Source organism: Lactuca sativa, chromosome 5, assembly GCF_002870075.4.
Source record: "Lactuca sativa cultivar Salinas chromosome 5, Lsat_Salinas_v11, whole genome shotgun sequence".
Classification (NCBI taxonomy): domain Eukaryota; kingdom Viridiplantae; phylum Streptophyta; class Magnoliopsida; order Asterales; family Asteraceae; genus Lactuca; species Lactuca sativa.
Window position 1 is genome coordinate 328,428,222 of NC_056627.2, and position 63,888 is coordinate 328,492,109.

General features: G+C 35.1%; 2 protein-coding genes and 1 long non-coding RNA gene across 11 annotated transcripts; all 3 read left to right on the forward strand.

Annotated features, from left to right (window-relative positions):
- The first annotated feature begins 24,929 nt into the window (after window positions 1-24,929).
- Window positions 24,930-27,612, forward strand: LOC111889578 (uncharacterized). 2 transcript variants are annotated; one of them, XR_002849577.3, is made up of 3 exons: window positions 24,930-25,995; window positions 26,089-26,171; window positions 26,271-27,612. It is a non-coding gene; the product is annotated as an uncharacterized LOC111889578 (long non-coding RNA). The 2 variants fall into 2 exon arrangements; XR_002849578.3 differs by having other exon boundaries at window positions 26,089-26,156.
- An 11,252-nt stretch (window positions 27,613-38,864) lies between these two features.
- Window positions 38,865-39,638, forward strand: LOC111889557 (uncharacterized). Its single transcript, XM_023885702.1, has one exon. It carries the CDS (start codon window positions 38,865-38,867, stop codon window positions 39,636-39,638), a length of 774 nt encoding a protein of 257 aa, XP_023741470.1.
- Window positions 39,639-43,061: 3,423 nt separating this feature from the next.
- Window positions 43,062-49,198, forward strand: LOC111889575 (disease resistance protein RPV1). 8 transcript variants are annotated; one of them, XM_052763638.1, is made up of 6 exons: window positions 43,062-43,775; window positions 44,021-45,129; window positions 45,223-45,576; window positions 45,682-47,167; window positions 47,501-47,579; window positions 48,353-49,198. In XM_052763638.1, exons 1-2 carry the CDS (start codon window positions 43,297-43,299, stop codon window positions 44,733-44,735), a joined length of 1,194 nt encoding a protein of 397 aa, XP_052619598.1. In that variant the 5' UTR covers window positions 43,062-43,296; the 3' UTR covers window positions 44,736-45,129; window positions 45,223-45,576; window positions 45,682-47,167; window positions 47,501-47,579; window positions 48,353-49,198. The 8 variants fall into 8 exon arrangements, with proteins under 8 accessions (XP_052619598.1, XP_052619596.1, XP_052619597.1 ...); XM_052763636.1 differs by lacking the exon at window positions 43,062-43,775 and having other exon boundaries at window positions 44,741-45,129; window positions 48,353-48,945; window positions 49,019-49,198; XM_052763637.1 differs by lacking the exon at window positions 43,062-43,775 and having other exon boundaries at window positions 44,741-45,129; window positions 48,353-48,912; window positions 49,000-49,198.
- The last annotated feature ends 14,690 nt before the right edge of the window (window positions 49,199-63,888 follow it).

Sequence of the window (63,888 nt, forward strand, 5' to 3'; positions counted from 1 at the left end):
ATATTATTCTTTTCGAATGTATTAGTGTCGTTGTTAAATTTTGATGTTTTCTTTCCCTTTTTGAAAGTTTTTTTAGTTTTAATCTTTAATAATTAATGTAATTCTTAACACTTGTTACACGTATTCTATAAGAAATAATGTATTTTTTTGTTTTTATTCTTCTATTGATTGTTCAAGAATTTGTTATTCTACAAGAAGTTTTTAAAGTCATGATCAAAAAATAGGTTCAAGAATATTTTTATTATTTATGTTTCAATAAATATTTTTATTTTTGAATATATTCATAAACATATTCTGTCAGAATGTCCGAATAAAAAGAATTATAATTCGTAAAATCGGATTTTTAAAATTAATAGAATCTATGATCCCTTAAAATATGCAATTTTCCTTTATTAAATCTATATTAATTGACTAAAATACCCTTGTAATTAATTTAGATGATATTTTTCAATTATATTTAATTCAATAATATACATTAATCACTTTCTTAAAATAAGTAAAATTGATTGACCCACATTTATGCATATAATAACATAATAATTACTTTGAATAGAATAATCTAAGCATATATATATATATATATATATATATATATATATATATATATATATATATATATATTGTTGGACTAGTGTCTAAGTCCATAACTATTTTGGTATGTACTTGACCCGATGGTGCATGATCCTTTTGGGTTGCCTTCACCAAAGCAACTTGATAGGATGAATTATGGAGAGAAAGGATTAAATATGATTTATTAATATATTATGAGAATAATATATTAAATGAGAAATCATATTGTTTAATTAATATTAGTCAAGAATTAATAAGAATTAAGTTTGTGACTAAAACAGATTAATTAAACTTAAGGGACTAGAATTGTAATTATAAGATAATTGCAATTGGGCCATGGATTGCCTTATATTATTAGGTTGGACGAATTCTATGGGGAAACCCATTAGAAATCGTCCAAGGCCTTTAAGGAAAGGAGTCTATGGGTTGCTTAGGGCTTAAGCATCCAAATTAGGGTTTCCTTGTTAGATAACCCTAATAGCCTCACTATATATAGAACCCTTATGCTCCAAAAACGTGGGGAACTAATTTGTTAGGGTTTCCACATGTTTTTTAGAGCCTCCTTATCTTCTCTTCTTCATCCTCTTGCTCTTGGTGTTTGTGAACCATTAGAGGAGTGACATTTGTGACTCTAAGCTTTCTAAAGTCATTACAAGGAGGATTTGAGATTGTTATTGCTACATAACAATCAAGGTATGATCTAAACCCTAATTTATATGTTATATTGATCATCATATGATAGATCTAGGGTTTATAGTCTTGGATGAATTACATGTACAATAGAGAAACCTAGATCCATGCATTAGGGTTTGTATGAGCACATAGGATGTTCTTATGTAACGCCCCGGTATTTCTCGGTACGTTTGGTTATTTTAATTTAATTATCCTTGTAACCTTGGGTTAGTTTATTTAACCAATGTCTGATTTCTTATGTTATTGGACTCTTTTGATCATCTTGTAAACTCCTTTTATTGAAGTCCATGGACTATGGGCCTATTTGCAAAGTCCATCTAGTAAATAGTACTTAATGTGTTAATTGAGTCATTTGGAACACACACAAGAAAAACACTCTAAACCCTCCCTCTCTCTCTCTCTCTATAAAATCGTCCTCTCTCTCTTTGGGATCAAGAGCAGCAAAGGGGATGTTGTTTGGAGCTTAATTCTTGTTCATTTCCAGCCTTGATTCATATTGGTATGAACCTCCTTATCATTTCTCACAACTTGATTCATAACCTTGTTCTAGTTTTATGATTTCATCTTCACTTCTTCTCCTTCTTATTTGATTTGTAATTGTATGTTATACATCATCTCAAGATCCTATCTTCACCCCATATATGGTGGATGAGGGATTACATGTGGCAAAAGATCATGGAAACCCTAAAAGGGAGAATGGTGTTTTTATGTGCTTTATGCTCATTTTCATGTTGATTGTTATTACAATCTTGTGGCAAAATGAAATCCTAATGATACCTAACTCTTTTTAGTACCACCATGATCATGGGGACTAAATTGGGATGATGAACACATCTTAAAATGTGTTTCAAAGGGAGAAGGATGGATAAGCCAAAAAGGAATCACGGGTGGCTACGATTCTGTTTTCCATCAGATCTGTAGTCATTTTGTAAAACTCATATCTTGGTCTCTAGAACTCAAACGGACACCAAACCAGTTCCAAAAGTTCAAACCTTGAGTTGGCTAACTTTCTTAAGAAGGCCAACCTCACTGATAAGGACTTTATCTATGGTAAAGAATGGCATCTTTGCTGTTAGGTCTGATCCGGGTCTGTTCTGATATGTCATTTTGTTTTCATCATTTCTAAGGCTTGGAAAAGGATCCAGAGTGATTCCAAGTTTCTATATGTTCCTTATATTATGAATTTAAGATCTGGAGAATATGGGGTGTTATTTCCAATTATAAAATGGTTAGAATGGATCCACACTCCAGATCAGTGGGCAGTCACCAGCTTTTGCTAGTGCTGTGATTGTCCACAATGTGAATTTTATATCCGGAGTTTGGGAGATGATTTTCATTCAATTACAACTCTGAGACTTTCATTTATATGTCCTTTACTTCTATTAATTTTTGTTTGGACGAATTGTACTCACAAGTTAGGTAGAATTGGTCAACATCACTTGACTGTATTGTTGGAGACAGAAGTGATACACCATTTTGTAAAATTCATATTTAATTCATCTTTTGGAGTTAGAATGAGTTCTTTATAGTTGTGGAATCCTGAGCAATCATAGTTTCCTATAAAAATTTAGTTAAAGCTATGTTTCTGTTTTAGATTTTGGAGTAAATCCGTTTTAAACAGCAGGTCTGTTTTAGAGACCTTGCTGTGATTACTCTTTTCTCAACTCATAGCTTCATTACTTCTCCTTTCTAACCTTTAGTCCTTCTTAGGTGAGGTTTTGAAGTTTGCTCAAGCTTGGTAGCATTATTTGATTCTTAGCTATCCTTACTACTCACTCAAGGTGAGTTCTCTCACACCGTTGTATTGATGATTGTGTTTGCTAGTTAGCTCGTGTGTGATTATTTGAATTTATTATAAAAGCATGCTATATAAGTATTGTTTTAATTCATACATGTGCACTGTATGTAACTAATCATGGATATGGGGACACCACCAAAGGATACAGATTCACCGGTGCGGTGGGTAGGTAAGATCACCAACGTAATACTCATCGTGAGGTGCGGTGATTAGGGCCAAGTGATACGGGATCTTCCCGGTGCGGCTCAAACCTACAAGTCCTTCTTGTATTATTGGCATTGATTCGTTCTTTGCCCTTATTATAAAACTATAATTGGAAAATGAATTAGGGTTAGTAAATATGAATGTTAGTACAATGTCTGTGTTTGAATTCACTAAGCTTTGTGCTTACGGTTTCCCTTATAACTTTTCAGGTGTTAAGATTAAAGAGGCTAGGGCTTGACATGGAGCACCGGGACATCACTACTAGTTATTTTTGTTGGGACCTTATTATTATTATTACTTCCACACTTATTTTACAAGATTATTAAGTAGATGGATTATGCTATGACTATTTAAGTTGCTTTAATTTAATGTAAGTTGGGTTTTAAAAGTTTAAAATTTTTGCAAAAATTTGGGTGTCACAAGTTGGTATCAGAGCGGCAGTTTGAGGGAACTAGGCATTCTTGTGGATGTTCTAGACTCAAATTTGTGGCTCTATAAGAGTTTATTTTCTTTTTAAAATATTTTTCAAACCTTCTAAAGACTAGTAGTGGAAGATGTCGCGGTGTGCCAGTCAGCCAGCCAAGTAAGCCTTATTTCTTATGTTAAATGTTTATGTTAAATTGTTGACTATGAATTGGATTCTACAAGCCTTAAAATATTAGATTACACACTTAGTTAGTATTAACATGTGAGAGAGTTGTAAAATTAACGGCTAGAGCGAACTGGAAATTTTGAAACTAGACGCGAATGCGAAATTGGAACTTGTGTGGAAGGTAGTAGAAGGGCCCCTACTATTTGAAACATCGGTGCCGGTTTCGGGTCGGGGAAAGGTTGAAAAATTTTCAGCAAGCTGAGTGTTTTGTCTTCTTAGAAATTTCTAGGCTGAATTGTTTCTAAGATTTTCCTTCTTCTGTGGATACCAATGGCTCCACCTGCTCGACTTAATCAGCTCCAAATGGAGCAAGTTAGGGATATTGTCGCTGACGAATTCAATAACACTTTCAACGAACTAATCCCGGGTGTGACCAACGACATAATCAACCAAGTCGGTGCTCTTTTGGATGAGCACCTCGCGGCTATTCTCGGGGGAGCATTACTGGCTTTGCCTATTCAGGATTCGACATACTACTTCGAGAAGTTCAGCAAGTGTAGCCCTCCTCTTTGGAACGGTGAATCCGACCCAGTTGCTGCTAAGCACTGGGTGTCAGATGTTGAGGGCGCCTTCATAACTGTTCGGTGTCCGGACCAGTACAAAGTAGTGGTCGCCATGAATCAGCTGCAAAAAAGGGGAAAGACATGGTGGAACACCATCACCGCTCTATTGAACGAAGAAGAAGTAAGGGCCATGTCTTGGGCCCAATTTGTGGAGAGGTTCGAGGCACAATATATGCCTAAGGTGGAGCAGCAGCGGATGCAGCAAGAGTTCATGGCCTTACAGTAGACTACGGAGTCCTTTAGTGACCTGAACGCCAAGTTCTTGGAGATGCTATCTTTTTGCCCCTCGTTTGCAGGGAACGAGGCCTGGTTGGTCAGCCGGTACATGACCATTCTACGTACCGAGATTCGGGAATTCGTTAGCATGCAGGAGTTCCCGACTTTATCCGCGATCATGGATGCAGCGAGGAGGAGGGAAATCGAGTTGTAGACCCAGTCCAAGAGGAAGGCCAATGACACCTCCTCCAAGACATCCGGACATGCCCAGAAAAAGCAAAAGCAGGGTGGTAAGTCAAGGTATGAGTACAGGCCGTCTTCAGGTCAGGGCGAGAAAAATCCGTTGATATGCTACAACTGCAAAAAGCCAAGGCATCATTGGAAGAATTGTAGGGCTCCCCTTGCGAGTGCAGTTCCTCAGATTACTTCTGCTGCTCCCGTCTGCTATCACCGCAACGAGACGGGACACAAAAATCCCAAATGCCCGAAGTTGAAGGTTGGTAAAGGAGGCGGGGGTACAAATCATGCAATTGCATCGTCTTTTAAGGGACCCACTATGGTGACACGAGGTCGTGCTCACCGAATGACTGCGGATGAGCCGGTGATTACCGCGATAGTGGCAGGTAAATTTCTTTTTTCTCTCCTGCCATTATTTAATAAATGGTAGTTAGAATTGTTTACATGATTGTATGTGGTAAATCAGGCACTTATTTGCTAGATTCCGAGCCCGCTGTTGTTATGTTTGATAGCGGTGCTACCCATTCTTTTGTATCTCGCACATTTATTAATCGTTTGGGGTGTAGTATCGGAAAATTGGCTCGCCCAATGGTTGTCGAAGTTGCCGACAACCGCACTATTTATGTCACCGATGTTTATCGGGGTTGCACTCTCGAGTTTTCTGGAGTTGAATTCCTTATTGATCTTATCCCTATTGCGATGCGAGAGCTCTGCGTTATCGTAGACATGGATTGGCTTGATGCGTTTGATGCGGAAGTCCACTATCGTAAGAAGCAAGTTCATGTTCGAAACCCTAGATGGGGAGAGCTTATTATTCAGGGGGACATTCCCTGCCTGGCTATGGCTTCTTGCTCTTCTTCTATGGCACTAGACGATGTTCCTATCGTTTCCAACTTCAGCGATGTCTTTCCGGAGGAACTCCCTGGCTTGCCACCTATTCGGCAAGTGGAGTTTCACATTGATTTGGTGCTAGGTGCGACTCCGGTAGCGAAATCTCCTTACCGCTTGGCACCACCTGAAATGAAAGAGCTCCAAGATCAACTTCAAGAACTAAGTTATAAAGGGTTTATACGGCCAAGCTGCTCGCCTTGGGGTGCTCCTATTCTCTTTGTGAAGAAGAAAGATGGATCCCAACGAATGTGTATTGATTATAGGGAGCTAAACAAACGCACGATAAAGAATAGGTACCCGTTGCCACGTATTGACAATCTTTTCGATCAGTTTCAAGGAGCGTCTTGGTTCTCCAAGATTGATTTACGTTGCGGTTACCATCAGATGCGGGTTCGTGAAGAAGACATTGAGAAAACAGCATTATGTACTCGCTATGGGCATTTTGAGTTCGTGGTGATGCCTTTTGGGCTCACCAATGCACCCGCAACGTTTATGGATCTCATGAACCGGGTGTGTAGCCCGATGCTTAACCGTTCGGTCATAGTGTTCATTGATGACATCTTGGTCTATTCTAAGACCAAAGAAGAGCATGAGCAACACCTTCGGGAGATTCTAGAAACTCTGGCAAGAGAAAGGCTTTATGCTAAATTCTCAAAATGTGAATTTTGGTTAGAAGAAGTTCAGTTCTTGGGGCATGTGGTAAAAAAAAACATGGTATTAAGTGTTGGATTAATGTCTAAGTCCATAACTATATTTGGTATGTACTTGACCCGACCCGGCATGGTCCATTTGGGTTGCACTTCACCGACACAATTTATATGGATAATCTTTTGAGAATCGTATGTTTATGATTAATATTAATATATTATAAGTTCTAATATATTATTATGGAATCATATTATTTAATTAGTATTGATCAAGAATTAATTTATAATTAATTAAGTGATCAAAAGGAACTAATTAAATATGGACTCTTATATATATGGAATGGGCCAAGTTCATTTAGGTTGGGCTAAGCTTTCATGGATAGTCCATGGAGTGTTTAACCCATGGATCCTAGGAAATGAAAGGTCATGGGTATTAGGGTTTAACCCTAATCCTCCATACTATATAAAGATGTCTTTGGTTGGTGAAATTGGCACTAGTGTGGATACACTAAAAAGGGCTAGCCAATTTCACTAGAGAGAACCAAGTAATCATATTCTCTAAAGTATTCCAAGGTGTCTTGGTGATTTGTGATTCCACTTGAGGCTTCCACACTATTGGGGCTAAGCTCTTAAAGCTTGAAGACATCAAGCTACATCAAGAGGTATGTATTCTATCTTGTTACATTCATAGTTTTTGTATGCTAGATTAGGATAATACCTTGGATGTTCTTATTTGCATGTATAATAGAGAAAACATAGATCCAAGGTATTTAGGGTTGCATGTACACTTAGGAGTGTTAGAATGCTCAAAACCCAACAGTGGTATCAGAGCCTAGGCTTGTTTTCATGTTATACCTGCAATAGAAGCTGAAAAAACGAATTTGTTGCTGTCTGATCATCAGACTCGGCGAGTCCATCAGGGGACTCGGCGAGTCCATGGCTAAAATGTGGTCAATTCGATCCAACTCGCCGAGTTGGTTCATGCACTCGTCGAGTTGGACCCCAGTCAGCATATTTTCGAGTTTTTTGGCTAGAAATGGACTAGGAACATTACCCTAAGTTGTTTTTGAACTTATAAACGTGTTTTTTGATGTGGTAATGTTCATGCTAATCCATTTTCAAAGATAATTGTCAATAGATTCATGTTTTGTATTAGTTTAAGGTTTAGACTAATTACATGAAAAAGTTTGATTTGAATTATCTTGTTCTTATGAGTTGCTTAGATTAATAGAAAAGTTAATTGAAATAGTTGTTTTCAATCCATTTTAATCTAAGAGTTGAGTATAAAATGTGTTTGTGTAACTTGTCCTCAAGTTACATGAAAAGTCACATTTAAGACTCATAAAACTCATAAAAGTTGGCAATGGTTACAAAATGAAGAGTCTTGTGTCATTGAATAATTTTTTATGACTCCATAACTTGTCCTCAAGTTATGGAAGTTCAAGAGTCACTTCATTAAAGAAAAATATGTAACCATAATTAAATCCATAAGTTATAAAATAAAGAAAAAGTTACTTCTTTTATTAGTTTAAAGTCTTCCATAACTTGTCATCAAGTTATGGAACTTGAAGAGTTTTTGGATTAAAACTACTTTAAACACATAAGTTATGGAATTAATTAGTTTTGAATAGTTTCAAAACTTGCCCTCAAGTTTTGGAATTTGTAAAGTTTTCACTTATGAATACTTTAATTCCAAGTTAGCCCTTAGAATTTTAAAAAGTTAAAATTCAACCCTTATACTTTATAATATTATAAGTTAATAATATATATATATATATATATATATATATATATATATATATATATATATGTATAAGAGTAAAGTCAGTCTTACCGCTAGTACGCCTCATTCACGAAGCCGGTCTATAAGGTGGGTATAAGGTTGTTGCCTATAATATGGCAACTTAATGGGTGTCCACTCTCACCCACCGCTTGCTTGACTGGTGGAGGGTCGTTAGCCGAACGGGTTTGACAAGACTAGAATTCTCCCTTCATTAAAAGTATTAATGATAATACTAAGTAACTAAACTCTTAATAATACCCAATCTTAGTTACTTAGGAAAAATGTGAATAAGGTGCTAACCCATGAAATTACACTTTACACTTTGTCTAAGTCGTTAGTGGAGCGTGTGTGGTTAACCGGCACACTAACTTGGACTTAACAAGGCAGGTAAAGGGTGACTTAATATTTATCATAGTATCGATGGAGCGTGTGTGGTTAACCGGCACATCGATTGAGGGGTAATTTATTAAGGGTACCAAGTGATTTGCATGGTTACTTCACACCTTGTTTTGTGATCCTCGGCATCCCAGTCACAAAACCTGAAGGGCACACTCGATATTGAAACATGCCTTTGAACAGTTCAATGAATCTCAAAGATCTAGGAGTTTCAAAACCAATTAAAACCTAATAATACATTTCGTTTATCTTGGTGGAAATTGGTGAATCGTCATTCACCTACCTTCAAATATTTTATAGCTTGGATTACGGCATACCTCTTCTAAGTTATAAAATAGTTTGTTGGGTCCTAGCCTTAATATTTCATATTGGGTGTCATATTAAGGACTTTAAATCAACTATCTTGAATATCTCCCAAAAGATGTCTGGTTTAGACACCTATGATCTTCCCAAATCTCTTGAAACAAGGTTTCCTAATGAAGATGATGTCCCATGGATATCATACTTCTTTCTCCTCCTCCAACTATTCTCCATAACCCACATGTTCTTAAAAAAGTTTAAGGTCACTCAAGCCCTATTGGCAAGGCAAGGTCTAGGTGTGGTCACATCTTGGAGATGTACTCACATATTGACAAGCCGGGAGAGTTGGGTGTCAAAGTCTTGAGAAAGTTGGTGGTTCAATCACTTTCTAAGTCACATAGTGAGTTCCTTTAGGACACCTATGAAACAGACTATGAAAAGACCCTTAATGATCTTATCTATTTGCTAAGATCAACTTCCTAAAACTTTATGGACATTGACAATGATGACATTGGATATCTAGTAAAGCTCTCTCTTCCCGATGGAAAGGGATCGGCCATAGTCAACTCGGTTGACCAAATGGTAAAGAGAAAAGCTAAGTCTGTGATAGTCTCGTGTACCATTCTCAAAGGGTCCATATGTTTGTATTGCCAAAGAAAGGGGCATTGGTTGCGAAGCTGCCAAAATTTACCTAAGGATGTTAAAGTCAATAAGTTTGACTCTACTTCAGGTAAAGTCCACTATCTAACTCTGTTAAGTTTCTATTCTGAGATTCTTGATACATGATGTGACTGGGTCACATGGTGATGTTTTAAGAATCAAAGAAAAGTGAAGAAACTTAAAGAAAGAATATGCTGAATCTGATGGCGTAGATGGATTTCTATCGCATAGTTTGAAGATCGGATTCTTGAGCTACTTCTTAGGAGTTATGAGATATTGCTTAGGAATAGGTAACAACAAGTTTTCATATGGATTGTAAGGATAAGTTTTCCGCAAAGTTTAAAATAAAAGAAAATTTTTTATTTTATTTATTTTAAAATATCCTTACAATGGCATTTGAGGAAAAATTGTTGCTTATGTGATTCCATTAAGAGCAAGAGTGGAAATATGAAGTTGATTCTTTCATTTGTGGTAATGTCTATATTTACCAAATAAGGAAAGATTCTCATCACCCAAGTTTCATTTGGACCGGAACTTGGAATCATGCAAGTTGTATAGCATGATGAATGAGAACTTTCAAGTATTGGAAAATTAAGACTAATTACTCGGTCACATGGATGTGTGAGTCAAGTAATGGACTAAGGGATCGAGTACATAGTCTTGTGCACTGGTCAAGTCCACCACAAAAGATTGATAAGACTAGTCGTCATAGTTTACTAAAGCTCAGTAAATATGATTATACTTACAAGCTTAAGTGTAACTCTAAGACATTGGAAAAGGTTCCAATGTATGGCAGAGCGAATAAGAAGAATCAAAATGGCAGAAGGATAAAAGTTTCTCAAATCTGAAAAGATGGGAGAGTACTTTAGTATCAGTTTTGTGATCATCTTAATGATTAAGAAACCATAACACAATTAGTTCTCTAAGGAAATCTTAGTGCATTCTTATGACTAAGAAGAGGAACTTGAATTGTTGAAGTGGTTAAATCAAGAAGATGAGTCATACTTCGTTCCAATACAAGTCTCAGAGTCATACTCCAAGATTGTAACTTGAGTGACATGTCTCAAAAGAAGGTTAAAACACTTGTCAAATGTAAGAGTAAAAGTTTTCTACTCTTGTACATTTGAAATTGGTAAGTTGTGATGTTTTGGATAAAACAAAGACCAACTTAGGCCAATTGTGTGAAGTGTTTGTCTTGATTAGAATCCACACTATCTCTTGGATATTTGACAAGGGAATCTTATAGGTCAAGAGGACAGTGGGAGTCTTAAAGGTCTTGAAAGTCTCAAGAACTAATCAAGAACAAAACCTGAAGGTCTTCCCTAGCACACGACTTGAGGTTTATAACCTATCGTGTTGACATATCTGTGCCCATTCCAGTTAAAGTTGGCTTTGCATATGAGTTCTTAGAGTTCTCAATTGGTTGCACAACTACTTGGAAGCAATGGCAGGCCCTTGAGCTGCCAGGTGGCAAGAAATTAAGATTGAGTTCAATCCATATGGTTTTGGATTTGTCATTATCTGTGTCTTATGATTATGGTTTTGACAAATTCATATGGGTAGGAACTCATACACCATAAAAATCTAAGTGTCATAAGGTTTCTCTCCGATTCATGAAAATGATGGTGAGGAAACACTTTCACTAAGTAGATTTTAGCTAGATAGCAATTGTGATATTTGCATTCTCAAAGTCGTTAGTGGAGCGTGTGTGGTTTACCGGCACACTAACCTGGACTTGTGAGAAGTGGCAAAAAGGTCTAACCATTATGATTACGGCATACCTCTTCATAATTGTTTAGACACACAAGTGTGCTATCTAAGGGAAGGTGTATGATTTTGATAAAGTTTTATCAAAACAATCTAGCATCAGAAATCTGAACTTTGGTAAGAAAGTCAATGAAGTATTGATTTCTAGAAGTCCAGGTGATTTCTGAGAACATGTCAAAGCTAGTGGGAGCATAAGTGTTATGCTAATAATAATCATGTTAGTGGGAGCATGATAATTATGATAAATATTGAAAGTTAGCAATGTTAATTATAGAAAACAAAAGGTTTCAATTGGGAAAAGTTGTTTTGCTATAATTAAGGGAGAGGAAATTATGCTTCATCTCAAATCTATAAGCTTAGATCGTGAGGTTTTAATCATTTAGTCAAGGATATATATGAATTTCATGTTGGAATGGCTCAACATAAGGAAATTCTGTATACGGGTCCATTATTTGCGTTCTAAAATTCGATTATGATTACGGCATCCCTTTTCATAATCTGAATTATGAGAACTTGGCAAATTGAAATGGACATATTATAGCAAAAGACTGGTTTAGTCTTTATGTGAGACATCATGAATCGTGTCCCATATGCTTCGGATATAGGATCGATTACATGTGTTATAATCATCCGTTCTAAAATTTTCCAAATGCCTGGGGCATTAAGAAGGGAAAAGGTTTAGAACTGGATATGACTAAAAGGATTAAACAATTGTCGATAACAATCTAAAGTTTACAAAAGATTGCTTGCTCAAGGACGGTTGGAAGTACAGTGATAATTCTGGAAGGACCATATTGACATAATCTATAAGGAGGCAACTCTTTTTCAGAAGTGATAGTCAAAATGGAATCTGGAAATGTTTCAAAGTTAGAATTTTCAATCTGTGTAAGATTAAGGAAACTTAATGCAAGAAGGATATTTCCAAGGAGTTGATCTCCTTTGGAATACTCTGTAATGATTGTTGCCAAGTCTTTGTGAGTTTGTGCATAATCGTTACAAGAGTATCAATGCATATAAGTTTAGAATCTAACAGATTTCAGTAAATGGCATGAATTTGGAATTCTTGCATTTGCAGTAAGGATTTGGGAGTGTGAAAAGAGAATCATTGAAGTTATGTTCAATTGATCTAGTTCACAAAGTAAAGATCATAGACAAACATAGTATGCATACTTGGTGTATGGCATGACTAGTGTTTAAGAAAACATAGTGTACATGCTTGGAGCATGGGACAACTATTGTTTTAAATTCAAGAATAAAGTTGATAGCTGAAACAGTATACAATGAATAATGTGTAATCATATGGTGATAAATAAAAGGTGTTTTATTTATGTTCAAAGAGTTGATACCATATTGGATTCAATTATTATTGTGTTTCATTTTGCATGTTTTGACTTCCCGAATAAACTGGGTTATTCTTCCAAAATGACTAAGTTATTCAAACCATCCACAGTCGGTCATATGTTGGAAGTAGATATGAATTAAGACTGTCATGGGTTGGCTTGTAGAGGTCTAAGGTGTTGGACAAAGGGCTACAACACTCATGAGTGCTCATAAGTTCTAAGTATTGGATTCAACCCGCGCTCATTGGAATCACTTCATGGATTTTATCATGAGTGATCATGAGACGATAATATCTTATATTCTTCAAACCTAGAGATATGAGTTGTTACTATGAGTTGATAGTACATTGATTGCATGAAAACGCATACGGTAACTCGGTGTTATAAAACATGCCTTTGTGTATGATTCAACAAGTAGTAGAACAAGCCATATGAGTCGAAGTTTATCCGTTCCTTTTACCTTCGGGATAAAAGAGATATCTGTGGGCCCCTCGATGATTTGATGATGACAAATGGAAGTGCTCGGCCGGGCCAGGACTGATTTGATTTGTTCAATTAGTCAGTCGTCATAAATCGCAAATCGGGAAACAACTAATGGACAGAGAGAATGATTATAATCCATGTCTCAGTCCATATGATATCTAGAATGGAGGAATATATGATCCCTTATCTAATGGACAAGTCATTGACAAAGGTCAGAGTTCACCGACAAGGTCAGAGTTCGACAACGGCTTTAAGAGCTACGATTGCCAGTTAGGTTTGAAGTCATACGCAATAATAGTTTTAGACTTATCCAAGTGGGAGACTGTTGGATTAATGTCTAAGTCCATAACTATATTTGGTATGTACTTGACCCGACCCGGCATGGTCCATTTGGGTTGCACTTCACCGACACAATTTATATGGATAATCTTTTGAGAATCGTATGTTTATGATTAATATTAATATATTATAAGTTCTAATATATTATTATGGAATCATATTATTTAATTAGTATTGATCAAGAATTAATTTATAATTAATTAAGTGATCAAAAGGAACTAGTTAAATATGGACTCTTATATATATGGAATGGGCCAAGTTCATTTAGGTTGGGCTAAGCTTTCATGGATAGTCCATGGAGTGTTTAACCCATGGATCCTAGGAAATGAAAGGTCATGGGTATTAGGGTTTAACCCTAATCCTCCATACTATATAAAGATGTCTTTGGTTGGTGAAATTGGCACTAGTGTGGATACACTAAAAAGGGCTAGCCAATTTCACTAGAGAGAACCAAGTAATCATATTCTCTAAAGTATTCCAAGGTGTCTTGGTGATTTGTGATTCCACTTGAGGCTTCCACACTATTGGGGCTAAGCTCTTAAAGCTTGAAGACATCAAGCTACATCAAGTGGTATGTATTCTATCTTGTTACATTCATAGTTTTTGTATGCTAGATTAGGATAATACCTTGGATGTTCTTATTTGCATGTATAATAGAGAAAACATAGATCCAAGGTATTTAGGGTTGCATGTACACTTAGGAGTGTTAGAATGCTCAAAACCCAACATTAAGGTCGATCAAGCCAAGGTTAATGCGGTTAAACAATGGGAGATTCCAAAAACACCTATTGAAATTCGCAGTTTCTATGGTTTAGCCAGTTATTACCGTAGTTTCATTGAAAAATTCTCTAAAATCGCCTTGCCACTCACCCGATTGACCAAGAAATCAGTGAAATTCATTTGGGGTCTGCAGCAACAATTTGCGTTTGATGAGCTGAGGAAGCGATTGTGTGGTGCTTTGATTTTGGCCTTACCTGATAGGGTTGAGGATATGGTGGTTTACTGTGATGCATCGCTTCAGGGTCTTGGTGCCGTGTTAATACAACGGGACATGGTGATAGCCTATGCCTCCCGACAGCTGAAACCCCACAAACGGAACTACCCCACTCATGATTTAGAGCTTGGGGCTGTTGTTTCGCTCTTAAGATTTGGAGGCACTATCTCTATGGAGTGAAGTGTATCATATACACTGACCATAAGAGTCTGAAATACTAGTTCAATTAGCGGGATTTGAACATGAGTCAGATCAGATGGTTGGATGTGGTAAAATATTATGATTGTGAAATTCACTATCACCCCGGTAAATCTAATGTTGTAGCTAATGCTCTCAGTCGTAAACAATCTGCCGAACCGATTCGAGCTAAGTGTCTCCGGATGACGATGGTGTTGTCTTTGTTAGATCTAATTTGTGATGCTCGTTTGTTGGGGTGAGGTTGGGCAGAGGGTACTTGGGAGTACTGATATTGTGCTTCAGACTACAGAGAAAATCCACGTGATTCGGGATCATTTGGTTACAGCGAGGAGTCGTAAGAAAAGTTATGCCGAGAAAAGATGCTCCGATCTTGAGTTCCAGGTGGGAGATTAGGTGTTGCTCAAGGTCTCCCCCTGGAAAGGTGTGATTCGATTTCGGAAACGGGGAAAGCTCGGACCCCGATTCATTGGACCCTACAAGGACATAGCCCGTGTGGGAAAGGTGCCTTACCGTTTAGAGCTGCCTGATGAGCTGAGTCTAATTCATAATATGTTTCACGTGTATCAGTTACGAAAATGCGTTGTTGATGAGACCACTGCGATACCACTGGAGGAGGATTTACAGATTGACGAGCGTCTCAATTATGTTGAGAAATTAATCGCTATTTTAGAACGAAAGACAAAAGCTCTCCACAACAAGACTATAAACCTGGTTAAGGTGCAGTGACAACATAGGAAGGGTTCGGAATGGACTTAGGAACCGAAATGCGAGATGCGGGCTCATTATCCGGATCTGTTTCTAGGTGTTGACTTCGAGGACGAAGTCCGTTCTTAGTGGGAGAGAGTTGTAACGCCCCGGTTTTTCTCGGTACGTTTGGTTATTTTAATTTAATTATCCTTGTAACCTTGGGTTAATTTATTTAACCAATGTCTGATTTCTTATGTTATTGGACTCTTTTGATCATCTTGTAAAATCCTTTTATTGAAGTCCATGGACTATGAGCCTATTTGCAAAGTCCATCTAGTAAATAGTACTTAATGTGTTAATTGAGTCATTTGGAACACACACAAGAAAAACACTCTAAACCCTCCCTCTCTCTCTCTCTAAAATCGTCCTCTATCTCTTTGGGATCAAGAGCAGCCAAGGGGATGTTGTTTGGAGCTTAATTCTTGTTCATTTCCAGCCTTGATTCATATTGGTATGAACCTCCTTATCATTTATTACAGCTTGATTCATAACCTTGTTCTAGTTTTATGATTTCATCTTCACTTCTTCTCCTTCTTATTTGATTTGTAATTGTATGTTATACATCATCTCAAGATCCTATCTTCACCCCATATATGGTGGATGATGGATCTAGGGGATTACATGTGGCAAAAGATCATGGAAACCCTAAAAGGGAGAATGGTGATTTTATGTGCTTTATGTTCATTTTCATGTTGATTGTTATTACAATCTTGTGGCAAAATGAAATCCTAATGATACCTAACTCTTTTTAGTACCACCATGATCATGGGGACTAAATTGGGATGATGAACACATCTTAAAATGTGTTTCAAAGGGAGAAGGATGGATAAGCCAAAAAGGAATCACGGGTGGCTACGATTCAGTTTTCCATCAGATCTATAGTCATTTTGTAAAACTCATATCTTGGGCTCTAGAACTCAAACGTACACCAAACCAGTTCCAAAAGTTCAAACATGGAGTTGGCTAACTTTCTTAAGAAGGCCAACCTCACTGATAAGGACTTTATCTATGGTAAAGAATGTCATCTTTTCTGTTAGGTCTGATCCGGGTCTGTTCTGATATGTCATTTTGTTTTCATCATTTCCAAGTTTCTATATGTTCCTTATATTATGAATTTAAGATCTGGAGAATATGGGGTGTTATTTCCAATTATAAATTGGTTAGAATGGATCCACACTCCAGATCAGTGGGCAGTCACCAGCTTTTGCTAGTGTTGTGATTGTCCACAATGTGAATTTTATATCTGGAGTTTGGGAGATGATTTTCATTCAATTACAACACTGAGACTTTCATTTATATGTCCTTTACTTCTATTAATTTTGGTTTGGACGAATTGTACTCACAAGTTAGGTAGAATTGGTCAACATCACTTGACTGTATTGTTGGAGACAGAAGTGATACACTATTTTGTAAAATTCATATTTAATTCATCTTTTGGAGTTAGAATGAGTTCTTTATAGTTGTGGAATCCTGAGCAATCATAGTTTCCTATAAAATTTAGTTAAAGCTATGTTTCTGTTTTAGATTTTGGAGTAAATCCGTTTTAAACAGCAGGTCTGTTTTAGAGACCTTGCTGTGATTATTCTTTTCTCAACTCATAGCTTCATTACTTCTCCTTTCTAACCTTTAGTCCTTCTTAGGTGAGGTTTTGAAGTTTGCTCAAGCTTGGTAGCATTATTTGATTCTTAGCTATCCTTACTACTCACTCAAGGTGAGTTCTCTCACACCGTTGTATTGATGATTGTGTTTGCTAGTTAGCTCGTGTGTGATTATTTGAATTTATTATAAAAGCATGCTATATAAGTATTGTTTTAATTCATACATGTGCACTGTATGTAACTAATCATGGATATGGGGACACCACCAAAGGATACGGATTTACCGGTGCGGTGGGTAGGTAAGATCACCAACGTAATACTCATCGTGAGGTGCGGTGATTAGGGCCAAGTGATACGGGATCTTCCCGGTGCGGCTCAAACCTACAAGTCCTTCTTGTATTATTGGCATTTATTCGTTCTTTGCCCTTATTATAAAACTATAATTGGAAAATGAATTAGGGTTAGTAAATATGAATGTTAGTACAATGTCTGTGTTTGAATTCACTAAGCTTTGTGCTTACGGTTTCCCTTATAACTTTTCAGGTGTTAAGATTAAAGAGGCTAGGGCTTGACATGGAGCACCGGGACATCACTGCTAGTTATTTTTGTTGGGACCTTATTATTATTATTACTTCCGCACTTATTTAACAAGATTATTAAGTAGATGGATTATGTTATGACTATTTAAGTTGCTTTAATTTAATGTAAGATGGGTTTTAAAAGTTTAAAATTTTTGCAAAATTTTGGGTGTCACATCTTATGACCAAAACCTATCAGTGGTATCAGAGCCTTGATTGGTTTCTATTGTATTGATGCATTATGTAGCTGAAAATCGTATTCTGGCTTACTGTTCGACCTGACTCGGCGAGTTCCCAAGTGTGACTCGGTGAGTCGGAGCGTCAGACAGAGGAAATTTCGGATTTTGTTGCTGTTTTGCTTAAGGATAATTACCATATTCATTTCAAACCTATAAAATACGATTTTTATTGTTTCTTACAGAATATTCTTGCCAAAACACAAAATAATTACCAATTGATTAGATAATAACTTCCTTATATGATAAAGATTGGATTATTTGTATTAATTGGGTAACTTATTTTGCAAGAAATTGAAATTAGGTCAAATATAGATAATGACAAAATTAATTGTTTAATTTATATTATTTGTTATTTGATCTTTGTGTTATGAAAAGTTTCAATTTTTCCCCTTTAGGTTTTATAGTTTAAATTTAAACTAAAAAGTTTAGTTTTGAAATTTAAATAGTTGAAACCCTAATGTTTTGAAAAAGGTTTCAAAACTTGCCCTCAAGTTTGGGAATTTAAATTTTGATTAAAAGTTTGATTTTGATGTATATTTAAATTCTAAACCCTAATGTTTTGAAATGTTTCAAAACTTGTCCTCAAGTTTTGGAATTTAAAAGTCAATTAAAAGGTTTAATTTAGGAATGTTAAATTCTAAAACCCTAGCATTGTTTTGAAAAGTTCAAATCACACCCTTATGGTTTTATTAATTAATTCAGGTGTATAACTAAAAGAGGTTTAATAAATCCATAAAGTTTTGGTTTACAATTTATTTAAATTAAAAGTATAATTGTTAAATTTGACCACCTAGTATTTTAAAAGTGTAAAATACACCCTATACTATATATAACATTAAAAGTCTAACATTATATATATATATATATATATATATATATATATATATATATATATATATATATGACTAAAGTCAGTCTTACCGTTAGTAGGCCTCATTCACGAAGCTGGTCTATAAGGGGTGTTTAAGGAAATTGCCTATAAAATGGCGATTGAATGGGTATCCACTCTTACCCACCGCACTCTTGACTAGTGGAGGGTCGTTAGCCGAACGGGTAGGATAGGACAGAAACCTTCCATTATAAGTATAATGAAGTACAAAAGTAACTAAATGTTTTACAAATTCCCAATCTTAGTTACTTTATGCAAAAGTGAATTGATGCAATTCCATGAAATTACACTTTGTGCCCTTGCGAAGACGTTAGTGGAGCGTGTGTGGTTTACCGACACACTAAATGGTTCTAAGCAAAGGTAGAAAAGGGTGACTCAATGTTTGTCATAGTTCGGTGGAGCGTGTGTGGTTTACCGGCACATCAAATAGGTGACTGTAACATGTGGGGGCACCATGTAAGTTTGCATGGTTATTCACACCGCTTTGTGATCCTCGACATCCTAGTCACAAACAACAGGGGCATATCGAGATTTAAACATGCCATTGAAATGTTCAATGAATCTCAAAGGATCTAGGAGTTTTCATAAATTTAAAATTTAAATTTCTTTTCCGTTTTTCATGGTGGAAAATTAGTGAATCGTCATTCACTTACCTTCAAATATTCTGCAACTAGATTACGACATCCCTTTTCTAGGTTGTAGCGTATTGTGTTGAGTCCTAGCCTAAATATCTCATTTGGGTGATTTATTAAGGACTCAATCAATCAACTAACTTGAATTTGTTTTCTCCCATTTTGTAGATGTCAAAGTATGACAACTATGGTATTCCCAAATCCCGTGGAATAAGCTTTCCACATGAAGATGATATTCCACGATTCGATCGAGGAACAAGAGATCATGCTTCTCTTCCTCCACCTCCTCCCATTATTCTCCCTAACCCACAAGTTCGAAGGCTTGAAAAGTTCAAGCTCACTCAAGCCCTTTTGGCAAGTAAACATAAAGAAGGAAAGTCGGTGTGTGCACACGTCCTAGGGATGAAGTCACACATTGATAGGTTAAGAATGTTGGGATCCGTTGTCTGTGAGGAGATGGCTGTTGACAGGGTTCTTCAGTCACTTCCTAACTCGTATAGTGAGTTCGTAAGAGAGTACTATATGATGAACCACGACATGACCCTTATAGATCTCAGTTATATGCTTATTGCTGTTGAATCAGCAATGGTTTGGCGCAATGGAAAAGTAAAGTTGATTGGCGAATCTGCCTTCCAGACCTCTATGGATATAGGCAATGGCAACGAAAGACATGCCATGATCGAATAATTTGATCATAAGAGAAAGGCAATATCTGAAGTAGTTCCATGTGCTGTTCCAAAAGAGTCAATTTGCTTTTATTGCCAAGAGAAGGGGCATTGGAGACGAAGCTGTCCTATTTACCTAAGAGATCTAAAAGATGCGAGAGTCAAAACGTTTGGCTCTGCTTTAGGTAAAATCTATTGAATAACCCTTTTAAGCTCCTATTCTAGATTCTTAATACATAATGTGATAAAATTACAATTGATGTTTTATAGGATCAAAGAAAAGAGAGGAAGCTTAAAGGAAGAAGTGAGCAGAATCTAACCGTGAAGGAATGGATTTCGATCGCATTACTTGAAGATTAGATTCTTGAGCTGCTACTTAGAGTTAGTATTAGATTGCTAAGAAAGATGTATTAGCATAGTTTTTCAATTAATTGCATTGTAAGGACAAATTTTTCCGCAATAAAATAAATATTATTTATTTATCCTTACAATGGCGTGTATGAAAAATTGATGTTAAAATGTTTCTATTATTAGCAATAATGGATTTGATTCTTAACTATGTTATTTGTGAAAATGTCGAAAATTTACCGAATAAGGAAAGGTTCTCATCGCCCAAGTTTCAGGTGGACAGAAATTTGGAATTATGCAACTTGGTTGCATGATGAATAAAAAATTTCATATTTGGAAATTAGACTAATTCAGTGACAAAGTGTCAAATGAAGAACTAAGAGATCGAGTACACAAAGTTGTGTGTTGATTCCACCACAAAAATAACAAAGATATTCGTCATGATTTACTAAAGGTTTGGTAAATATGATTATACTTATTAGATTAAGTGTAATTCTGAATTGTTTGAAAGAGTTTAAATCAATAGCATAACGAATAAGAAGAATCAAGTAGGCAGAAAGATAAAAGTTTCTTTATTCTAAGAAGAAGGGAGAGTACCTTTTATGCTTTATGATATGTCTTAATGATTAAGAACCATATCTCAATTGATCCTCTAAGTGAGTCTTAGTGCAATTGTATGTCTAAGAAGAGGAATCAAGAATTGAAGAAATGGTTAAATCAAGAAGTCAATCATACTTCGTTCCAAAACAAGTCTTAGAGTTAAGATTGTGACATTGAGTGACAAGTCTTAAGAAGGTTTATAACATTCATCAAATGTGGAAAGTTGTGATGTCTTGGATAAGACAAAAACCAACTAGGACCAATTTATGAAGTGTTTTGATAAAAACTACACTAACTCTTGAATATTTGTTTGTGAAGAAATGTTTATTGACAAGAGAATCTTATATGTCTAGGAGTTAGTGGGAGTCTTAATGGTCTTGAAAGGTTTCAAGAACAAATCAAAATAAACCTTATCGATCATCACTAGCACATGAGTTGAGGTTTACAACCTATCGTGTTGACACTATATTGTTTCTGTGCCGTTCCAATTGAGTTAATTATGCATATGAGCCCTATAAGCTCTCATTTGAATGCATAAAAGGCAAGGACCTTGATCAATGAAAAGTACATTGATAGGAAAGGGTGAGCTGCTTAACTACTTGGAAGACATGGTGGGTAGTTGTGCTACCATAAGGCAAGAAATCAAGATTAAAGAAAGTTCGGTCCATATGAGTTTGAATTTGTCGTAAACTTTGGTTTTAACAAATTCACATCGATAGGAACACATACACCATTAAAATCTAAGTGTCATAAGATTCCCTCCTTCATGAAAAATGACTGTGAGGAAATGCTTTCACTAAGAGAGATTTTAAGAAGATAGTGATTGTGAAAATTGGATTCTCGAATTCGATTATGGTTACGGTATCCCTTTCCATGATTCGAATTGTGAGATTTGACAATTAGTCTGAATTGTTTAGACACTCATATGAACTATCTAAGGTAAAGGTGTATAAGTTTAAGAAGCCTTGATAAAAGATTATCAAAGCATTGGATATTAGAAATATGAACTTAAAGAAATTCAATAGGCATTGTTTTTCTGAAAGTTAAGTTGTTTCTGAATACATGTCAAAGCTAGTGGGAGCATAAGTGTTATGTTTATAATAATCATCGTGATAGTGGGAGTATAAATGTTATGCTTGTATGATTATTAAGGCAAATGTTGCAAGTTAACAATATTAATTATAGAAAACAAGAGTCATACTTTGCAAAGCTGTAAGGGTTGAATAGTTGTTTTGCTATAATTAAGGGAGAGAATATTATGCTTCATTTCAAATTTAAAGGCTTAGGTTGTGGAATGTTAATAAATTTAGTCAAGAATACATAGTGTTTCCTCTTCATAGTTCGAATTTTGAGAATGTAGCACATAAAATATTATGGCAGAAGATTCATAAAGTATCAAATCTTTATGTAAGACATTATGCATCGTGTCCCATACGCTTCGGGTATAGGATCGATTGCAAATGCTCTAATATTTGACCATTCTAAAAATTTTCCAAATGACTAGCGCATTTAGAAGGAAAAAGGACAAGAATCGGTTTTGACTAAGATAATTAAACAACTATCAAAGGACAATCCAAAGTTCGCCGAGGATTGGTCGCTTGTGAGTAGTTGGAAGTATAGTATTGGATGGACCATATCGACATTATTATGAATAGATAAGATTCTATTAAGAATGAGTTGTCATATGGAAAATATGGAAACGTTTCCATATTGGGAATTGAATATTGAAAAAAAAAAGTATGTCTAGATTAGAAACTTTTATGCAAAAGGATGTTCAAAGGAATGTACTTTGAGTGAGAGACATCATATCTAAGGAACTGTATTGTAACAATCTTCGATAGAGAACTTTGTTATTTCATTGGCAATAGTCATTGTGACTTTAGTGCAGTGACATTACAAAAGGATCGTTGCATAAAATGTTAGAATCTAACATATTCCATAAGTGGCAAGAATTTGATATTCTTTCACTTGTGAAAAGGATTCGGAGTTGTGAAATGAGTATGATTGGAAATGTGTTCAATTTGATCTATTTCACAAAGTAAGATCCATAGGTAAACATTGTGTGCATGTTAGGAGCATGGGACAAGTGTAGTAATAATTCAAGTAAGAAGTTGATTACCCGAAACAACAAATAATGAGTAATCGATATGGTGATAAATAAAAGGTATGTGATTAGTATTATTCTTGTGTTTCACTTTGCATGTTTTGACTTCCTGAATAATTTAATTGGTTGAGAACAGTCAAATTATTCGAACGGGCCATAGTCGTTCATATGTTGGAAGTAGGTATGAATGAAGACTGTCATGAATTGGTGTGTGGAATGTCTAAAGAGTATTAGACATAAGCAAATGTTTGCTGCAACGTTCATGAGTGTTTATGAATATGATTTGAGCATTGGATTAAACCCACGCTCACTTGGATCACTCCATGAATTGTATCATGAGTGATTGGTGAGACGATAACATCTTATATTCTTGAAACCGAGATGTGTGAGTTGTATCTTGCGAATCGGTTGCACATTGATAATATGTAAACGCACCAGTAACTTGGTGTCATAAAACATATTGTTGTGTGTGATTCAGTGAGTGAGTGCAAGCGAGCATTGAATCAAAGTTTATCCGTTCCTTTTATCCAAAGTAGGATAAAAGCGACTTCTTTGGGCCACTCGATGATTTAGTGATGACAAACGTAAATGCTCGGACGGGCTAGGGCTAATTTGATTTGTTCAATTAGTCAGTCGTCATAAATCGGAAGTCGAGAAATAGTATAGTGAGAATGATTAGAAATCATGTCTTATATCTATACGATATCTAGAATGGAGGAATATATGATCCCTTATCTAAAGGACACGTGTGTCTGATAGGATCAGAGTTGACAGCGGCTTTGGAAAGCTACGATTGCAGATCAGGATCTGAAGTCATACGCAGAATAGTTATTAGACTTATCCAAGTGGAAGACTGTTGGATTAGTGTCTAAGTCCATAACTATTTTGGTATGTACTTGACCCGTTGGTGCATGGTCCTTTTGGGTTGCCTTCACCAAAGCAACTTGATAGGATAAATTATGGAGAGAAAGGATTAAATATGATTTATTAATATATTATGAGAATAATATATTAAAGGAGAAATCATATTGTATAATTAATATTAGTCAAGAATTAATAAGAGTTAAGTTTGTGACTAAAAGAGATTAATTAAACTTAAGGGACTAGAATTGTAATTATAAGATAATTGCAATTGGGCCATGGATTGCCTTATATTATAAGTTTGGACGAATTCTATGGGGAAACCCATTAGAAATCGTCCAAGGCCTTTAAGGAAAAGAGTCCATGGGTTACTTAGGGCTTAAGCATCCAAATTAGGGTTTCCTTGTTAGATAACCCTAATAGCCTCACTATATATAGAACCCTTATGCTCCAAAAATGTGGGGAACTAATCTGTTAGGGTTTCCACATGTTTTTGAGAGCCTCCTTCTCTTCTCTTCTTCATCCTCTTGCTCTTGGTGTTTGTGAACCATTAGAGGAGTGACATTTGTGACTCTAAGCTTTCTAAAGTCATTACAAGGAGGATTTAAGATTGTTATTGCTCCATAACAATCAAGGTATGATCTAAACCCTAATTTATATGTTATATTGATTATCATATGCTAGATCTAGGGTTTATAGTCTTGGATGAATTGCATGTACAATAGAGAAACCTAGATATATGCATTAGGGTTTGTATGAGCACATAGGATGTTCTTATGACCAAAACCCATCATATATATATATATATATATATATATATATATATATATATTAAAAAGGAACCATTGTTAGGAATAGTGAACTTGGTGGTTTTTTGGCAGTTTTGGTCCTTTGTTTATGTTTGTTTTTCATTTTCTGGATTTATTAGTGATTTTTTTTGTTGTGGGCAGTTTATGCCATTGTATCCAATCTTTGTGGACAACTATTTGTATATGTGTGTGCTTCTTTTTATTCACCGTTTATACGTGTCTGTTTCTATTCCCCTGCAAGCCCTAAAAGCACCCCACCGATCATCGACGCTTAACCCAATCGATTTATCTGTCTACACGTGTTGTTCATCCGCTTCCTCACCGCTTTTCACTACCAATCAGAGTGTCACCGCCATTATCCCCTATTCTAAATCAGTGGTTTCTCAGTTGACCTCTGCTTTGCTCACTTGACACCTCTAACATTTACCCGACAGGGAACGATCATCTGTCACAGTGGTCACCACTGCTCTAGATACCCAGCGCCTTCCTCTTACCCCGTCATCCCGGTCGTCTTAATCTCTTACCAATTCTTCCACCGTCATATGACCTCTTCATAGGAGGTATTTCTTCCATACCCACCAATTATTCAAGATGAGATCGATGACGATGACGATGATTTGGATTTCAGGTGCGTTACCATCATGGCTTCTCCCCCTCTTTATGAAATTCAAACACATGGTTTCAAAATGGGATTTATTGGCTCTCTTCGGCTCCAACATATAGAGTCAGATTCCGGATATATCTCTTCGTATTTTCTATTCATATAACCAATTGACCAACTTATGTTCTGTTTTGCATCATCGATTTATCCTCCACCTGCTTCATTGTTGTCTAGAAGGTCGCATGTCCGGATTCGTCCAAAGAAAGGAGCGTACATTAGGCTTGCGGGATTACTATGAAGTGAGTTTGTTTTGAAATTGATAACTTTGGAAGTAATTACGTATCACCTAATTTGCATTTTTGGGTTTTTGCTTTGTTTTATGTTTACTGTTCTTATATATGCGTTTAGGTTGTCATTTAGCTTCAATTATATATTGATTTTCCACAATTTCCACATGAAATTGACTATTCCTATTTCGTTTCAGGTTGTTTACCATTTCTATTTGTTTTTCAGTCTGCAAATTGATTCTTTCCCTTTTCTATTAGGGTGAATTTTGTTATTTTAGTGCCCTGGATGCCATCACGAATTACCAGGTAACTAGGTTTTTCTCATCTTTTTTTTTTTCGTTTGATTTCGTTTGTACAACCATGACATCAAAATGTTCCAAAATCTTTCACAAATTATAGGGCCTCTTCTGAATCCTAAGCCAAAATCATTAGAAACTTCAATGGATGAGTTTGGTGGCTCCCTAAACGTAAGAACTAAGAAGGTCAATTATTTTCTAAATTTCCTCATTCTACCTTTTTTAATTTGCTATTTATGAACGTTATTTTAATGTAATTTTGTTGCTGAAATTTTACATTTGCAGTTCAGGCTACACAAAGGTTTTAGAAATTGAGAATATCTGTTGTATCATGCTTTGTGATTACATTCTTTTTAGAGCTTTCCCATTAAAGTTGAAAAGTGAGTGTCATTGGTGCTTCTTTTTATTTATTTAGTCTTCAAAAAAATATTGTTGACATGGAAGATGAGTACGATGATTTAAATAGATATAAAGTGTCGTGAAGCTTTTTTGTAGTCTCTTATCTTTGTATCATTATCCTACCTTTTTTTAGGGAGACAAAATCACCCATATTGCATAGCATCTACGACTCTACATTTCCGTTTTAGACTGGCAACACCATAAACGTAAGAACTGTAGCAAGGTTTGAACTTTAAACTAAATGCCAACTTTTAATCTGTTTATATCTTACCTATTATAACAAATGAAGTTAATTTCTTTATATCATGTCGTTTCCCATGTGAACAACAGAAATGGAGTTACCTAAGAAGAGCTCCGACAATAGTTGATCATGTTTTTACAAATCTGAAAAGTTTCTTGTGTTATTCGGAAACTTTACTCTCCAGGTAACTAAAGGGTTTTGAGCACTACATCAATCCTATGGTGTACATGCAAACCCTAAAGCTTTGGATCTAGTTTTTCTAATGAACATGCAATAATCATCCAAAGCTCATAAACCCTAGATCTAGCATACAATAATCAAATTAACATATGAATAAGGGTTTAGATCTTACCTTGATTGTTATATAGCAATAAAAATCTCAATCCTTCTTGATCTTGACCTTTGAAAGCTTAGTGCCTCAAATGTTGCACCTCTAATGGAGTCACAAACACGATGAGCAATAAGATGACCTAGGAGAAGGAGGAGGAGCACCAAAAACGACCAAGAACCCTTAGGGATTACTTCACCACATTTTTGGGGCCTTAGGGGTTCCTTATATAGGTAGGCTATTAGGGTTTTCAACTACGAAACCCTAATTTGACTGCTTAGGCCCTAAGCAGCCCATGGACTCCCTCCTTAGAAGCCTTGGACGAATTCTAATGGGTTTCCCCATAGATTTCGTCCACTCCAACTTCTATGGAGTCCATTAGCCCAATATTCAACTATCACACAATTGATACTTCTAGTCCCCTTTATTTAATTAATGTCTTTTAGCCACAAAATTAATTCTTATTAATTCTTCACTAATATTAATTAAACAATATGATTTCTCGTTTAATATATTATTCATATAATAAATTAATAAATCATAATTAATCCTTTTTCTTCTTAGTTTATCCTCTTAGTTGCTATGGTGAAGGCAACCCAAAAGGACCATGCTTACAATCGGGTCAAGTACATACCAAAATAGTTATGGGCTTAGACATCCAATCCAACAATCTCCCACTTGGATACGTCTAATAACTATATTGCGTATGACTTCGGAACCTGATCAGCAATCGTAGCTTTCAAAAGTCGTTGTTGAACTCTGACCGTATCAGAAACGTGTCCATTAGATAAGGGGTCATATATTCCTCCATTCTGGATATCGTATGAACTGAGACATGGATTTTAATCATACTCTCTGTTCATGTGTTGTTTCCCGATTTACGATTTATGACGACTGACAATAGGCTACAATTGAAACACACCAACTTAGTCCCGGCTTGGCCAAGCGCTTAGGGTATCATCACTAAATCATCGAGGGGCCCACAAATATCGCTTTTATCCACTTTGGGTAAAAGGAACGGATAAAATTTGACTCAATACTCGCTTGTACCTACTCATCAAATCACACACAACAATATGTTTTATAACACCAAGTTACTGGTGCGTTTACATATTATCAATGTGCAACCGACTTACATAATACAACTCACACGTCTCGGTTTTAAGAATATAAGATATTATCGTCTCACCAATCACTCGTGATAAAATACATGAAGCGATCCAAGTGAGTGTGGGTTTAATCCAATACTCTAATCTTATAGGAGCACTCATGAACCCTGCAACAAACTTTTGCTATGTCTAAAACACTTTAGACAATCTACAGTCAGATTCATGACAGTCTTCTTTCATACCTACTTCCAAAGTATGATCGACTGTGGATGGTTTGAATAATCTTATTATTCGGGAAGTCAAAACATGCAAAGTGAAACACAAGAATATTTTTAATCCCATATGGCCCCAAACTTTTGAGTATAAATAAGACACCTTTATTTAATCGCCATATTGAATACTGTCACACCCCCAAACCGGAACGACGAAAATGTTCGGGGATGGATGACATCATATGTAGTATCACAACAATTGCATCACAGTAATTAAAATAAACACGACAATTACATTGATTAAGTAAAATGTTTACATCTATTTGATTCATATTTATATACATCAAAAGTGTAACAAAAGTAAAAGATGTGACTCTATACACACACACACACACACACACACACACACATATATATATATATATATATATATATATATATATATATATATACGGTTAAGTTCATATGAGACGACCTAATTTTGTGAGATCGTAGGACGCAATCCTAGCCACTCATTTTATAGATAAAAACATTTTTAAAATGCAAATAATTGAATATTTTCGAAAAAAAAATTTCAAATAGTATTTTCGTTATTTATATTTTCCAAAAACAAATACCAAAAGAAAAAACTGTTTTTTACATATTCTAGTAGAATATTATAATATTTTACATATGTAACAAATCTAGTAGAATATTCTAACATTCTAAAAATCAAATTAGAATATTTACAGTGTAATATTCTATTAGAATATTTCATGTATTTAAAAAAACGGTAATTTATTTATTTATTTTTTATTTTTTTAGGTAATTAAAGTAATGAAAATAATAATTAAAAAAAGAATTTTTGTATTTTTCCTTTTATTTTGCATTTTTAAATTATTTTTAGATTTGGTCTCACGGTCTCACAAAATTAGCATGGTCTCAAATTAACCTAAACCTATATATATATATATATATATATATATATATATATATATATATATATATATATATATATATATATATATATATATATGTATGTATTAAAACTCGCAAGATACAATTTCACCTCATATAAGCAATTTACCCCACCCCGTCGATCCTCACAACGACACGTTCCATACTTTTGGATCTAAAACAAATGGCTTTACCTAATCCATACTCCCGGATCAGGTATAAATGACTATGTCTAATCCGTGCTCTTGGATCAATGACAAATAACTATGCCCAATCCATACTCTCAGACTAGGGACGAATGATAGTAACTACTTCATACTCTTGGACTAGGGACGAATGACTATGTCTAATCGATGCTCTTGGATCAATGGCAAATGACTATGCCCAATCCATACTCTCGGACTAGGGACAAATGATTTTGTCTAATCTGTGATCTTAGATCAAAGACAAATGTTAGAGTTCTACCCTCCGTGTATATCTGACCCATACTCTTAAGGAGATACTACCTAATATTCATCTTAATTAATTTAGGTATATTCTGTAAGACCTAAAACATCATATATTATTAAATATGTTCTTAACACGTATTCCAAGCAATAAACAATATCTCACACATAAACTCTTTACAAATATTTAATACTTTAATTAATAATTGTATTAAAATCATGTTCATGAAAGAGACTATGCACTTACTTGTTAAAGTGATGACTCGACACTCGGACAGCGCTTCGCTCCTAGCAACTATCTTTTCCTTTGACGTAACCTAGTATCATTATCACTACCTAGTATCATTATCACTAAGTCTCAGTCTAATTTTTATTGCGACTAATTATTAGTCTAGATTCATCATTAATTCAAAGTCTACTGATCTATAGCTAGTAAGAGACAACCATGTAAGATCATATTGGAGGTACGATCCGTTTAGCGTACATAGTATATTGTTTGGAAAGCCCAATTTAAACACCTTACTAAATCTAGCTTTTTCATCATCCTCGTAAGTAGATCAATCAGTATAACAATTTGGAACCACTGATAAATCTTCTTTATAGGTTCATAATAACAATAATGAACTTAAATAGAAGTTATACTTAAAACACTGTAAGCATAACTCAACTTACAGGTGGTTAAGCGAGAAACCGAACTTTGCACGAGCATAACTTTTAAACCAAAACCTATATTTCTTGGGGCTTTTTGGCGCTCTGGAGGTTCGCTACTAAACCTTAGGAACTACTAGAACAAGGCCCAGGGACCTTGAGAGGATTTGGGAGAGATTAGAATGAAAATGTGTGAAGAAAATAGTGAAAATAACCTTGAGAGACACTTGTCATTTTGTGGTATTTTTGAATAAATATTTTTTTCATTTGTCATTTTCTCATTTTTTTTTATCTTTCTTAATTAACACATCATATTTACACCTTAATTAATAATTGTCTTAATTGAAAATAACCAATAAATTACAATATTACAACTCAGTAATATGTTTCCTTTTAAATTCAAATTTTAACTTTCAAATTTAAATAAATTTTTGTTTAAACCTTCATATTTTTTTTATCCAACCCGTATAACATATGAGTCTCACAACTAGTATTTATAACATGAAAAAGTAATAATAAACCGACATTACATTATCTCAAATAATATCCCAATCGTTTCTAGGTGATTTTAGCTTTTGATTACTAAGTTTCTCTTTAATATACGATGGATTTTTTTAAACTCGAACTAGAAAAGAACTAGTTTTGAAAAACATTACAATAGATTAACTTTAGTTTTTTTAACGAATCCAACGAAAAACCTTATAATTTGTTATAATGAGACTTTAGCTACGAAAAAAGAGAACATGGTCATTAGATCAAATAGAGCCTCCATTCATCCGACAAATAAAGTGTTACATTAAATAAGCCAAATTACAAAATAATAATAATAATAAAATAAAGGGTAAATTACACCATTCATCCGTCGTGCACATTCCAGAAAGCGTGTTTAATCCTTATTTTCAAAAATTAACTCAGTCCGTCCCTCATTGGTTTAAAACTTGCACGTTTCGTCCCTGTGGACATAAAAAGACCATTTTGCCCTTATTTATTTCTTTTTTAATTTTCTTTTTATTTATTTTAGATTAAAAAAAAGAAAAAAAAAACATTAAATAAACATACATGAACCCACCCCTCCCCGCTTCCTCCTCCTAACTATTCCTCTACCTTTGTCCCCCATTCTCAGCCACTCCCAACGCCGGCGAAGCCCCATCAACCCCACCTTCAGCTTCACCCAAATGCGATAAACCAAAATCGGACCAGTCGATCTCCATCCTCCTCTAATCGCCTCTATCAAACCCTAGAACTCAAGAAGGAACTGTACATGGAATCATCAACAACACCACCATCGTCGGTGGAATCATCAACAACACCACAATCACCACCACCATCTCATATCTCCACTCAACCCTAAGTCGCCTCTCGTTTTAACTGTTCTCAATTTGCACCAATTTAGAAGATTGAAAAGAGAGAAGTAAGTTGAAATTTATCCTTTCCCTAATTTCCTTTCTACTTCTTTGAATTTAATCAGTCATCTCTCTCACTCTGTCTCATAGACTACCAGCACCTCCTACAATCACCACCAGTCATTACTCAAACCTCAAAAAATGAAACCTGAACCTGCAAACGAAACCAAACTAAACCCTAAACTTATAAATCAAAGATGATGGACATTCAGATCGGAGAAGCGGGTTCTGATCGAACCAAAATCTTCTCCATCGACAATGGAGACGGAAATGTGATCACATTCTGGGTCGTGTTTAAGATGGTTTTTAGGGGCTGATTTGGTTGTTTTTCTAGGCGGTTTTGGTAAAGATATAATTCAAAAACTGGGGGGATAGAGATGGTTATATTCGAGAGTAATATAAGGTAGGTGGTAGTTGTTGATTGGAGTCAATGAACTGATGATGTTCGAATGGTGTAGGGTGTAGGAAGGTGGTTCCGACTGTGGTGGGTTTTCCAATTTTGAGGGTATGGTTTAAATTGAGTGTTGGTTGCGATTTGTGATGATGAACATATGTGCAAAAAGGGTGTTTCGATGGTGATGTAACCCGACAAAGGAGGAGGTAGGAAGCTGGTGGTGGGTTTTAAGGTGTTATAAGGTATATGTTTGACGAAGAAGGGTTGAATTGGGAAGTTGGCGATGGATGTATGGTGTTTGAGAGATGCATGTGGTGTTCATCTAATGATTTGTTCGGGTGGGGGAATGAAATGGGGCCATATTGTTTTTTCTTTTATTTTTAAATTAAAAAATAATAATTATAACATTAAATTAAATGGAAAAAGAAATATAAAAGGGCATATTAGTCATTTTAGGTCTTGCAAGGGATGTAGCTCGCAAATTAAAACTAATGAGGGATTTAGTGTGCAACTATTAACCAAACGAGGGACGGTCCGAGTTAATTTTTGAAAATAGGGACTAAACACGCTTTCTAGCATGTGCACGAGGGACGAATGGTGTAATTTACCCTAAAATAAAAACAAATAACCAAGTTACATCAGTTAGACAATTGGCATACGACATAGCCATTAAAGCTTCAAATGAGTATTAGAAAATGTTTGAGAGGACAGGTCGAGAATGTGCATATCTTTTTTTGTGAGTATGTTATAGAGCTTTACCGTGACATATAATTGCGAAATCCGACTAGAAGTGATGTCGAACAGTTATATGTCGCACATCAAGCAAAACATCGTTTTTAAGGAATGCTTGGTAGCCTTGATTGTACACATTAGGTGTGGTAAATTGTCCCAATGCAAGACGATGTCAATTCATGCGAGGTGATCATGGTGTGCTAACTCTTATATTAGAAGCAGTTGGTTCACAGAACCTATGGTTTCGCCATGCATTCTTTGGTATGACAAGGTCAAACAATGACTTGAATGTGCTTAGAGCATCTCCGTTATTTAGCGACATTTTGCAGGGTAAAGCACCAAACATGTAACGCCTGGTTCCCATATAAATTCACTAAATTCTATATGTTTAATTAAATTGCTTTTTGGTAATTACGTTGGGCATAATTCGAGTACGTTGGGCGTACCTTGGCAAAATTTGGACATGGGGTTTCCCGAGTACGTTGGGCGTACTTGAACCAGGGGAAAACCCTAAATTTAGGGTTTTGACCCTATTTAAGCACCTTATAACCCCAAGACCTCTTCTACGATCAGCCTCCTTCATCCCAAAGCAGCTTCCATGAAACCCTAATCCCTCTTTAGAGAATATTAAGCCCTCTGTGTATTTTGGTGTGTGCTTGGTGCATCTTGAAGAGAGAAGAACCCTTTGGAGAAGCCCTTGTTGATTTGAAGCTTGTGGATCCGGAATCTACTCACCTTCATCATCTTCTACAAGGTATAAAGTCTCAATCTTTGTGATTCTTTGTTCAGATCTCGGCTAGTTAGGGTTTTTGGCATATTTTGATCCCTTGAGCCGATTCATGCGAGTATAAGCTACTCTAGAAGATTAGAATAGTAGATCTTGATGTTTTGAGGTCCATTGTTCATAAAAATGGCATCTTGATGGATTTAGCTCAACCATGCAAGAGTTGATGGTCATATTATGAATTTGGAGTGTTAGAAATGGATTTTGGGCCTCTTTGAGCCATGCAAAGGCATTAAGTTGATGACTTTATCATTTAAGACGTTTCCCAAGAACTAGATCTGTGATTTGGATGTTTAGACTTAAGGAATTAAGTGCTTAATGGGAGTTTTGGCAATCAGGAGCATACGTGGGGTGCATATAGGCGTATGCTCAACTTAACGTGTTTCAGCCCCGTTTTCCCTTATTGCGAGAGCTTGTACGCTTAGCGTACTCACCAAAACCCTTTTGGGCCATTTATTGGGCCTTATGTCTTTTGGAATTGGTCCATGGCTTGTTGGGCCTAGGGTAGGAAGGGTAAAGGCGTCTTTTACCCTTTGTGAGAGGGTTTATGATTGGGCGTATAGTTGTAGTTATTACCCTGATTATTAATTAGAGTTATTTTTAATGTGCTCGGTTAAGGAGCCATCGTAGCAGTAGCCTGTGCATGTGATTGTTCATCATTTGATTGAGGTGAGTCTTCTCAAAGTGTTTGGCGGGTTGAAGGCTCCAATGACGGCCCATTGATTATTGTTATTAGAATGCTAGTTGTTTGTGTGACTCTTTCATGTATTGTATGTGTTTGTATGCATATCGGGTAGGGCCTGATGCCAGGTGAGGTCTGTTGAGTGTTGGGTGGGGCCCATCGCATGTTACTGACAGATCTGTACTAGGCGGGGCCCAATGCTGGACGAGGCCCGATGGATGTCTGGAAAAGCCCATTGTATGTATGGTATGTGGTATTTTGGGAGAACTTACTAAACTTTGTGCTTACGGTTTAAGTTTTGTTTTAGGTACTTCCAGTTCGAAAGGGAAGGGTCCAACTTGATCGTAGTGCATCCACCCATGTTTCCGCACTTTTATAATTTTGGGATTGTACTTTGACAATTATTTTTACTTTGACATACTTCTGGATGGTTTAATATGAATATTTGATGGTTTTTTGTTGAATTAAAAATGAAATTTTTACTTATGATTTTTAGGATGTTACAAAAGATGTCATACATTGTAAATGGACATGATTATATGTAACATCCTCTTTCCAGGTATTCTTTTTTTAAAGTGTTATCTATTTATTTTGTCTTATTGACCTGGCCATGATGTGGCATTGGAGTGTCACGGTGTGACACTCGATTAATAAAGAAACATACATTCGGTTTTAGCTACGATGTGGCGTAATGTTCGCAACAGTGTGGCAACCATTGGGCCTAAAAACCTAATCTCGGGGTTGGTGTGCTATTTAAGGACAATAACTCCTAGGGTTGCCTCATTTGACAGCCTCAACCCTTTAAAAACGAACCCTCATCCAAAAACTAGCCTCTATTTGTGTTTTGAGCGCTTGAACTCCATTTTTTGTGAAGGTTGAAGGAAGGAGGAGCTCTTAGTGTTGCTTGTAAGTGTGGTTCCAACTTAGATTCATCATCTTCATCTCATTTCTGTATCATTGGAGGTATAAAGTCTCTACCTTGATCATTAGTTATCTAGATCTAGTTCTTGGCCGTTTTATGAGCTTTTAGTCCCAAATATTCTTATTCTTGGAGTTTGAGTAAACTACAGAACCTTTGAGTGTAATTGTTAGCTTCTGGACCTTCGAGTTGGTTGGAAACGTGGCTTGCATGGCTTATTGAGTGAACCTATGTGTTGGTGTTATCATTAAGAACTTAGAATTTGAGATCTTGTCTTAATTGAATGTCTTAATGGATAAAGTTGGAAACCTTATCCATTAAGACCATGAGGGAGTCCAGATTTAAATGTTTGAGCAATTGGGATTGAGGCATAACAACTTAATCCATTAAGTTGTTGGTGCCCAATGCCCACGGTGTGGCTCCCAATTGCCATGGTGTGGCGACTGGAAGTTTCGCGACCATCTCGTTTGGACATTGCCATGGTGTGGCCAATAGTGGCCACGGCGTCGCAATCGACAGATTACCGTTTGTTTTTTCTCAGAGTGGCCATATCGTGAAGACCTGTCAAAGTTGACTTTGACTGTCGACTTTTGACCATGGTTGACTTTTAGTCAATTCGGGGGTTATAAAATGTAGACTGAGTGGGTATTTCCTTGTTGTTGAATAGGTGTTTCATAGTACTGGTCTTCTTGTGTGAAAGATATTGTGTGTTAGCTGCTATCTACGAGGCGAGTCTTCTTAATATACTCATGGGTCGAAGGCACCAATGTCGGCCTACTGAATTGTGTATGTAGGATGCATTTTTCTATGTGAATATTGTTGGTATAATGGTATATTGTATGCATGGAGTCGATCTAGGCTCGGAGTCATTATGGACTAGGGGTTGATACGGACCCGATGGAGCCGATCTGGGCTCGGGGTTGCTATAGACCCGATACAGTTATATGTTGATATATGTATATGTGTGTGTGTGTATATATATATATATATATATATATATATATATATATATATATATATATATATATATATATATATGGTAATTTTTTTTTTTTTGGGGGGGGGGGGGGGGTGGGGACTCACTAAGCTTCGTGCTTACATATGTTGATTTATTGTGTTTCAGGTACTTTAGAAAAAATTTGATACTTATGTTCTCTGACTTGGTTTTTGGAGAAACAATGATTTATCCTTATTTAAAAGTGAATTTTTTTTTGAAAATGGGACATTATAATATAATTATGGGTATTACCTTGGTGATGGAATATATCCATAGTACGCTACATTTGTCAAGTCATACTCATATCCATCCGATGAAAAATGAAATTTTTTTCAAGTTAGCATATGAATCTGCAAGGAAGGATGTTGAACAGGCGTTTGGAGTCCTCAAACAAAACTGACACATAATCAAACATCCGATACGAGCAAGGGATAGGTCGAAATTGATGAATGTGATGAAAGTTTATGTTATTTTACATAACATGATAATAGAAGAAGGGTGTGGGGTTGTTTGTACATACAGTCCGAACGATATACTTAATCCATCTGCAATAATACAAGTCTGCAACCCAACATACTTCAAAAGACTTTTGAAATACAAAACAGTAAAATACATCACAATCTACTTCACAATTTGACTGAGCATATATGATACAGGCAATGCAAGACAATACAATGACAATGACTACGATGAGGATGAGTATGCGGATGATGAGAATGATGACGATGATGCCGAGGACAATGATTACGGCGAGTAGTATTTTCTATGTTTTTTTTATTAATTTTGGTTTTGAATTTCTATTTTTTATGTTTTTTTTAGTAATTTTGTTTTTAAATTTCTATGTTTTTTAAGTAATGTAATGAATTTTTAATTAATGTAAAATATTTATTTATGTTTTAATGTTTTTGTTTAATGTAATGGCAAAATTAAATAAAAAAAATCAAAAGATAAATAAGGTAGAGTAGTAACCATTTCTAATCGTTAGTTGTTTGGCGGTGAATATATAGTGAAGATGACGTGAAACACATGTGACAACACTTTTCTAATGGGTTGGTGGGTTGGTGATAACTATATCCTTAGCCTAAGGGTTCTATTATTGTCTTTGCAATATTTCTAAAAAAAATAAATCAATAATAATAATAATTCAAAGTAAAGTATCTTGTATCTTGAGAGACGACATGTTTTCTCGTTTTTGCAGAAGCCTTATAATATGTTGGGGCCGACCTGACCACAGTAACAATTATTTTTATTTTATTTTATTTATTTATTTTTTTCATATTACTTTTTGTTAAATGTAGTATTTCATTAATAGAAAAACTTGTTAAATACACTACTTTGTTGCATTTTTTTATATTTATGTATTTGGATTTTCATAACAAAATAATATCGTCTTTAACAAAAATATTGTTATAGTAGTGAAATAAGAAAAAATAAAATAAAATTGGATATCTTTAGTTGGGAAAAAATGTTACAAAATCATAATAACCTATCGAATCGGCAATATAATATCATAATTATAAAAAATTCAAAATAAATAAATAGAAAAAATAAAATATATAATTTAAACCGAAAACAACATATATGATATATGCTATTTTTTTATATATACTTAACATAATAATATATTATTATTTATGTTGTAGAATAATTTTACGAGTGATTGGGGATGAGCAATAGAGCAGAAGTCGCAATTTTGTGCATAATGAGTGGTAGCATTTGGCCTGTTGGCCACATGCTTCTGGTCTTCTGGAAGCTGCCTCTTTGTCTCCTTAGTCCTTGTCTTTGCTGGACTTCCCATATCTCAAATAAATATTCCTTTTATAAATTGCCCACCAGCTTCGCCTATACATATATCATGATATAAAGGTAGGTGATGCCACTTTAAATTGAGATTTAACAGTTTGTCTCTTTTTTCTTTTTAAAGCTCATGAATAAAAGTTTAAATGCTTGGTCCAGATACATAAGTTCTAAAATATAGTGTGAGTGTATATCTTGATGGAATCAAAAGATCCATAGTTTAACAGGATGAAACTTTTATATGTTTTTTTTTTTTTTTTTTTTTTTTATGTAAAAAACCCAAGTAAAAATCTCTATAATTATTAATTTTTAGTTTTTAATGTAATTCGGTTGTTACAAAAGTTCCAACCTAATGGTTTTGTTTGGAGTGTGCATTAATTACAGTTTAATCGACTCCTTGAGCCCATCCTCCTCCTCCTTCATCACCGGTTCAACCAACCCCCATCGACAATGTCGTCGTGGCTCTTGAGATACACCACACCCTTGAAAATGATGACGACAATGATAAAAGCTCGAAATCAGAAGAATTACGATAAACTGTTGAAATTGGGGCTGCTATTGGTTTTCAATTTGATGTGCACAACCAAGTCCTTGCTGAAGTCGTGGGATGTATCGGTGAGAATTACAGCTCCAAATGAATTGCATGTCACTTAATGTTAGAGAAATAAGAGAGGTGGTGAAAGTCAATTGGGTTAGATGATTAAAAAACCTCCATAAGGACAACTTCATAGGTATTCAAGAGACTCAACTCACTAACCATGGAGACATTGACGTTCTAGGATGTTGGGGGTCACTAGACTTTGATTTTGAAGGGGTGAACTCTTCAAGAAGATCAAGTGGCATATTATCTATATGGGATACCAATTGTTTTCAGAAAGGGAGGTAATAAAATCAAGACGCTACATTATCACGATTGGTAATTGGATTGCCACCAATGGAGATACTATCTTCGCTAATATATATGGACCTCATAGCCTCTGTGATCAGAAGATCATGTGGAACGAAATTCTTGCAGTTAAAAACAATAAACCTGGGAACTGGATACTCTTTGGGGACTTTAATGTTGTGAGAAGGTCGGACGAGAGATTCAACTCTCAGTTTTGCCCATCTAGTGCTTCCACGTTTAATGGGTTCATTCATGAGGCAACACTATTCGGTTTTAGTATGGGTGGAGAAAAGTATACATACATGAGCAGGGTTGGAGCCAAACTGAGTAAATTGGACAGGTTTCTAGCTTGCCCTAATTTCTTGTCATCATTCTCCTCATTCGCGGTCACAGTTCATGCAAGAGAATTATCTGACCACATCCCTATCACTCTCATCTCTAAGGCATCTGATTATGGTCCTCCCCCATTCAAGATGTTCAACTCTTGGATGATGAAATATGGTTTTGACAGTACTATAAAAAACGTTTGGAGTAGTTTTGTTGGTTATGGTAACCCGGATGCATACCTAGCAGCAAAGTTACGGTATTTGAAGATTGAAATCAAAAAATGGATCAGAATAGTTCATAATGAAGAAAAAAAGGAGTTGAATCTTGTAAAGAACACATTTTCTCATCTCAAAAAAATGGCGGAGACAAGAACTTTAACTCGGTCTAAACTCAACACGCGAAGTGAAGGCTAACAAAAGATATTAGAAATGGAGAAAATGGCGGTGTTAGACTTGAAACAAAAATCATGAGTGAAATGGTTGGTGGACGAAGATAAAAACACAAATTTTTTTCCATGGGTAGATCAACATCAAGAATAAGAGGAACAAAATTAACAGTTTTTTGGTGAATGGAAAATAGACTACTGAGGCGGAGGAGGTTAAATGTGAAGTACTTTAGTTCTTGCAAAACAAATTCAAAGAAAAATGGATTTCGCAACCTAAATTAATTAGTCCAAGCTTCAAGTCCTTGACTATGATAGACGCTATCAAAATTGTATCTCCATTCACTAATGAAGAAATAAAAAATGTGGTTTGGGCTTGTGGGAGCGAAAAAGCTCTAGGGCCTGACAGGTTCACATTTAAATGTTTGATTAGGTGTCTAAGCCCATAACTATAATTGGTATAAACTTGAATTGATAGTAGCACAATCCTTTTTGGTTGCCCTCAAACCTAGCAACTAGACATGATGATTTTGGAGAGAGAGAGAGAGAGAGATAGAGAGAGAGAGAGAGAGAGAAACAGACAAACAGAGAGAGAGAGAGAGAGAGAGAGAGGTTGATTTATTATTTGAGTAATAAATTGAAATATTTGATTTATTAATATATTATGAAAATAATATATTAAATCTAAAACATATTATTTAATAAATAATTAATCAGAAATTAATTGGATTAATTAAAAATGCAGGGTCTATTTGGTTATTTATTGAAAGATGAGGAAAGAAGCCCAAGGACCTCATTGGATGAGGTGGACGAAAATCACTTGGGCAACCCAAAGAGTTTTCGTCCAAGCCCCTTAAATGAGGGGAATGGGCTGCTTGGTCACCAAGCAAAGGGATTTAGGGTTTCCTCCTTAAACCCTAGCTTTGACACCAAGCAACCCTAGCTATATAAAGAGTCATACCGTTCACAAACTTGGCACTCTTTCCTTTAAGAAGCTTTGGATGAAAATCTTCTCCCTTCTCTTCTTATCCTCTTGCTTGTGTTGGGTGTGATTCCATTAGAGGCAGGACAATTGTGATGCTTGCTTCCAAAGGATCTACAAGAAGGTTTCTTTGTTATTTGCTATAATAACAATCAGGGTATGTAATCCTTAACCCTATTTTAGAATTTTGGAAAATAGTCTAGTGTTCTTAGGGTTTATTTTTTTTTATGTTCATAGTTATAGATTCAATAGAGAAAACATAGATATTTATTAGGGTTGCATGCACACTTAAGAGTTTAAATTTATTTGTTTTGCATAAAACCAGGATAATTGGGAACTTGCATGTGGCGTAAACTAGCAGTGTCTACATGATTTTCAAACAATTCTATATAGGTCTCAATTAGGCGGAACAATTACCAATTATTTGACTCGTTCTTCTATTATTGCACTTGTCATATGTGTTTCTTTGATGATGTCTTTTATGTTCACAAATTGTTGTATATTATATCGTAATGATAAGCATTTGTATATTATACAACACTAGTTTTCTACGATCCTAGCATAAGGTGGTAATGAGATTTTCAATATTACAATTCGCTCTTTCGCACATTGATAATCATGAATAATGTCTAACGAAGTCATATCACCAAGATGTTGTTACTCGTCCTTAAGGCGTAGTATTTCATATTTTATTGTCAAAACATCCTCATCACTCGAGTCACCGGATGTCGGAAATTGTTATAAAATATATATAAAAAACGTATTATAAAATTGAAGTAGTTCCAAAAATAAATCAAAACATTATAAAATGTATCCATAACAAAAAAAATTATAAAATGTCAACTAGTCTACAATAACAGGTTTTTCTAAATTTGCACTGTTCCCGTCTTTCAGAGTTATATCTGCTTTCAATTTAAACTTTAACACGCACTCTTATTTTCTTCTTAATTTTATGGGTGCCCTTGGTTGTTTAGTGTTTGATATTTTTTTGCTAATTCAACATCTATATTTTTGATCTACAAAAAACAATCCAACAAAATTTAATACTTAAACATAATACCATAAAAAACAAATTTTTATAACAAATTCTTTTTAATTAAAGTTTACATTTATAAGCATAAGTCTGAAATAATTCTGAAAGCTCGTAAAAGAAAATAACTTCATTTCATCCGTAAAACACAGTTTTAACAACATCCATGCAAATCGATCTTCGAATGAATTAATTGGTTCTTTTCCGGACTAATACGGAGTATTGCTTTAACATATGTCAATTTAAAATTTAATTTAACAATATTATTAAAAAAATTTAAAAAGTCCTATTAACCTACATTCCTAAAACGAGCGTATTCAGTGCATTCCAGATTACGATCTTCATATTTTGGACTGATAGTATTATTCCATAATTACATTTAATGGGTACTCTAGACTTATTTATCTTCAAGGAGTACTACCAAATTTTAAGGTACTTATTGATTATTATATAGTTGTAATGGTTAAATAAAAAAAGAATAAAAACTACAAATCTTAAGTTATTACGGATTTGTTTCTTGCATTCCGAACTATGCATTTTGGAATACAAAAAATTGTTTGTAAACTAGAATGTAAGTAAACTAAAAAGTGTAACTAACATGGTTTGTTGAAATTGTGGTAGAGGCTTAAAAATATTCAAAATTTTGGTAGCAACATGCTCGAAATATTAGTGCACGAAATGTTGATTTCGGTTTTAGATGTGTGGGCCCCATATATAACATCGAGCTATAGCAATGGGCTTAGACCGTTTTGGCCTACTTTGGAATGTTCATTCCGGAGAATTGTTATATTTCAAACATTCCCGAAATGATCTTCGTATCTGGACATTTCAGATTACGATCTTCGTATTCCGGGCCAACAATACAATTTCATAATCACTTTAATGGGTAATCTAGACTTAATTTCACTCTAAGGAGTGATACTAACAGATTTTAAGGTATTTATATGGTTATAATGGCTAAAAGTTTTTTAAAAAAAAACTACAAAAATTAAGTTATTTTAGACTTATTTCTCGTATTTCAAAATTGTTCTAAGCATTCGGAAATTCATAAAATCATTTGTAAACTAAAATACAAGTAAATTAAACAGAAAAACTAACCAATTTTGTTGAATCCATGGTAGAAATAACTTAAAATTTTTCTAGATTTTGGTAGCAACAAGTTTGGAATATTAGTTTTTGAAATGTTGATTCAGGTTTTTAATGTATGGGCCTGATATATAACATTTGGTTATAGCAGCGGGTTTGACCCGTTTTGGTCTGCACGGAAATATCCATTCCAAAAAAATGGTTACTTTCGAAAATAAAATTAATGTTATTATTTAAAAAAAAAAATTGATTACTTAATTTCCCTATTTTTTACTATAACTAATGAATATTTTATTTTTAACTAGTTAATAATGTAAAATGAACAAATAAGAACGGGGTTTAAGCCTTCTGTTACCAAATTGAATTATCAATACTCTGTTCACTTGAAAATAAAAACCCTGATTCTCGAGTTTCAGTCTTATCTTTGCTAAATTATGATGGCTTCTTTAAAGACCGAAAGTCAACGATCAATTTCGTGCTAGAACCATGTCTTGTTAGAGGTTTATTCAATTCATCTCATCGAAGTTTTTTTCAAATTCCTCTCCAACAAAGGTTTTATTTTATAGCTAGGAACCTTCAAGAATACCTTCAATGGCTTCTTCTTCAACTTCCTCCGTTCCTAAGAGCTTTAAGTATGATGTGTTTCTGAGTTTTAGAGGTGAAGACACTCGTACCAACTTCACCGATCATCTTTATTCCGCTCTTCAGCTGAAAAGCATTTACACTTATAAGGACGACTTGAGAATCAAGAAAGGGAAAAGGATCGATGATGAGCTCATCGGATCCATTGAAGACTCGAGATTCTACATCATTGTTTTCTCAAAGAACTATGCATCTTCGTCTTGGTGCTTGGACGAGCTTGTGAAGATAATGAAGTGTCACAAGCAGACCGGACATACTGCTTACCCTGTCTTCTATGATGTGGTACCTTCTGAAGTCCGGAATCAAAGAGGGGTAGTTGGAGAAGCCTTTGCCAAACATGAAAAGGAAGAGGCTGCTGGAAAATGGAGAGAAGCTATGAAAGAAGCAGCCGATCTGGCCGGGTGGGAATTAAAGAAAACTGATGATGGGTAATTCCTTCATCGTATCTCTGCAATATTTTTTTCATTTTGTTCTTTTCTAAACTACATTTTAAAAGGGTTATCCATGGCATCTCATGTTGTACGGTTGAAATCAACTCAAACTCAAGTCTTATCGGAAAAGTAAACATGAACCATGATTATATGAATGTTATTATATATATATATACTTCATATACGTCAATATGTTAATTACAAATCTGATGAAAGTTAATTGAGTGTTATTTAAAATACAGGCATGAAGCTAAATTCATCAAAAGAATCGTGGAAGAGGTTTCACTAGAGTTACGTTCGGTCAATTTCCGCATTGATGAAAAGTTAGTAGGCATGGAGACCCGGATCAATGATATTGTATCATCTTTAGAAACTACTCCTGATGATGTTCGCATGATCGGGATCTGGGGGATGGGAGGTGGTGGGAAGACAACTTTGGCCAGAGCTGTTTTTGATCAAATATCCTTTCAATTCGAAGGGAAAAGTTTTGTTGAGAATGTCAGGGAAGTTTCAAGCACGCCTTTGTCGGGTATAAAGTCGTTGCAAAAGCAAGTCCTTTCAGACATCTTAAATGATCAAGGCATCAACATAAGTAGTGTTTCTGAAGGGAAAAACATGATGTGGAGGATGATGCGTGGTAGAAAGGTTCTTCTTGTTCTAGATGACGTGAATCGTATGGACCAGCTTGAGGCGGTAGTTGGTGAGCGTAACTGGTTTAAGATGGGAAGTACAATTATCATTACAACAAGAGATGAACAATTGTTGGTAGCACATGGAGTGAAGTTGATTTGTAATGTCAATCTGTTGTCAGATAAGGAAGCAACTTGCCTCTTCAGTAGGTACGCATTTGGGAGAGAAATTCCAATTCAAGGGTACGAAGAGCTATCAGCACAAGTTGTACGTTATGCTGTTGGTCTACCCTTAACGATCACGGTTTTGGGTTCGTTTCTCTGGTAAAATGGAGGTCGAATGGATAGATGTCTTAAAAAGACTTAAAACAATTCCACTATTAGAAACTCTAAACAAGTTGGAATTAAGCTATACCGATCTAGAGCAGGATTACAAGGAAATATTCCTAGATGTTGCATGCATACAAAGGTCGGCGAAAAGACCATGCAATCCAAATGCTTGAAAGTTGTGGATTTCATGCTAGAAATGGTTTAAGAATTCTTGAGCAAAAATCCCTAATAACTTTACATCCTAATCCACTTGGTGATGAGTGTGTGGGCATGCATGACCATTTAGAAGAAATGGGCAGAAATATCGTTCGTCGTTCGCACCCGATATGCCTAGCAAACATAGCCGGTTGTGGGATAGCAAGGAAATTGAAGAAATATTGGCTAGTGATATGGTAAGAATCAAGTTTATTTGTAAGTTGAAGAAACAAACACGTTTTTATTTGTTACGTCACAAGTAATTTAATTTTGATGGTTCTCGTTTACAGGGAACCGAAGAAACAAAATGTATACAATTCTATGGGGGGAGACTCAATCCGGGAATTGTTATGGAAGGTCTTAGAAAGATGAAGGAGCTGCGGTTTCTTAGTTTGTATTTGGAAGATTCATACGCCCGGGAAATTAATGGACCCATGCCAAATTTCCTAAATGCTTTGGGATTTCTTTGTTGTAATTGGAAATTTAATGAAGTCAGCTCATACTTTCCGGATACTTTAAGATATCTGAATTGGTACGGGTACCCTTTTAGGTCTTTACCCAAAACATTTCAAGGAAATAATCTCGTATCACTTGGTATGTCCAACAGCGATATAGTACAACTTTGGGAAGGGGGAGAAAGAAAGGTATAATTATGGTTGATTGGTTGTTTTGAATGCTTCATTATAATGCTATCCATCCATTGCTTTGTTATTACACTAATATTCATTTTGTTGTTATGCCTATGTTAGGTTCTTAACAAGCTTAGATTCCTTGACCTCAGTGGCGAAAAGCTGAGGACCCTTGACCTTGGGCTGACTCCAAATCTCGAGACATTGAAGATTGTAGGATGTGATCAGTTGATAAAACTTTACATGCCTGTTGAATGTCTAAAACTCAGATACCTTGATCTTTCTCATGTAAAGTTGAGGACCCTTGATCTTGGGCTTATTCCAAATCTTGAGATGTTGTGGCTTACAGATTGTGATTTGGTAGAATTACTTCACATGCCTGGAAGATGTCTAAATCTCAGATTACTGCTCCTCATTGATGTGAATTTGAGGAGCCTTGACATTGGGCTGACTCCGAATCTTGAGGATTTAGATCTTAGAAATTGTAATGATCTGGAAGAACTTCACATGGCCGATGGATGTGTCAAGCTCAGATCCCTCTATCTTAATAAATTAAAGCTGAGGAAACTTGACCTTGGGCCGAGTCCATATCTTGAGAGGTTGGATTTTCATTATTGGAACAATTTGGAAGAATTTCACATTGCAGAATGTCCACTACTCACAGACGTCATTATTAGGGGTTCAAAATTGATAACCCTTGACCTAAGGATGGTTCCCAATATCAAACTGTTACGTCTTGAAGGGATATATTTGCTTGAACTTCACTTGCCCAGTAAATGTATAAATCTCAGCTACCTACTATGCATTGATTCATATGTGGAGACCCTTGACATTGGGGTGACTCCGAATCTAGTTGAATTAGATCTTGAAAATTCTTATTTTTTGGAAGAACTTCACCTGCTCGGTCAATGTCATAAGCTTGCATACCTCAACATTAATTATACAAAGTTGAGGACCCTTGACCTTGGGCTGACTCCAAGTCTCAAGGAGTTATATCTTAAGAAATGTTACTATTTGATGGAACTTCACGCTCCAATCGGATGTCTAAAAAATATTGTCATCTTAGAGTTGAGTTATTGTTTGGAGTTTTATTCTTTTTCGTTTTGCGTAAAGGATAATACTTATGGTAGAGTGAATGATCAATTACTTGAAGTTCGTCATCCTTTAGCTGAGTTACATTTCAGACTAAAAAGTTGCCCACTTCACCCGGATGATTATTTTCCAGGCTTTAAGTTTACATGTTTTCATAAAGAAGATCTACCCTCTTTGAGAAGAAGTCTTGAGAAGCTTATATCTGTAGGTCCATGTGTTTGCACAAAATTTGAGACGTTTTCAAAAAGCATTTGTAGGTTACAACGTTAATAAAGCTTAAACTCAAAGGCGGTATTCCAGAGGTACTGAGAGGAGCTAAGTTTGTTGTCTACACCTCCAGAGAGCATTTGTATTTTGAAAGATCTGAAATTTCTCAAACTGAAGTCTTGTTTGTTGGCTTTTTGAGAAATTACCCAAGGATATATTTTTTATGTTGGAACATGCCCAGAGGGCATCTTCAATCATGTGATTTTACAACCACAGCAACAACAAGCGTAACGCCCGACATGTCAAGGTAAGTTCTTATCTAATACTCCTTTTATTTTGGGTGGCTTAAGTCTAAGTACGTTAGGCGTATAAAAGGTATGTTAGGCATACTTGGAAGGTGGCATGCGTCGGCAAAGTCCCCTGGTACGTTGGGTGTACCTATAAGTACGCGGGGCGTACGTCCGTCAGGGGCAAACCCTAAATTTTAGGGTTTGCACCCTATTTAAACACATTAAGTCCCCCAAGTCCTTCACCTTATCAGCTTCCATTATCTCTTGAGCTATACATCGAAACCATAATCCATTTTCAAAAGAGATTGACCTTGTGTGTGTGTTTTGTGTGTGGGTGGTGCATATTGCAGAAGAAGACTTGCAGAGAAGCATTGGACAAGAGGGAGCTTGTAGATCTAGAGATTATTCACCCTTTCTAGCTTATTGGAGGTATAAAGCTCCTACCTTGATGACTCATGTGTTAGCTTTGGTTTAGGTCTTGCTTTATCATAGGATGGTCCCTTGATTCATCCTTGTGAGTATGAGCTACTCCAGGAGCTTAGAATGTTAGATTCATCATTCTTGATAGTATTAGTGCATAAAAATATCATCTTTATGGATCATTATGAACCATGCAAAGGTTTGTGTCCATTCTTTAAGGATAAAGTGTTTAAGTTGGCTTTGGAACCTTTTGGGACATGCAAAAGCATAGAGTTTGCAACTTTATGGCTTAATACATTTTAATAAGCTTAGATATGAAGTTGGGCGTTAGGTCTTAATGAATTAAGACCTCAAAATTAAGTTATGGCCAACTGGGCGTACATGGGGCATACATAAGTGTATGCTGAGTGTACGTACCTGGGGTCCCGACCTTACGAAACACTCTAGTACGCTGGGTGTACTGATGGTACGCTCATCAGAGAGGGTTTGGGGTTTTTAGTTTCGGGCCACCTTGGGCTTAAGGATTTACGCCCTTGTTGGGTCGCAAGCCTTTCTGTTCCACAAGCCTTGCTCTGCTGGGCCTTTATGGACTTAGGGCCCATATTGGGAATGGAATGTCTTTTGGACTTTAGGCTAGTTTGGATTTGGGCCTTGGTATGTTAGGCCCACTAACTTAAGGGTTAAGAAGCCTTTTTACCCTTGAAGTCGGGGTTTAGGATTTAGACTCTCGGGTAGGGTTAATGACCTAATTGCTAATAAGGGTTCTATTATTTGTGATTTAGTGAGAGGACTTCACGATTCGGCAGCCCGAGTGTGATTTGATATCTTCAGACTGAGGTGAGTTTCCTTCACTATACTCGTGGGTCGAATACACCAATGCCGACCCACTGAATTATGTTTAGGGGGTGTTTGGATTAGATTTTTAGCTTATTGCTTATAGCTTATTTGTGATGGGAATAAGCAATAAGCAATAAGCATGGGGAGGGACACTTATTAAAATTAGCTTATTTAGCCTAATAAGCTGGATTTTATCCAAACACTCAAATTAGCTTATTGTGGGAATACACAATAAGCACTCCCTTTTCTCCTATCCAAACACCCCCTTAGTTGATGATAGTTGTCTTAGTGACAATGTCTTGCTATGCTTGTATGTGCTTGTTGTCTATATGTCTCTTGTTGTTATGATTGTATAGACTCGATACCGGTTGAAAGATACCGAAGGGGTAAAATATACCCAGGACTTGTTGAAAGAGACCGAAGGAGATAAAATAGAACCAGTGCCGGTTGAAATAAACCAAAGGGGGTGAAATATACCCAGTACCGGTTGAAAGAGACCGAATAGGTGAAATAAACCCAATTATGTTTTGACTATTATGTATGTATGGTATGGGTGTATTCTGGGGGAACTCACTAAGTTTTGTGTTTATAGTTTTTAGTTTATGTTTCAGGTACTTCTAGCTCGAATGGGAAGGACCCGGCTTGATCGCATTGCATCCGCCCATGTTTTTCCGCATTATGTGATTTTGGGATTTGTACTTTTATGTTATTTCACTATGATACACATTTTGTTGTTTGACATTACTATTTGATGTTTTGAAAGGAATTAAAAATGAAATTTTTGTCTAGAATTTTTGGGATGTTACAGCAAGCACCTACAATTAGAACTATTATACAAGGTACTTTCTCAGCTTTTCGTTAATCATTTTATTGTCATTTGAATTTTAAAACTGATATGACAATATTGAAACTAATATGACAATATTAAAATTTCAGGCCAAAAGCCAATCATTATATATAAAAAAATATACACATACTATACATACATGAGGATTATGTGTTATAGTTGTAAACTTGGTTTCATAAAGTAGCTTATTCGTCGTTTCTGTTAGATTTGGAGACTTATTCGACATTAATAAAACCAGATCCAAACAGTGAAATAAAAATAGATGTTAGAATTCCAACGATACGTGGATTTTGTGCAAATTACGAAACACGTAAAAATTGTATTCCTTTTCTTTATCTCGTTTATTGCATATGTAATTGTAATTAGGTCACTATTTGTCTTAATATTTAAACCATTCTCCTGCAATTAGGAGTTCCCGGAAGCAAGTTTGCACACAAGGTGATCTGTGCAACTACTTTTTGAAACTATTTGGTTTCCATTATTCCTTGTAACTGGGTATTTTAATTTGGAGCACTATTTGGTTGTACGCATAGCAAGTGGTTGGAGATGCACTTGACCAGGGGCTTGTTGTGTGAAATCTATCAAAATTTCAATTTGGGAGTTCGACATTTAGAGTGCTAGCAACCATTATGCTTATTGTTCATTGTCTACTAAAAGAATCCAAAATCTTAGAGGTGAAATATATGTAGTTTATGGACCATACTTGTATACCTTTGCCACAAAAGAGTGTGACAATTTGTTTTCTAACGTTTGCAGACTACTAAAATAAACAAATATTTAAATAAAATATTTTTTTAACTTAAAAGAGTTTCTCAATATTTAAATTTAAATAGTGATAGTTTTACAACACTGAAACGTTCCATCAAATTTCCAATTCCTTTCAATTTAAATTTATTTAAGAGATTTCACATTAATTGATTATTTGCTACTTATTCATAAAGATCAATAAAATGATAAACTACATATTTTATCTCTAAACAATAATTTTTCTACAATAAAATCATCTTTTGAACTTAGCATTTTTATGATTTAATTATAAATAGTTAACAACTATAGATCAAATTTTAGGTATTATTATATATCATTTTTTATTTTTTATAACCGCTTTTTTATTTTATTTTTTATTGTTATATTATATTATAATTAATGTAGCGGTCTAAATTATTTTGTTTTTTTTAATGACAATAGGTTTGGTAATTTTGAAACAATATTTTTAATGTAAGAAAAATAAATTATTATGAATTAAAGAAAAGTTGAATGGATTAGTAATTCTAAGTATCAAAAGTGATTTTTTATAAAATATTGATTATAGTAAAATAAGAGATATTTTCTCATCAAAAAAATGCACAAAGACATCATTTTAGGGTATTTAAGTAGGTTTTTTATTGTATTATTTGTTTGATTCTAACATTTATTGCACTTTTGTTTTATAAATCTTTTATGCATACATCTTCTGTATCGTGTTGTACATATATAAGGGCATAAAATTTTTATCTCGTCCCGGGTAGTAAAAAACAATGGATCGGCCTTGAGTAAAAGACACATCAAGGTGATTACATGGCATAGCGTACATGATCGATCCTATAGCTGAAGAATATGCGACTCGACTCATTTCCACTATCTCTTCATCTATACTAGGGCTTTGAGTCTTACTTAACATGGTATTACATTAAATATGTAGCTCTCCTTTCTTGGAATTTCCATACTAAAACGTTTTAGTACCTTATCCAAGTATGCACTTTGATTTAGTCAAATTAATCTTTTCTTTCTATCCCTTAAGATTCTTATCCCAAGAATATAGGCTGCCTCTCCCAAATCCTTAATAGCAAAACACTTTACATACTAAAATGTTTTAGGAAAATTTTCATCTACAAAACACTCTGGCTGACTCATGTAAAAAATTTCAGCCAACTTCCCGTTAAGGAAAGTGGTTTTGACATCCATCTGCCATATTTAATAATAAAGGCAGCTATGGCTAGCATTATCCTAATAGACTTTATCTTGGCAAGTAGTGAGAAGGTCTCATCACAGTCAATCCCTGGGGTTTGAGTAAAAGCCCTTCGCAACAGAGAGTCAAATAGGTCGGGAAGAAAGAGTCTGAGGTTGGGTTGGACGACATACATCTTGGTTGGTCCCACCACCACTGGGGATTGGACATATATAGAATCTTTCTTCTAAAAAAGTCTTATTATATATATATATATATATATATATATATATATATAATTTTATATTCTTATTTATTTAAATAGCTGCAAGACCACAAAACGGGGTGAAAAAAACCGAAAGCCCTTCTTTTAAGTTCAACCAGTCGTGCCTTGAAAGTGTGCACCTTTCCATCCATGTCTGTTTTCTTCTTGAAGATCCACTTGCACTCAACTGTCTTTCGACCAAGTTCTTGATTAACCAAATTTCAAACTTGGCTATCGTACATGGACTTTATCTTGCTATCTATTTCCTCTTTCCATTTTATGGCCTCAGGGCTTGCCATTGTATCCATGTAGTTAGCTAGCTCATCCAAATTTGCCAATGTACAATCACAAGACCTGAAAATGGAGCAGGTTTTGACCACATGTATCAAGACTTAAGCTATTGGAACTTGATTAGGATGTTGAGTGATTAAGAGATAGTCTGCAATAAAGTTCAGGAACATCAGGCCTTTACGTTATAACTTATGTTTCTATATCAATTATAACATCCTTAGAATTTTATTAAATTGAAACAATCACTTATACTAAAAAAATTCAAATATATTGGGAATTTCTACACCAATGTTAATATAAGCGTAAGGAAAATTTTAATTTTTTGAAAATAAGAGGATGTCACGGTTGGTATCAGAGCAATAGTTTAAGCGAACTAGGAATAAAGATTTATTTCTAGACTTAAACTTATAATGCTAAGTGATGATGGTAGATAAGTGTCTAGAACATCTTAGGTTGTATACCTAAATAGACACATGCACTAGAATATTTTAGGGTTAAAGACTTAAATAATCTTAGGTGGTAAATAATAAGTTTTTGTATAGCATAACTTAGGTTGAATACCTTACTTGCTATAATATGCCCTAGCATACTTTAGGAAGAAGTGCGTTATATGCTAACTAATATGTAACATAACATGCCTTAGATGTTTACCTAGATTGCTATTATTAGAAATTAAGGTCTATTGCCAACCTTGACGAAAAAGAAAGGAAATTTTATGTGTTCAGGATTCTAAACAGTACTTAATATATTAGAAATGGCATGTAATTTTTGGAAAATAAGAGGGATCTACACGTCTAGACAATAATAAAATCTTCCATATCATAACAAACTCGTCTTTCGGTACACTGAAACACCTACTTTGGTGTATAGAAGGTCATGGTGAGAATACATAGCACATTGGGGAATGATAATGGAAACCAACAGACTAAGCCTCGTGTGATCAAGCGAGCACCAAAATTCATGCCAGTAGATGAACTCGTCACAACGACTGTAGTTCAAGCTATGATTCGGGAAATGGTAGTAGAGGAAACCAAACAACTACTCTAAGGACATAAGAGAGAAGTCATTGCACCGGTTATCAAACTTGTGATAATTGGAGATCAGTCCGAAGAGGGACATTATAGTAGGACCTTAGATCAAATCAAACTGCGAAGGGATAGGAGGGACAACACCGAAGAAGGGGTTGATAGAAATGGATGCAGTTATGAGGAATTGATAGCATTCTGACCCCCAAGTCTTTCTCGAGAACCAACGTTGTGATAATTATAAAATGGATCCATGAAACGGAAATGGTATTTAAAATTTTCGACTGTAGCAATAAATGGAAAATGATACTCACAACAAAATAATAAAAACTAGAGTGTTGAGCTAGTGGAAATGGATGTATAATTCTATATCAAAAGGAGAAGCTAGGAAGATGTCATGGGAGGAATTCCTTGAGCAATTAAAAAGCGAATACCTCTCAAAGAGGGACCTTCTGAGAATATATAATGAATTCCAGAACCTAAAGAAAGGAGAGATGAGCGTCAGCCAGTATATTGTAGCCTTTCTGGAAAAGATGGAGCTAGTTCCTTACCTAACTCCTACTGAACTCTCCAATGTAGAGAAATTTGCCAATGGTCTACATAGTAAAACTACCAACTACCATAGAAACAACCATCCAAGTTGCCAAATGCTTGGAAGACATAGCGAAGGGGAAAACCACCTACAAAGAAGAATTTTGAAGGAAAAAGGAAGAATGAAGAATCCTCAAAATCATATAAAAAGAATAGGTTATTATAACCTACCCCAAATGACAAGAATCCTGGAAAAAACAATCGGGTGAAATGGAGTAAAGAACGCAGAAAGAAGCACTTTGGTCAATGCAAAAGGGATGTAGTCTGCTACCAGTACAAAATGACTAGGCACTATGCTAATGAATGCATACATATTAAGAAGATATGTTTCAAAAGTAGGAAAGAATGGCATGTGATGAAGGACTTCCTAAATAAGAGGACAGTTGCACGAGCATTTAATATGACTATCAAGACTGTAAAGAAGGAAGTAGACATCGCTTTAGTGAGTCAATAAAAGGAATATGCTTTTCCAGGAAATCAAAACATAAATTGGTCATTCCACTTAGATAATATTGTAGTATGTAGCCTGATAGAAGAGGCATATAGTATAATAATTTTTGAATATGATTGTAATTATTCCATGAGTTATAAAAATCTATAATTATGTTGTACTACTTAATGTGTTAAATTTCTATGTGATTTCGTTCTCTTTTAGTGACTTGGAAAACTGAAAAAAAAAATACTCGGGATGAGTTGAGTAGGTGTGAAAGGTAGTAGAGGCCTATACTACCTGAAGCACAGGACCAACACTTGGATCGAGACGAGTAGCAAGGTTACCAAGAAGCTAGTATCTTAGTCAAGTTTATTCATTCCCGTCATTACCTTTATTTCGGTAATGGTTAAGGAGAAATTTTCATTCAAACCATGATGGTCATAAAGAACCAAGTATGGATAGTATAAGTCTACGAAGTAAGTCGATTGGTTTCGAGAACCATGTCTAGTATAAGTAATCAACCTTAGTCGACAAGACAAAGGAAGAGATCAAGGCAATCGATAGAAATATTACAACCTTCATTAAAAACCAAGAAAACGGTAGCTAGAAGTGCTACTTGCTATAATATGTTCATACCATATTAGATCATGAAGGAAGGTATCTTCAGTAGTAGGAGTTTAGAGACAAGATTCTAGTTCAACGTGTATCACATGTAACACACAATGGAAGGTCATTAGAATGTGCCCATTCACTTTGTTACTGTAGCTAGAGTAAAGACTTCATCTTAGGCCAAGTATTTAGCACAATTTTATAAGGAGCGAGAGTCTCCAATAAAGATCAAATTTATGACTCGAAGATCTGGACTGAAAGTCCAATAAAGAATTAGAATTTAGGTGCAAGCTGAGCACCACTAGCAGTCCAAGAGTTTGATACTCATTTGACAAGTTGCAAAGGTTATGATTATTGTAGAAGGGATACACATAAGGAAATTAGTAGTACATCAGTATCCAGTTACCTTAATTATGATTAAGAAAATACTGAGTATAACAATAGTCGTTGCAACTATTATTATGACCCTCCTATGCCATCTGGTACACATGTACATTGGTAGAATGATATAAATTCTTGTCATAATCTTGATCATACTACCTTTGTGTCTTTCGAGTAAACAACTTGTTATAAGCACAAGCATCAATATTATGTCGAAAGTATTAAGGTCATTACGACAATCAGCAGTTTTTTTCAAGCAAAAAGAAAACCACCAACCCTAGAGACAAAGCCACCAGGGGCTTTGATTGGTTGTATGTAATGAAAAAGATAGGGTTAAAACCCAAGTGGGGGAAACCCAAAGTGCAAAAAGAAACTCCACTTCATATTCGATGTCAAAATCCAGGGAAGTTGCAACACCAGAAGCTAAGAAAAGAATTACTAGCTTCAATTATTATTTTGGATAGAATGGAAATTTTGCTTCGAAAGTAAAAAAAAAAAAAAGCGACATTAAAAATCGTAAGGAAACTTGAAGCAATTACCTGCGCCTATAAGTAAACGAAACGATCTCATCTTAGATCTTAACATCAAGCATTTCAGGGTTGTATGAGCCACGATATATTATGAGTCATAATTGACCAAACGATAAGAGTATAACTTCTTAGGTATCACACATAGGGAATTGATCCATACATAACGTTCCCATAGAATCGTTGTTAAAATAAATAAGACGTATTCTGATTTTGGGGCATTCTCAGATCTTCATAATACTTATTGATATGATAATGTGAAGACGGTATAGTCTGGCAAGTCAAAGCCCCAAAGGGGGGCAAGGAATAGTTAGGTTCATAGACCTTGTTATGGATAAGGAAATATGGTTTTATAAAGACCTCGAGGAGATTAGGGCACTTAGATAAACACTAATAGAGTTAACGGTATGTAATTGGGTCGAAAAATTGTTAAGTTGTCATAAAGGAACATAAAATTTTGCGTTTAACACAAAAAGAAACGGTTAGGATAGTCCTGTGTGGAAACAAGTACTAAGGAGACTCCTTAATTGAGGATTGAGAGGCGACTTGGGAATTTTTATTTAGCATCATTTTGTTTATGATTCCAGGATGTAATCATCCTAAGGGGGAGATAATTATAACGCCCACAACTTCGGGCTATACATTTTAGATATAATAGATAATAATTATAATATAAATCCTCAATTAGGATTATCATTAGTCGTATACATTACAGACTACGTATTATAAAGTCATTTTAGTAATTTATTGATAAGCAACGAAATGGAAATCTTGATAGAAGATAATTTAGAACAAATAATCTTGACAAAAAAATGTAGGATTTGTGATATGAATCACGTACACATAAAGCACATTCAAATTCGACTTTCTTTGCAGAAGTTATAGACTTCCAAAGTTTCATGATCAGACAATGTATCGTTAATAGTGAATTAGAGATAGGTTGCTTATTAGCCTAATTAATCTAAATAAAAGTCATAGTATCGTAAAACCAAGAGCGTACATATAAAGAATGCTCAAATATGACCTCGTGAAATGAAGTAATGATTTTTCTAAGTTTCAGAGCAACAGTGTGCAACACTGATAGCAAAATTCAGAACAGTTGGTTGTTAGGAAAAATAATCTAAAAGAGAGTTGAAGATCTCATTCATACTTATCCGTCAATATAAAGACAATCGAGAATGGTCGTCTGACAAGAGAGTTATAAATTTTTAACGGACATTAACAATCCAAGTTTGTTAAAAATATAACTTTAAAAATAAATTCAAAATTAGCCAACGGAGTCTAAATGAAAGTTATAGATCTTGTCGAAGGCTACATGTGGATATAAAATCCATCAAAAACGGAGCTTATATGAAGAATATGTGAATTTTTTTAAAAACAGAAATTCCTCGCGTACACCGGCGCGCACAAACAGCATGCGCGACACGCACTGACAGTCCACCCAAATTGCGACATGTTTCACCACCAAAAGGCTGCCAAGTCACCTGGTTCAACCAATTGCACGGTGCACACTGCTTTTCAGCCTTACAAATATGTTTGATTCTCAGCTCATTTCTTCATCCTTTTACTCCGATTCTCTCTAAAAACTCTTTTATATCTTTAGCTCTTATTCCCTAAATTCTCGACCCCTTTGGTGGAGCCCTACAATGTCGGATAGCCAATGAATAGAAACTCCCGAATCAGAGTTCTGCCCCTATAATACCTCGTCTTCACTAGATTACTCAATAAGTTAAGCTACATTTATTTTATTTGAGTGTAACTTTTAATTATAGTCATAGTCGTTATTATGAACCTATAATTAAGATTTATTAGTGATTCCAAGTCATCATACTGATTGATCTATTTATAGGAGTGATGTATAGGCTGGATTTAGTGAGGTGTTTAAAGTGAGATTTCCAGACAGTATACTCTATATACCAAACGGACTCTAGCTCCGATATGATCCCACATCGTTATGCCCTACTTGATAGATCTTGATGTATACATTGGGATTATTGAGGAATCTAGACTACAATTATTATAGTCACCAAGATTATGAAACTAGACTAAAGCTTAGTGTGAAACATCCTAAAAATCATGACCAAAAATTTTATTTTTATTTATTAAAATAACCATTTCTATAAAAACAATCCATCCCAAAAACATAAGTAAAAGTATCAAATTAGAGTATCTCATCAAAACACATATCACATATCAGAGTAAAAACATCCTAGGCTAAACAAATGATGTGTGCACTGCAGTCATCCCAAGCTCTTCCCTTTGCTACTGGAAGTACCTGAAACAAAAACTGAAAACTGTAAGCACGAAGCTTAGTGATTCTCCCCAAACTACCACATACCATACACATAATCATGCTACTAGGAGATACGGTCCCCGCCCACACTCAGCTAATCTAGGAGATACGGACCCCCTCACACTCCACTGTTTGCGAGATACGGGCCCCGCCCACACTCGACTGACTATGAAATACGGTCCCTACCAACACTTGGCTAACTATGAGATACGGGCCCCACCGAAACTCAGCTACTAAACATACATACAAGTATCACACAGACAACCAATATAATCAAATCTATAAATCAGTCCTATATCCATACCCAAATAATACTATGAGATACAGGCCCTGCCCACACTCAGCTATCTATAAGATACGGGCCCCGCCCATGCTCAGATACTAATCAATACACATCACATTTACGGGCCGACCTTGGTGCCTTCAACCCGTTCAAACAAGGAGGAAACTCACTTCACTGTTGGATGATAGCTGAAACGTCTCTGTTTGGAATCAACTCTACTCACTCCCTGAACCAAAACAACCCTTTAGATGCCATTCCGTACTCATAACCCTTAAAGTCAACTCTGGTCAAGTCAAAGTCAATGCTCTGAGTTAACTCAACTCGTCGAGTTTACCCATCAAATCGTTGAGTTCTTATGAATCATAGAGTCGAGAATCGCGATCTAACTCGTCGATTTTTCCTCCAACTCGTCGAGTTCCTCCTTCTCAATAGAAATGGGACTTCCTAGTAAAACTCGTCGAATTCCCTTATGGACTCGTCGAGTTCCATGAACGAAATCGGGAATGTTCAACCAAACGCGTCGAGTTCCTCTATGAACTCGCTGAGTCCCTTGTATTTCTAGTCTGTTAATCCCTTTCCTCAGATCTAATGTTCCCGAATATAGATCCATATTGTTTCCATAACCTATTTATGTAAAGTTGACAACTTGATGGCTTTGCATGCCTCAAATGGACACAAACTCGAGATATAGCAACCTACTTCCCTGAACATGGTATTTCTTGGACAAGAATGGGTTTAACACCATGATTCTAAGGGCCAAATATCACTAGAAATGGGAACCCTCAGCATATGATCCATGAAGGGTGTCATGTTTCCCACAATGGGGTCAAAAAGACCAATAAAGCAAAACTAAAAGAGATCTAAGCTATGAATCACCAAGATAACGACTTTTTACCTCAAAAACTTGCCAAAGATGGACGAAATCCTAGATCTAATGCTTCTCCTCAAGCTTGATGACTTCTAGTTCTTCCAACTCCTCTACCAAGCACAAAAACACACACAAAACCACTCAAAACTTCAAGTTTCTCACCAAAGAGCTCACAACATGATTCAGGGTTTCAGGGAGGCTGATGAGAGGCCAAGGGAAAGGATTAGGTCCTTTAAAAAGGGTGCAAAACCCTGGAAAATAGGGTTTCATCCCATCCGATCTACTCGTCGAGTTGAGGCCTCTCAACTCATCGAGTACATTACTTAAATCACGTGGTTCTGCCAATCTCTACTCGAAGAGTTTAGGGCTTCCAACTCGTTGTTGCTCTGTAAAAATGAATAATTTATATTTTAAATGCATACCAAGAATCAGGCGTTACATGGTGCTTTATACATCTAGGTCTCTTTGGAAGTGCAAAGTGAAGCGTTGCTAAAATCGCCAGTCACCCATTTCATCAAGTGAGTGCATAGTCTCTTTCATGAATATAATTTTAATGCAAGTATTTATTAAATGTATTAAATATATATTAACCATACGATTATTTCTTGGAATATGTGGTACGAATATATATGTATATATAAAAGGTGCAAACCAAATATGGTTCTATACGTGTTATATTATATAGATAATATATGATTACATGATAATAAATTATCGAACTATGATTAGTAATAAACATAAAGGAAATTTTAATACTTAATACTCTATGCTAATATTAGGACAGAATTACCTAAAATATAGTTGGTTTTTTGAGAAAATTCATAAGCCCGGAGCCCGATAGTCCTGCCTATTAGGGAAGTAAGACTTATAAAGGATGCTCGACTCAGTTAAGTTTTATCATGGGTAGTCTCATTCGGAGAATATGTGTAAGTAAGGAATGGAGAGTAGAGTCATGTTCCATGACACTTTTGGGTGTCGATGTATGATAGCTCCGTATTAGAGTACATATCATTATTCCATCTTAGGATGACCAAAAATGGTGGGTCCCAATAAGGCAACTATTAATGGTATGTTCAGTCATCCCCCAGAGTAAGATGACAACGCTCGACCATTCTAGGCAGTCTGGTGAATTACGTTGCTTGTTAGGCTCATAACCTACATACGTAGATGAAAGATAATATCATATTCATCAAAATACTCTAACGGGTCATGTGACGTATGAGTTACACTGGCCAAGGAAGCCCCTAGCTGTGTAGTCAACCCCTTTAAATGGTTCATCGAGTAAGATAAAACTTCCTGATAATCGTGGACTAGAATCTATGAGGATCAATTAGGGTGGGTAGAGGGCTGTATAGATATTTAAACCTTATCTATTTTATTTGGTAACTGTTGGGTTTGTAGGTCTGATAATTAAGGAATATTATAATGAAAATATTATGGGATTAAAATCCTTATGTATCTTACTAGGTTTCCCAACCCGACCCACTCAATTTATATGCATCACAGGTATCAAGACTTAAGCTACTAGATATTGCTTAGGATGTTGAGTGATTAAGAGACAATCTGCAATAGAGTCCAGGACCATTAGGTCTTTACTGTTGGGTTTTGAGCATTCTAACACTCCTAAGTGTACATGAAACCCTACATACCTTGGATCTATGTTTTCTCTATTATACATGCAAATATGAACATCCAAGGTATTATCCTAATCTAGCATACAAAATCATGAATATAACAAGATATAATACATACCTCTTTGATGTAGAATGTCTTCATGAAGCTTGAGTGCCTAGTGCCTCAAGTGTGACACCTCAAATGGTTCACACAACACAAAATACACTTGGAATGACTTGAGAGAAATCCATAACTCATGAAATCGGCTAGCCCTTCTTTTACACACTCTAGTGGCTGATTTTGGTGAATAATATGATGCTTATATAGTTTGTTACAATTAGGGTTACACCATGTAAACCCTAATTGTCATGACCTTTCATTTCCATGACCCATGGGTTATGTAACCTCCATGGAGCATCCTATGGGTTTAACCCAACTTGATTATCCATGGAGCTTTGGCCCACTATATAAGTTATGGATGATTTGCACAATCAACCCATATATTTAATTAGTCTTCTTTTGATCACATAATTAATTCTAAATTAATTATTGATCAATACTAATTAAATATTATTATCCTTATTATTAATATACTAGAACTTATAATATATTAATAACCATAAGTGTCTTATTTCTCTCATTTAGTCTACCAAGTGCATGATGTCATGCAACCCAAATGGACCATGCCGAGTCGGGACAAGTCTTACCAATTATAGTTACAGACTTAGACATTAATCCAACATTTACACTATAACTTATGTTTCTATATCAGTTATGACATCCTTAGGATTTTATTAAATTATGACAATCACTTGTACTCAAAATGTTTCAATTATATTGGGAATTTCCACACCAATGTTAATATCAGCATAAAGAAAAGTTTTAATTGGTTAAGAAAATTAGAGGATGTCATAATCTGGGATTTGACCTTGCATGAGAGTATATAATGAGGAGTAGTGATTGAAAAAAACACTACCTTTTCTCCCTTTATGAAGGCCAAAACCATAGCACAGTCTCTCCCTTACTCATGCCTCTTTTTTGAAGCTAGTTATTTGTGTTTGGTGCTCCTTTGTGCTTCTCCCTTAGTTTTTTTCTTGTGGTAAGAACTTAAAGGCTTAAGAAACTCAAAAATACAAGAAGTGAACTAGCAATCCAAATTACGTTACTATTGGTGGTGGATAATTGTAGAGAAATCCAAGCTCCTAGTTATTGCTATCTACTTCAACACCCCAATTCCAAATAGCTTCAAAGGCTCCCAAGATTATCACTCTAAAACATATTATGGTTGTTTTAATATCATTCTAACCTATATAAAAGGATTATTTATGGTTTTATTTTAAAATGGTCTAAAATAAACTAGTTATTTTAGTATTGCTTCCATTGCCATTTTTAAGAAAAAATCTCTATTTTTGTATCAATACCTATCAGTGGTATCCGAGCCATTTTTTTATATGTTAGAATGATTTTTATGTTTGATTATCTTTAGTTTTTGGAAAACAAGCATGAGTTTTTTTTTTATTTTATTATTTTTTTTGCTAAGAAATGTTCATATTTGTTTTCTTTGACAACTTGTAGTTTAAAATTGTTTATTTTTATATAACCATTTTTCATGCTATAAGGTTACATAAAAGTTGTCTTAGAAAAACAAAGTGTTGTTTATTTAATATGTTGATGTTGTGAATAAACAAACCATTAATACATTTGTTATTGTTATTTATTTATTTATATGATGATGTAGTAGATAAATAGGTATTATTCCGTTTATTTATTTTTATGTGTAATAAATTAGTTTAGACTAGTTTATTTTTTTTAATGTAACAAGATGGAGCAATGAAAACCTTTCAAGACATAGATTTTTTGAAGATCCTTGAAGTGTCCTAATAAGTCATTTAAGAAATAACTTAGTAATTGGTGTCATGACTCCATAATAATTATTACTAGAAATGATTTTTTATACACTTTTTAATGTATGTTTGTGATGTTCGTTTTTTGTTGCTATAAAATGTTGTACGTGTGGAAAATATTTTTACCAGGCTAAATGACATTTTGAAAAAAATAACATCAAGTTGGAGTTTGAAATTTTTAAATAAAAGGTTTCAACATAAGATATATAAAAAAAATTGAGTTTTTTTTACTAAATCTAAACTCCATAACTTTATACTAAAAGGAAGTTTTTTTTAAAAAAAGTTAAAAATCGGTTCCTATCGTTATAACGTTGAAATAAAAATTGAGTATTAATTTTAACCGGTAAAACTGAATCTAAGATATAAATATAATTTTATATTTCGGAACCTTATATTAATGTATCATAGAATATTTTATGCATGAAATATTAATGATACAAAATGTTTTTAAAATGTTAGAATAATAAAACATTTATAAATCCTTTATTCTAGAACTTCAAATCTTCGCAATCCGCTTAAAAATCACTTGCATGTCATTTGTGCAATCGTTGTGGGTTTTGCGTTATTTGGATATTCCTATGATGGCCAAGGTGTTTTATATTTACTTATGGGATAAATATCACCTAACCATTTGTAAAGTATAATTCACAAGATTTTTAAATGGATGGTTTGATCAACAATCTTATGTGATAAATGTCACCTACGCATGAGAGACTTGAGGCATAGATGTGATTAACTTGCCATTAAAAAAATGTTTTTAGATCATATTAACTCTAAGAATTACATAAGAGTTGTAATTGGTTATCGCAACCTACCAATCAATATAATCACATATGTTGTGGGTCACCGCCTCAAGTAATTATGTGTGATGTGGATCTTCTCTTTTCAATCTTAATTTAAAGGGTAATTAATTTTAAAAGTATTTATATCAAATATATTAAATTGAATCTTATTATTTTGTAGATGACTACCCCAACTGTAACCACCTTCTCTCTCAACATTCAATCCATCCTCGAAAAAGAATATGGGAGTGGACCCAACTTTCTTGATTGGTTCAGACAACTTAGGATTGTCCTCAAACTTGAGAAAAATGACTATCTCCATGAAGAAACTATCCCATATGAACTCCTAACCAATGTCGCCGAGGCATTGAAAGATGCTCAGGAGAAACATGTAAATAATTCAACTGAGATGGCTTGGATTAAGTTTTCCATAATGTCTCCTAAGCTTCAGTAATTTTTGAGTTCTATAAAGCACTTGACATGAGTTATCAACTAATAATCAAGTTTTAAGTTTAGGCTAAGCTAGAAAAGTGTGGGACCTTGAATGCTTTCATAGGCTGCAAAATGGTCGAGGGTTATTCCGTGAGTGCACATGTGCGGCGGTAGTGTGCATTAACTCAATCAAATGCTGACTTGCAGGTGTGGATGAACAAGGTATGGTGGAGATGGATCTTCAGTGGCACTAGTGGAGATAGATCTCGGTTTTTATTTGTTTTCATCGGTTTAGATTTCATCTAGTGTATATGTGATGGATTAACGGTTGCTTAAGGCACGAACTTCATCATCTCTATCGGATACTAATACCGATGATGGAGGGTAAATTGATTTCCATTAGATTGGA

Bases quoted from the DNA above. Each gene is read 5' to 3' on its own strand.
- LOC111889575 (XM_052763634.1), top strand. From the start codon at position 45,064: ATGCCTAGCAAACATAGCCGGTTGTGGGATAGCAAGGAAATTGAAGAA. The intron at 45,130-45,222 runs GTAAGAATCAAG...TCTCGTTTACAG, and splicing joins AAATATTGGCTAGTGATATG to GGAACCGAAGAAACAAAATG. The intron at 45,577-45,681 runs GTATAATTATGG...TGCCTATGTTAG, and splicing joins GGGAAGGGGGAGAAAGAAAG to GTTCTTAACAAGCTTAGATT.
- LOC111889557 (XM_023885702.1), top strand. From the start codon at position 38,865: ATGGGATACCAATTGTTTTCAGAAAGGGAGGTAATAAAATCAAGACGC.